Source organism: Zea mays, chromosome 1, assembly GCF_902167145.1.
Source record: "Zea mays cultivar B73 chromosome 1, Zm-B73-REFERENCE-NAM-5.0, whole genome shotgun sequence".
In the NCBI taxonomy this organism is placed as follows: Eukaryota; Viridiplantae; Streptophyta; class Magnoliopsida; order Poales; family Poaceae; genus Zea; species Zea mays.
The window spans coordinates 109,431,599-109,503,687 of NC_050096.1; the positions used below are offsets into that span (position 1 = coordinate 109,431,599).

The 72,089-nt window shown below is 48.8% G+C and overlaps 1 protein-coding gene and 1 long non-coding RNA gene across 2 annotated transcripts; both read right to left on the bottom strand.

The window, feature by feature from the left end:
• Positions 1-28,395: 28,395 nt before the first annotated feature.
• Positions 28,396-38,754, bottom strand: LOC100304222 (Calmodulin-binding receptor-like cytoplasmic kinase 3). Its single transcript, NM_001328350.1, has 8 exons — positions 38,484-38,754; positions 38,042-38,363; positions 35,432-35,680; positions 33,799-34,061; positions 33,318-33,483; positions 33,146-33,235; positions 29,088-29,386; positions 28,396-28,713 (listed from the first exon to the last, which is right to left on the bottom strand). Exons 2-8 carry the CDS (start codon positions 38,346-38,348, stop codon positions 28,504-28,506), a joined length of 1,584 nt encoding a protein of 527 aa, NP_001315279.1. The 5' UTR covers positions 38,349-38,363; positions 38,484-38,754; the 3' UTR covers positions 28,396-28,503.
• On the bottom strand, positions 30,798-33,139 carry LOC109943437 (uncharacterized). Its single transcript, XR_002266169.2, has 2 exons — positions 32,034-33,139; positions 30,798-31,936 (listed from the first exon to the last, which is right to left on the bottom strand). It is a non-coding gene; the product is annotated as an uncharacterized lncRNA (long non-coding RNA).
• Positions 38,755-72,089: the final 33,335 nt, after the last annotated feature.

The window sequence follows — 72,089 nt, forward strand, 5'->3', positions numbered from 1 at the left end:
GGGCACAGGTGAAAGCTACGCCGCTCAACGGTGGGGCCCAGGTTGCACTCTGTTACCGTCTGGGCCCATTTGTAAGCCCCTCTTTGTGGTAGGTTCCGTAGTATGTCTAGTCTGGTTGTACCTTACGCCACTATTGTCGGCATTTTGACCCCGGGGGTCCCTGGACCGACGAGTAAAATTGTCGCTGCGTGTCCAAGCCCTGATGGGTTGGCGTGAGATGGAACACAAGGGAGAAAACGTGGCTCGTGTTATCCTGCGCCAGGGAGATGCGCTCATAGTAGGGGTTACAAGTGTTCGCGAGAGAGAGAGAGTGAGCATGTTCGTCAGCTCGTTCTCTCGCGCGACCCTCTTGCATGAAGGCCCTGGACCTCCCTTTTATAGATGCAAGGAGAGGGTCCAGGTGTACAATGGGGGTGTAGCTATGCGCTAACGTGTCCGGCAGAGAGGTGCCTGAGCCCTGTGTAGATGCCAACGTGGCTGTCGGAGAGGTGCTAGAGCCCTGTGTACGCGGTATCGTGGCCGTCGGAGGAGCGCTTGAGCCCTGTAGAAGCACAACTGTCGGGGCTGCTGGGACCTTGCTGACGTCTCCTTGCTTCCGTAGGGGGCTGAGAACCACCGTCGTCATGGACGCACGCGGGGAGCCATCATTACTTGTTACCGGGGCGAGCCTGGATGGGACGCCGGTCTTGTTCCCCCATAGCCTGAGCTAGCTAGGGATAGGGTAATGATGCATCCTCCGTGGCGCGGTCGGTCCGAGCCCAATGTCGGGCGAGGCGGAGACTCCTCCTGAGGCCGAGGCCGGGGTCGGACGAGGACGCGATTCCTCCCAAGGTCGTGGTTGAGGCTGAGCCTTGGGGTCGAGCGAGGCGGTGACCACCTTCCGAGGCCGGGGTTGAGGCCGAGCCCTGGGGTCGAGCGAGGCGGAGACCACCTTCCGAGGCCGAGGCGGGGGCCGAGCCCTGGGGTCGGGCGAGGCGGAGACCTCCTCCTAAGGCCGAGGCCCAAGGTCGGGCGAGGCGGAGCTTCCTGTTGCGCCTGAGGCTGAACTTAGCTGTTGTCAGCCTCACACTAGCGGGTGGCACAGCAGTCGGAGAGGGGCGAGCGGCGCTGTTTTCCTGTCAGGTCGGTCAGTGAAAGGGCGAAGTGACTGCGGTCACTTCGACCTTGCCGACTGAGGCACGTGTGTTAGGATAAGGTGTCAGGCGATCCTCACACTGAATGCGTCTGCGGTACGGTCGGTTGGTGAGGCAATTTGGCCAAGGTTGCTTCACGACGAAGCTTGCCCGAGCTGGGGTTCGGGCGAGTCGAGGGTGCGCCCGTTGCTTGAGGAAGCCCTCGGGCGAGGCGAGAATTGGTCTGGGACTACTGTTCCCGCCCGAGGCTGGGCTCGGGCGAGGCGAGATCGCGTCCCTTGAGTAGACGAAGCCTTGACCTGAATCGTGCCCATCAGTCTCTGCAGCTTGTGCTGATGGTGGTTACCAGCCGTGTTTACGAGTGTTGGGGGTACCCCTAATTACGGTACCCGACAATAGCCCCCGAGCCTCAAAGGGAGTGTTGGTACTCGCTTGGAGGCTTTGTCGCACTTTTTCGCAAGGGGACCGGCCTTTCTCGGTTACACTTTGTTCCGGTGGGTGCGCGCGAGCGCACCCGCCGGGTGTAGCCCCCGAGGCCTCGGAGGAGTGGTTTGACTCCTCTGAGGTCTTAATGCCTTTCGTGATGCCTTGGCCGGCCTGGTTGTTCCCTCATGCGACCTGATCGTAGCCCGGGTGCATGGTCAGGTTCTGAGTTTTTAGGCTGGTTTGTTGACGCTGTCAATGGTTTGGCCGTAGCCGGATTGCGAGAGCAGCCCCCGAGCCTCTGCACGGAGCGAGAGGACGATCAAGGACTGTCTCGACTTTTATTATACGCCCCTTTGTCGCCTTTCCGCAAGGAGGAAGGGGGGAAAGCGCCATGTTGCCCTCGGAGGGCGCCAAACATGGTGTCTCCAGTGAGTTGCTAATGGGTGATCCAAGTGGACGCCCGTGCCCCGTTCGATAAGGGTCGGCTAGTGGCCTAGAGGCGCGCTCCAAAAGTACCTGCAGGTGATTTGCCGGACCCGGACCCGTTCGATAGGGTCCGAGGGCTCGATGCCTCCCTCTGGTGGGATTCCATTACAAAATCGCTCCTGCTAGTCTCGGAAATGTCCTAGGGTACCTCGGGAGTGTAGCCCGAGCCTTGGCCATGTAAAGGACGTACCCAGAGTCATCCCTCGCTCTGCGTGCTCTGGGGCGGCTGTCGAACCCTTCCTAGGGGCCAGCCTTCGAACCCCTGATCAGTAGTGGGCGTGGAGCCCGAGCGCTCTGGGGCGGCTGTCGAACCCTTCCGAGGGGCCAGCCTTCGAACCCCTGATCAGTAATGAGCTTGAAGCCCGAGTGCTCTGGGGCGGTTGTCGAACCCTTCCGAGGGGCTAGCCTTCGAACCCCTGATCAGTAGGAGGGCTCGGGGCCCGCTTCCTTCGCGGAGAAGGATCCCTTTCGAAATATCCCCTTTCCCGGTCCCTGTAGCAAGAGAGAGAAAGGGGAAGAGGAAAAGGATATGAATTTAAATGGTGTGGCGCACCTTTTTTGACGTGGTCATCATGGCGGAGGTGAAACAACGCCCGCTTCGCCTGCCAAAGGCGTCGCTTCCCCTGCCGAGGAGTTAATGCGACGGGACGGGCGGTTCGCGGGGCGGTCGCGTGCGCGAGCCATTCGAGGAACAGAACACGGGCGCGTCGTCTTCACGCCGTGGGAGAGGGCTCCCCTGCCGCTTCAGGAGGGGACGCGAGCCTGTAGGCGATTTGACCGCTGCTTCGGCTCCTCTGCTGCCGCCATTGCTGCCGGTCCACTTTTGGCCATATTGACCGTCGCGCCTCCTCCCGCGGCTGACTGACCCATAATCGATGTGCTCGATTGGCACTGTTGGGCCATGCGCAGGGTTGCCTCGAGTCGCGGCACTGGTTCTGCAGTCGAGAAGGCGCGGCATTGGCACAAGTGGTGGTGCAGTTTCTTGCACGTAGTAACCGGCGCGCCGGTTACATGATGTGTGGGTCTGGGCCTCCATGCTGGATGCGACGAAGCCGAAGGGGTGCGCCTCCACGGTGCGGTTGCACGCCACCTGCATGGTGGTCCGCCCTTTCGACCGCTGGTTTCGGTGAGGATGGAGGAGTGCTTGTAACCGCGGGGCGGTTACACGCTCCGCGTGCGGCGGTTTGGCTTTTTCCGTTTCGGGTCAGCTTGCATGACGCGTGGGACCCAGCCCCCGTGTTGTAGGGGGAGGACCCTGGAGCACGTCGGTGAAGACTTTGCCCGTGACGCTTGAGGATGCGAGTGGGGAGAGCCGCCTTTAAAAAGGGATCGATCCCTCGGGCGGTAGCCATGCCTTCGCACTCCCCTCATGCATCGCGCCCTTCCACCTTCTGAGCCCCCGGATGGGGAGCGCCCGCGGGTTGGCGCCCTTCAGCCATCGCTCGGCTTCAAGGATTTTCATCAGGCAACCCGGCTGCATTCCCTCACCAATGGTCACCCAGGATGGTGACCACCAGTTCGATGGTGGGGAGAAGCAAGCCGGGCTGCGGCCTCTGCCCGCCCTCAGCTTCAAGGATCTTCATCACCCGTGCTGGGGATGAGGGCGGGGCGAGTCGGGGCCTGCCTCCGCGTGGGCCGGCGACCCGCTTCTTCCTCCGGCATCCGGGGGAGGAAGACATCCTCTAGCTCTGCAGAGGAGGCGTCCTCCAGCCATGCGAGGGAAGGCGAACTACTGCTTCCTGGACAGGGTGCAACTGTCCGTCCTCCAGGAGGTTGCTTCTGCTGAAGCGGTTGCCCCCGCTGACGAGACCGTGAGCGCTACCTGCACTTCGGGCCTCCGGCTCTTTGGCTTTAATGGCTGGTTCTCGTCCCCCGTGAGGGGACGTGAACGAGGGCCTTCCAGCGGTAGCGTTCGCCCTGGGGCCATCGCTGCTGCTGTCTTGCCATCCGAGACGGAGGTCATTGTCGTGCTGTTGATGTAGCGGTCGCCGGCGAGCTACGCGGAGTTTGCTGTCCCGCAGGCCCTCTGGTGTGGAGGTAGTTCATACCCGCGGGAGTGGAACCGGAGTTCCGTTTGTAATGGCACCCTGAGTGTGGGTGTTTATTCATTGTGGCTGTCGAGGCCTGAACATCTGGGTATTTGAGTGTAATACCGTGTTTCTCCCTCATTTCGAGCACTAGGACTCGCCTGTCGGCTAGCCGAACCGCTTAACCGAGCGTGAGTTGCCTTGCGCGGAAGGTGACGAGTGAGGTATCCATATCCCGGAGGCGTAGGAGTCCCTTGGCTCGGTCGGCCTTGCCACTCAAGGCCTCTCTTGCTCAGTTTTTAGAACCCTCGGCTGCTCTTGCGATGAGCTGGAGCCGGAGGCAGCGGTGTCAGCGTGGACAGAGGCAGAGTCGGCTCGAAAAGAGGCTTCGTCGGCCCAGGAGCAGGTGGCTTCCCAGGCCGAGGAGGTGCAGCAGCGGCGGCTGGAGCTTGGCCAGGTCATCCGTGAGCGGGACCAACCCCGGAGTCACGCTACCGAGGCCGTGAGCCGGGCTGAGGCCCTCGGGGGACAGCTGGCTGAGGCTACGGAGCGGCCAGCCGAGGCGTTCGCTCGGGCCGGAACCCTTGCGAAGACCCTGGCTGCGATGGCCCAAGCGCGGTGCTGACGTCCTCCTTCGAGGTGGAGATCCTTCCGCCCGTGTCACCGTCCGAGGCCGGGCCAGATTCCGCCGGAGGTGGAAACAACGCCGAGGGTGCTGCTGCTCCCTTTGTCGATGTCTGAACCTGCAGGAACAGTTTGACGAATATGCATCGTTGGAGAATGCCTGAGGGGCTGCGGTGGTAGAGCTCCTTTTCATCACCCAGTAAGACGAACGACTTGGCGTGTCGCGCCAGTCGCCGAGCTTCGGCCTTGTCGAGGGGTAGCTCTCCTCGGTGGAGATATTGCAGGTACGGGGTCTGCCAGTTTCGATTAGGCATGACCCCATTCCGCTCTCCCTCGACACGCAGTGCCTCACCCTCTGTGGCCGAGGATACCTCGGGGTGGGCCGAGGCCTCCTCGGGCTCGGGCGTGTCGTCGGTCTTGATGGAGGTTTGATGTATGTCTCTGGAGAAGACGTCCGGGGGAACCGTTGTCCGCCCTGAGGCTATTTTAGCCAGCTCATCCGCAGTCTCATTGTACCGTCGAGCGATATGGTTGAGCTCAAGCCCGTAGAACTTGTCTTCCAGGCGCCAAACTTCGTCGCAGTAGGCCTCCATCTTCCGGTCGCGGCAGTGGGAGTTCTTCATGACTTGGTCAATGACAAGCTGCGAGTCGCCACGAGCGTCAAGGCGTCGAACCCCTAGCTCGATGGCGATGTGCAACCCATTAACTAGAGCCTCATACTCGGCCACGTTGTTTGACGTCGAGAAATAGAGGCGCAACACGTAGCGGAGATGCTTCCCGAGGGGTGAGATGAAGAGCAGGCCAGCACCTGCTCCTGTTTTCATCAGCGACCCATCGAAGTACATGGTCCAGAGTTCCGGTTGGATCGGAGTTGTTGGCAATTGGGTGTCGACCCATTCAGCCACGAAGTCCGCCAAGACTTGGGACTTGATGGCCTTCCGAGGAGCGAACGAGATTGTTTTGCCCATGAGCTCCACCGCCCACTTTGCTATCCTACCCAAGGCCTCTCGGCACTGGATGATCTCCCCTAGGGGGAAGGATGACACCACAGTCACCGGATGAGACTCGAAGTAGTGTCGCAACTTTCGCCGCGTCAGAATTACTGCGTACAGTAGCTTCTGAATTTGCGGGTAGCGGATCTTGGTCTCGGATAGCACTTCACTGATGAAGTAGACCGGCCACTGGACGAGCAGTGCATGCCCTCCTTCTCGTTTCTCGACTACGATCGCGGCACTGACCACCTGAGTGGTTGCGGCTACGTAGATCAAGAGGGCTTCTCCCGCAGCGGCGGGCACCAAGATGGGTGTGTTTGTAAGGAGCGCCTTTAAGTTTCCGAGGGCTTCCTCGGCCTCGGGGGTCCAAGTACAAGGGTAGGCCTTTTTCGCCGAGGCGTGAGATGAAGCGGCTCAGAGCTGCAAGGCATCCCATGACCCTTTGTACTCCTTTCAAATCTTTGATAGGCCCCATGTTGGTGATGGCCACATTTTTCTCCGGGTTGGCCTCGATGCCCCGCTCGGAGACGATGAACCCTAGGAGCATGCCTCGGGGGACTCCGAAGACACACTTCTTGGGATTGAGCTTCACGCCCTTCGCTCTCAGACACTTGAATGTTGTTTCAAGGTCAGAGAGGAGGTCGGAGGCTTTCCTCGTCTTGACTACGATGTCATCGACGTAAGCCTCGACCGTTCGGCCGATGTGCTCTCCAAACATGTGGTTCATGCACCTTTGGTATGTCGCACCTGCATTCCTCAAGCCAAATGGCATAGTAGTATAGCAGTACATGCCAAAAGGTGTGATGAAAGAAGTCGCGAGCTGGTCGGACTCTTTCATCTTGATTTAGTGATACCCTGAGTAGGCATCGAGGAATGACAAGGTTTCGCACCCAGCAGTGGAGTCCACAATTTAATCGATGCGAGGCAGAGGGTAGGGAACCTTTGGACATGCTTTGTTTAGACCAGTGTAGTCTACACACATCCTCCATTTCCCACCTTTCTTTTTCACAAGCACAGGGTTGGCTAACCATTCAGGATGGAATACCTCTTTGATGAACCCTGCAGCCATCAGCTTGTCGATCTCCTCGCATATGGCTCTACGCTTTTCTTCGTCGAAACGGCGCAGAGGCTGCTTCACGGGTCGGGCACCGGCTCGGATATCCAGTGAGTGCTCGGCGACATCCCTCGGTATGCTAGGCATGTACGAGGGACTCCACGCAAAAACTTCGGCGTTTGCACGGAGAAAGTCGACGAGCACTGCTTCCTATTTGAGGTCGAGCTCGGAGCCGATCCGGACTTGCTTGCAGGCGTCGTTGCTGGGGTCGAGAGGGACGAACTTAACTGCCTCAGCTGGTTCGAAGTTGCCGGCGTGGCGCTTTGCATCTGGCACCTCCTTGGAGAGGCATTCTAGGTCGGCGATGAGGGCCTCGGACTCGGCGAGGGCCTCAGCGTACTCCACGCACTCCACGTCGCATTTGTACGCGTGTCGGTACGTGGATCTGACGGTGATGACCCCGTTGGGGCCTGACATCTTGAGCTTGAGGTAGGTGTAGTTGGGGACGGCCATGAACTTGGCGTAGCACGGTCTCCCCAGCACCGCGTGGTAGGTTCCTCGGAACCCGACCACCTCGAACGTGAGGGTTTCCTTTCGGAAGTTGGAGGGAGTTCCAAAGCAGACGGGCAGATCGAGTTGTCCGAGGGGCAGGACGCGCTTCCCGGGGATGATCCTGTGAAAGGGCGCCGCACCGGCCCAGATCGTGGATAGATCGATCTCCAAGAGCCCGAGGGTCTCAGCGTAGATGATGTAGAGGATGCTGCCTCCGTCCATGAGGACCTTGGTGAGCCTGGTGTTGCCGTTGACGGGGTCAACGACGAGCGGGTATTTTCCTGGGCTCGGCACGTAGTCGGGGTGGTCGCCTTGGTCGAAGGTGATGGGCTTGTCGGACCAGTCTAGGTAGACTGGCGCTGCCACCTTTACCGAGCAGACCTCCCGGCGCTCCTGCTTGCGGTGCCGAGTCGAGGCGTTCGCCACTCGCCCACCGTAGATCATGAAACAGCCATGGACCTCGGGGAACTCCTCTGCCTTGTCACCCTCCTTCTTGTCGTTGTCTTGGCCTTTGCCATCTCTTGCCGGTGGCCCGGCCTTATGGAAGTAGCGCCGAAGCATGACGCATTCCTCAAGGGTGTGCTTGATGGGACCCTGGTGATAGGGGCACGACTCCTTGAGCATCTTGTCGAACAGGTTGGCCCCTCCGGGAGGCTTCCGAGGGTTCCTGTGCTCGGCGGCAGCGATAAGATCTGCGTCGGCGGCGGCGCGCTTCGCTTGCGACTTCTTTTTGGCCTTCTTCTTCGCGCCACGCTGGGCAGACTCCTCGGGGACTTCTTCCTGCCGGCGTCCCTGAGGCTGCTTGTCCTTCCGAAAGATGGCTTCGACCGCCTCTTGACCAGAGGCGAACTTGGTGGCGATGTCCATCAACTCGCTCGCCTTGGTGGGAGTCTTGCGACCCAGTTTGCTCACCAGGTCGCGGCAAGTGGTGCCGGCGAGGAACACCCCGATGACATCCGAGTCGGTGATGTTGGGCAGCTCAGTGCGCTGCTTCGAAAACCGCCGGATGTACTCTCGCAGGGATTCCCCTGGCTGCTGGCGGCAGCTTCAGAGATCCCAAGAGTTCCCAGGGCACACGTACGTGCCCTGGAAGTTTCCAGCGAAGGCTTTGACCAGGTCGTCCCAGTTGGAGATCTGCGCAGGAGGCAGATGCTCCAGCCAGGCTCGGGCGGCATCGGAGAGGAACAGGGGGAGGTTGCGGATGATGAGGTTGTCATCGTCCGTTCCACCCGCTGGCAGGCCAGCCGGTAGTCCGCAAGCCACAACTCCGGCCTTGTTTCCCCCGAGTACTTGGTGATAGTAGTCGGGGCTCGGAACCGGGTCGGGAACGGCGTCCGTCGTATGGCCCGGCTGAAGGCTTGCGGACCTGGTGGTTCGGGCGAGGGGCTCCGATCTTCCTCGCTGTCGTAGCGTCCCCCACGCCTGGGGTGGTAGCCTCGGCGCACCTTCTCGTCGAGGTGGGCTTGACGGTCATGGCAGTGGTGCTCGTTACCGAGTCGACCCGGGGCTGCAGGCGTTGCGTCCCGCGTGCGCTCGGTGTGGACCGAGGCTTCCCGCATGAATCGGGAAGTCGCTGCGCGATGCTCCGGGGGGCACCCTTGCCTTCGGGAGGCAGAGCTTTCGGCCCGTCGGACCGCGGCGTCCTCCAGGAGATTCTTGAGTTCTCCCTGGATACGCCGTCCCTCGGTGGTGGATGGCTCCGGCATCGCTCGGAGTAGTATTGCCGTTGCAGCCAGATTCTGGCCGACCTTGCTGGAGGCCGGGGGCAGCCTTGCCCTGGCATCGTCAGCGATATGGTGCTGGACGTCCCAGGCCTGATGACGCGCTTCTCTGGCGAGTGCTCGGCCTGCCCACTCCTGCTCGATGTTTTGCCAGAGTTGCACAAGTTGGCCTGCTTCCTCGTCGAGCTTGGCCTACGTCTCGCGGATTTGCTCGAGCTGTGTGTCCTGACCCCCCACAGGGACTAGGACCACAGCTAGCTCCCGCAGGATGTCAACGCGAGGCACAGGCCCAGGGGGATCGTCATCCTCCGGCATACCAAGGTGGTTGCCTTCGTCATGACCCCCTAGATCGACGTGGAAACATTCGAGACATGGGTCACAACCTTCGTCGTCAAGGCTGTGGCCATCATCGAAGCAATCGGAGAGGCGGTAGTCGCATGCGGTCATGAAGTCTCGCATGGCACTGGGATTACCAAGCCCGGAGAAATCCCAACCAGAGTCGGGCTCGTCTTCTTCCTCGGAACCCGGGGGCCCGTAGGTCAAGACGGCCGTCAGTCGGTCCCAGGTTGACCACATATGGTACCCCAGAAGGTTAGGATATGCCTTTACGAAAGCGCTCACCGAAGCGGGGTCGCTTGGTGGATCGAAGCTGAACCTAAAAGGCACAAGGTGGAAAACGGACGGTACCTCTCGATCGATGGACGGTGATGAGGTCGCGTCGGGGACGGACTGCATCGTTATCTCAGGTACAAGGCTAACACCCAGCAAGCCCTTCGCGAGTGTGCTGGCGTCATCTGTCCTCTTAGGGTTGGCATGTTGCGGGGAAACGACACTCGTCGTTGTCTCAGGCGCGAGGACAACGCCCGACATGTCCCCCGCTGGGGTGCCGGCGTCGTCGACTCGCTCCTCCTGCCTGGCCACGGTTGCCCCGCCTCCTCCTCCTGCAGCGAGGAAGGCGGCGGGACAAACCCGAACGCTGCTCTTCTGCCACGGGGGGAAGACGTCGTCGAGTCCGCCGCCGCCGGGCGAGCTGACGGCCGTCGTTGTCGCTGTCGCGCTGCGGGGGGAGGAGTACCATGTCGTAGCTGCCGTCGAGGGACATGAACTCGAGACTCCTGAAGCGGAGTAGCGTCCCAGGCTGAAGAGGTTGCTGGAGACTACCTATCTGGAACTCAACGGGAAGTTGAAAGGGAATTAGGCTTACACCTAGTTCCTAAATAATTTTGGTGGTTGAATTGCCCAACACAAATATTGGACTAACTAGTTTGCTCTAGTGTATAAGTTATACAGGTGCAAAATGTTCACACTTAGCCAATAAAAAGACCAAGAGTTGGGTTCAACACAAGAGCAAAGGAGCAACAGAAGGCTCCTCTGGTCTGGCGCACCGGACTGTCCGGTGTGCCACCGGACATGTCCGGTGCACCAGGGGACTCCAACTCTGAACTGCTTGCCTTCGGGAATTTCCAGAGACCACTCCGCTATAATTCACCGGACTGTCCGGTGCACACCGGACATGTCCGGTGCTCCAAGGAAGGGCGGCCTCCGGAACTCGCCAGCCTCGGGTTTTCACTTCAGCTGCTCCGCTAAAATTCACCGGACTGTCCGGTGTACACCGGACTGTCCGGTGCAACCTCGGGGCAACGGCTACTTCGCGCCAACGGTCACCTGCAGACGCATTTAATGCGCGCCAGAAGCGCGCAGTCGTCAGGCACGCGGGAGCAGGCGCACCGGACACTCTACAGTGCATGTCCGGTGCGCCACCGGACATCAAGGCGGGCCCAGAAGTCAGAAGCTCCAACGGTCGGAATCCAACGGAACTGGTGACGTGGCTGGGGCACCGGACTGTCCGGTGTGCACCAGACTGTCCGGTGCGTCATCGAACAGACAGCCTCCCAACGGCCACTTTTGGTGGTTGGGGCTATAAATACCCCAACCACCCCACCATTCATTGCATCCAAGTTTTCCAGCTTCCAACCACTATACAAGAGCTAGCATTCATTGCAAAGCACACCAAAAGAGATCAAATCCTCTCCCAACCCCACACAAAGCACTAGTGATTAGAGAGAGTGATTTGTAGTGTTCATTTGAGCTCTTGCGCTTGGATCGCTTCTTTTCTTTCGCATTCTTTCTTGTGATCAAACACTCACTTGTAATTGAGGCAAGAGACACCAATTGTGTGGTGGTCCTTGCGGGAAGTTTGATTCCCAAGTGATTTGAGAAGAGAAGCTCACTCGGTCCGAGGGACCGTTTGAGAGAGGGAAGGGTTGAAAGAGACCCGGCCTTTGTGGCCTCCTCAACGGGGAGTAGGTTTGAGAGAACCGAACCTCGGTAAAACAAATCCGCGTGTCTCATTATTCGCTTGCGATTTGTTTTGCGCCCTCTCTCGCGGACTCGATTATATTTCTAACGCTAACCCGGCTTGTAGTTGTGATTGTTTTTGAGAATTTCAGTTTCGCCCTATTCACCCCCCCTATAGGCGACTTTCAATTGGTATCGGAGCCCGGTGCTTCATTAGAGCATAACCGCTCGAAGTGATGACGGGAGATCACGCCAAGAAGGAGATGGAGACCGGCGAAAAGCCCACTACAAGCCACGGGAGCACTTCATCGGAAGAGTCCCGCACCAAAAGGAAGGAGAAGAAGAAGAGCTCCTCCAACAAAGGGAAGGAGAAGAAATCTTCTTCTCACCACAAAGAGAAGAAGGAGAGATCTTCCTCTCACAAGCCGCATCGGAGTGGGGACAAGCACAAGAGGATGAGGAAAGTGGTCTACTACGAGACCGACACTTCATCAACATCGACCTCCGGCTCCGATGCGCCCTCCGTAACTTCTAAGCGCCAAGAGCGCAAGAAGTTTAGTAAGATCCCCTTACACTATCCCCGTACATCTAGACATACTCCATTACTTTCCGTTCCATTAGGCAAACCGCCTACTTTTGATGGCGAAGACTATGCTAGGTGGAGTGATTTAATGAAATTTCATCTAACCTCACTCCACAAAAGTATATGGAATGTTGTTGAGTTTGGAGCACAGGTACCTTCTGTAGGGGATGAGGATTATGATACGGACGAAGTGGCCCAAATCGAGCACTTCAACTCCCAAGCCACAACCATTCTCCTCGCCTCTCTAAGCAAGGAGGAATACAACAAAGTACAAGGGTTGAAGAATGCAAAGCAGATTTGGGACCTACTCAAGACCGCGCACGAGGGTGATGAACTCACCAAGATCACCAAACGGGAAACGATCGAGGGGGAGCTCGGTCGCTTCCGTCTTCGCCAAGGAGAGGAGCCACAAGATATGTACAACCGGCTCAAGACCTTGGTGAACCAAGTGCGCAACCTCGGGAGCAAAAAGTGGGATGACCACGAGGTGGTTAAGGTTATTTTAAGAGCTCTTATTTTCCTTAACCCCACTCAAGTTCAATTAATTCGTGGTAATCCTAGATATCCACTAATGACCCCCGAGGAAGTTATCGGGAATTTTGTGAGCTTTGAATGCATGATTAAAGGCTCAAAGAAGATCAACGAGCTTGATGATCCCTCCACGTCCGAAGCACAACCAGTGGCATTTAAGGCGACGGAGGAGAAGAAGGAGGAGTCTACACCAAGTAGACAACCAATCGACGCCTCCAAGCTCGACAATGAGGAGATGGCTTTAATCATCAAAAGCTTTCGCCAAATCCTCAAGCAACGGAGGGGGAAGGACTACAAACCCCGCTCCAAGAAAGTGTGCTACAAATGTGGTAAGCCCGGTCATTTTATTGCAAAATGTCCTATGTCTAGTGACAGTGACAGGGGCGACGACAAGAAGGGAAAGAGGAGAGAAAAGAAGAAGTACTACAAGAAGAAGGGCGGCGATGCCCATGTTTGCCGGGAGTGGAACTCCGACGAGAGCTCCATCGACTCCTCCTCCGACGATGAGGACGCCGCCAACATCGCCGTCACCAAGGGACTCCTCTTCCCCAACGTCGGCCACAAGTGCCTCATGGCAAAGGACGGCAAAAAGAAGAAGGTGAAATCTAAATCCTCCACTAAATATGAATCCTCTAGTGATGATAATGCTAGTGATGAGGAGAATAATTTGCATACCCTTTTTGCCGATCTTAACATGCAACAAAAGGAAAAATTAAATGAATTGATTAGTGCTATTCATGAGAAGGATGATCTCTTGGACTCTCAAGAGGACTTCCTTATTAAGGAAAACAAAAAGCATGTTAAGGTTAAAAATGCTTATGCTCTAGAAGTAGAAAAATGTCAAAAACTATCTAGTGAGCTAAGCACTTGCCGTGAGATGATTGACAACCTTAGGAATGAAAATGCTAGTTTAAATGCTAAGGTTGATTCACATGTTTGTAATGTTTCAATTCCCAATCCTAGAGATAATAATGATGATTTGCTTGCTAGGATTGAAGAATTGAACATTTCTCTTGCTAGCCTTAGAGTAGAAAATGAAAATTTAATTGCTAAGGCTAAGGATTTTGATATTTGCAATGTTACTATTTCCAACCTTAGAAGTGAGAATGATATATTACATGCTAAGGTTGTTGAATTAAAATCATGCAAAACCTCTACATCTAATGTTGAGCATGTTTCTATTTGTACTAGATGTAGAGATATTGATGTTAATGCTATTCATGATCACATGGTCTTAATTAAACAACAAAATGATCATATAGCATTATTAGATGCTAAAATTGCCGAGCATGACTTAGAAAATGAAAAATTTAAGTTTGCTAGAAGTATGCTTTATAATGGGAGACGCCCTGTCATCAAGGATGGCATTGGCTTCCAAAGGGGAGACAATGTCAAACTTAATGCCCCTCCAAAGAACTTATCCAACTTTGTTAAGGGCAAGGCTCCCATGCCTCAGGATAACGAGGGTTACATTTTGTACCCTGCCGGCTATCCTGAGAGCAAAATTAGGAGAACTCATTCTAGGAAGTCTCACTCTGGCCCTAACCATGCTTTTATGTATAAGGGTGAGACATCTAGCTCTAGGCAACCAACCCGTGCCAAGTTGCCTAGAAAGAAAACTCCTAATGCATCAAATGATCATGCTATTTCATTTAAAACTTTTGATGCTTCTTATGTGCTTACTAGCAAATCCGGCAAGATAGTTGCCAAATTTGTTGGGGGCAAACACAAGGGGTCAAAGACTTGTGTTTGCGTACCCAAAGTTCTTGTCTCTAATGCTAAAGGACCCAAAACCGTTTGGGTACCTAAAATCAAGAACTAAAACTGTTTTGTAGGTTTATGCATCCGGGGGCTCAAGTTGGATACTCGACAGCGGGTGCACAAACCACATGACAGGGGAGAAAAAGATGTTCTCCTCATATGAGAAAAACCAAGATCCCCAAAGAGCTATCACATTCGGGGATGGAAATCAAGGTTTGGTCAAAGGATTGGGTAAAATTGCTATATCACCTGACCATACTATTTCCAATGTTTTTCTTGTAGATTCATTAGATTACAATTTGCTTTCCGTATCCCAATTATGTCAAATGGGCTACAACTGTCTATTTACTGATGTTGGTGTTACTGTCTTTAGAAGAAGTGATGATTCAATAGCATTCAAGGGAGTGTTAGAGGGTCAGCTTTACTTAGTAGATTTTGATAGAGCCGAACTCGACACTTGCTTGGTTGCTAAGACTAACTTGGGTTGGCTCTGGCATCGCCGACTAGCCCATGTTGGAATGAAGAATCTTCATAAGCTTCTAAAGGGAGAGCACATTTTGGGACTAACAAATGTTCATTTTGAGAAAGACAGGATTTGTAGCGCATGCCAAGCCGGGAAGCAAGTTAGCACACATCATCCACACAAGAACATTATGACAAGTGACAGGTCACTGGAGCTCCTTCACATGGATCTATTCGGCCCAATCGCTTACATAAGCATCGGCGGGAGTAAGTACTGTCTAGTTATTGTGGATGATTATTCTCGCTTCACTTGGGTGTTCTTTTTGCAAGAAAAATCTCATACCCAAGAAATCTTAAAGGGATTCTTGAGACGGGCTCAAAATGAGTTCGGCTTAAGGATCAAGAAAATTAGAAGCGACAATGGGACGGAGTTCAAGAACTCTCAAATTGAAGGCTTCCTTGAGGAGGAGGGCATCAAGCATGAGTTCTCTTCTCCCTACACTCCACAACAAAATGGTGTAGTGGAGAGGAAGAATCGAACTCTATTGGACATGGCAAGAACCATGCTTGATGAGTACAAGACACCGGATCGGTTTTGGGTCGAGGCGGTCAACACCGCCTACTATGCTATCAACCGGTTATATCTTCACCGAATCCTCAAGAAGACATCCTATGAACTCCTAACCGGTAAAAAGCCAAATATTTCATATTTTAGAGTTTTTGGTAGCAAATGTTTTATACTTGTTAAAAGAGGCAGAAAATCTAAATTTGCTCCCAAAACTGTAGAAGGCTTTTTACTAGGATATGACTCAAACACAAGGGCATATAGAGTCTTTAACAAGTCCTCAGGACTTGTTGAAGTTTCTTGTGACGTTGTGTTTGATGAAACTAATGGCTCTCAAGTAGAGCATGTTGATCTTGATGAGATAGGTGAAGAACAGGCTCCATGCATAGCGCTAAGGAACATGTCCACTGGTGATGTGTGTCCTAAGGAATCCAAAGAGCCTCCACGTGCACAAGATCAACCATCCTCCTCCACACAAGCATCTCCACCAACTCAAAATGAGGATGAAGCTCAAGTTGATGAAGAACAAGAAGATCAAGAAGATGAGCCACCTCAAAATGATGGCAACGATCAAGGGGGAGATGCAAATGATCAAGAGAAGGAGGATGAGCAAGAACCAAGGCCGCCACACCCAAGAGTGCACCAAGCAATACAACGAGATCACCCCGTCGACACCATCCTCGGCGACATTCATAAGGGGGTAACCACTCGATCTCGGGTTGCACATTTTTGTGAACATTACTCTTTTGTTTCCTCTATTGAGCCACACAGGGTAGAGGAAGCACTCCAAGATGCGGATTGGGTGATGGCGATGCAAGAGGAGCTCAACAACTTCACTAGGAATGAGGTATGGCATTTGGTTCCACGTCCTAATCAAAATGTTGTAGGAACCAAATGGGTCTTCCGCAACAAGCAAGATGAGCATGGTGTGGTGACAAGGAACAAAGCTCGGCTTGTGGCCAAGGGATACTCCCAAGTCGAAGGTTTGGATTTCGGTGAAACCTATGCACCCGTAGCTAGACTTGAGTCAATTCGCATATTATTAGCCTATGTTACTTACCATGGCTTTAAGCTTTATCAAATGGACGTGAAAAGTGCCTTCCTCAATGGACCAATCAAGGAAGAGGTCTATGTTGAGCAACCTCCCGGCTTTGAAGATAGTGAGTACCCTAACCATGTATATAGGCTCTCTAAGGCGCTTTATGGACTCAAGCAAGCCCCAAGAGCATGGTATGAATGCCTTAGATATTTCCTTATTGCTAATGGCTTCAAAGTCGGAAAAGCCGATCCTACTCTATTCACTAAAACTCTTGACAATGATTTGTTTGTATGCCAAATTTATGTTGATGATATCATATTTGGGTCTACTAACGAATCTACTTGTGAGGAATTTAGTAGGATCATGACACAAAAATTCGAGATGTCTATGATGGGGGAGTTGAAGTATTTTCTAGGATTTCAAGTTAAGCAACTCCAAGAGGGCACCTTCCTAAGCCAAACGAAGTACACTCAAGATATTCTAACCAAGTTTGGAATGAAGGATGCCAAGCCCATCAAGACTCCCATGGGAACAAATGGGCATCTCGACCTCGACACGGGAGGTAAGTCCGTGGATCAAAAGGTATACCGATCGATGATAGGTTCATTACTCTATTTGTGTGCATCTCGACCGGATATTATGCTTTCCGTTTGCATGTGTGCAAGATTCCAATCCGACCCTAAGGAATCCCACCTTACGGCCGTAAAACGAATCTTGAGATATTTAGCTTATACTCCTAAGTTTGGGCTTTGGTACCCTCGGGGATCCACATTTGATTTGATTGGTTATTCGGATGCCGATTGGGCGGGGTGTAAAATTAATAGGAAGAGCACATCGGGGACTTGCCAGTTCTTGGGGAGATCCTTGGTGTCTTGGGCTTCAAAGAAGCAAAATTCGGTCGCTCTTTCCACCGCCGAAGCCGAGTACATTGCCGCAGGTCATTGTTGCGCGCAACTACTTTGGATGAGGCAAACCCTGCGGGACTACGGTTACAAATTAACCAAAGTCCCTTTGCTATGTGATAATGAGAGTGCAATCAAAATGGCCGACAATCCTGTCGAGCATAGCCGCACTAAACACATAGTCATCCGGTATCATTTTCTTAGGGATCACCAACAAAAGGGGGATATCGAGATTTCTTACATTAACACTAAAGATCAATTAGCCGATATCTTTACCAAGCCTCTTGATGAACAAACTTTTACCAAACTTAGGCATGAGCTCAATATTCTTGATTCTCGCAACTTCTTTTGCTAGATTGCACACATAGCTCATTTATATACTTTTGATCATATCTCTTTCATATGCTATGACTAATGTGTTTTCAAGTCTATTTCAAACCAAGTCGTAGGTGTATTGAAAGGGAATTGGAGTCTTCGGCGAAGACAAAGGCTTCCACTCCGTAACTCATCCTTCGCCGTCGCTCCAAGCCACTCTCCATCTTTGGGGGAGAGAGCAAAAAGGACTTCATCTTTGGTATAATCTTAACTCATTTGTTTATGACCAAAGGGGAAGAAATTACTTAGAGGGCTCTAATGATTCCGTTTTTGGCGATTCATGCCAAAGGGGGAGAGAGTATGAGCCCAAAGCAAAAGGACCACATCACCACCTAATTTTTGAAATTTGGAGATTTTCAATTGGTCAATTTCAAATTGGTATCTTATTATGTTCTAAAGGGGGAGGAAGTAGTATTTCAAAAATGATAAATCAAAACCCTCTTGAACACTAAGAGGAGAATCTCATTTAGGGGGAGTTTTGTTTAGTCAAAGGAAAAGCAGTTGGATCAAGGGGAGAAAATTTCAAATCTTGAAAATGCTTTGCAAAAATCTTATTCATTTACCTTTGACTATCTTGCAAAAGGATTTTAAAAAAAAGGAATTTACAAAAGATTTGCAAAAACAAAACATGTGGTGCAAATGTGGTCCAATATGTCAAAAACAAAGAAACAATCCATGCGCATCATGTAAGTATTTACATTGGCTCAATTCCAAGCAACCTTTGCACTTACATTATGCAAACTAGTTCAAATTATGCACTTTTACATTTGCCTTGGTTTGTGTTGGCATCAATCACCAAAAAGGGGGAGATTGAAAGGGAATTAGGCTTACACCTAGTTCCTAAATAATTTTGGTGGTTGAATTGCCCAACACAAATATTGGACTAACTAGTTTGCTCTAGTGTATAAGTTATACAGGTGCAAAATGTTCACACTTAGCCAATAAAAAGACCAAGAGTTGGGTTCAACACAAGAGCAAAGGAGCAACAGAAGGCTCCTCTGGTCTGGCGCACCGGACTGTCCGGTGTGCCACCGGACATGTCCGGTGCACCAGGGGACTCCAACTCCGAACTGCTCGCCTTCGGGAATTTCCAGAGACCACTCCGCTATAATTCACCAGACTGTCCGGTGCACACCGGACATGTCCGGTGCTCCAAGGAAGGGCGGCCTCCGGAACTCGCCAGCCTCGGGTTTTCACTTCAGCTGCTCCGCTAAAATTCACCGGACTGTCCGATGTACACCGGACTGTCCGGTGCAACCTCGGGGCAACGGCTACTTCGCGCCAACGGTCACCTGCAGACGCATTTAATGCGCGCCAGAAGCGTGCAGTCGTCAGGCACGCGGGAGCAGGCGCACCGGACACTCTACAGTGCATGTCCGGTGCGCCACCGGACATCAAGGCGGGCCCAGAAGTCAGAAGCTCCAACGGTCGGAATCCAACGGAACTGGTGACGTGGCTGGGGCACCGGACTGTCCGGTGTGCACCGGACTGTCCGGTGCGCCATCGAACAGACAGCCTCCCAACGGCCACTTTTGGTGGTTGGGGCTATAAATACCCCAACCACCCCACCATTCATTGCATCCAAGTTTTCCAGCTTCCAACCACTATACAAGAGCTTGCATTCATTGCAAAGCACACCAAAAGAGATCAAATCCTCTCCCAACCCCACACAAAGCACTAGTGATTAGAGAGAGTGATTTGTAGTGTTCATTTGAGCTCTTGCGCTTGGATCGCTTCTTTTCTTTCGCATTTTTTCTTGTGATCAAACACTCACTTGTAATTGAGGCAAGAGACACCAATTGTGTGGTGGTCCTTGCGGCAAGTTTGATTCCCAAGTGATTTGAGAAGAGAAGCTCACTCGGTCCGAGGGACCGTTTGAGAGAGGGAAGGGTTGAAAGAGACCCGGCCTTTGTGGCCTCCTCAACGGGGAGTAGGTTTGAGAGAACCGAACCTCGGTAAAACAAATCCGCGTGTCTCATTATTCGCTTGCGATTTGTTTTGCGCCCTCTCTCGCGGACTCGATTATATTTCTAACGCTAACCCGGCTTGTAGTTGTGATTGTTTTTGAGAATTTCAGTTTCGCCCTATTCACCCCCCCCCCCTCTAGGCGACTTTCAGAAGTTGTTCGTCAACACGCAGCAGGCCCCTACCTGGCACGCCAACTGTCGGTGTTTCAACCCCGGGGGGTCCCTGGACTGACGAGTAAAATTGTCGCTGCGTGTCCCAGCCCAGATGGGTTGGCGCGAGATGGAACACAAGGGGGAAAACGCGGCTCGTGTTATCCTGCGTAGGGGGATGCGCTCGTAGTAGGGGTTACACGCGTTCGCGAGAGAGAGAGAGTGAGCTTGTTCGTCAGCTCGTTCTCCCGCGCGACCCTCTTGCATGAAGGCCCTGGACCTCCCTTTTATAGATGCAAGGAGAGGGTCCAGGTGTACAATGGGGGTGTAGCTATGCGCTAACGTGTCCGGCAGAGAGGTGCCTGAGCCCTGTGTACATGCCAACGTGGCTGTCGGAGAGGTGCTAGAGCCCTGTGTACGCGGTATCGTGGCCGTCGGAGGAGCGCTTGAGCCCTGTAGAAGCACAGCTGTCGGGGCTGCTGGGACCTTGCTAACGTCTCCTTTCTTCTGTAGGGGGCTGAGAACCAGCATCGTCATGGACGCACGCGGGGAGCCATCATTACTTGTTACCGGGGCGAGCCTGGATGGGACGCCGGTCTTGTTCCCCCATAGCCTGAGCTAGCTAGGGGTAGGGTAATGATGCATCCTCCGTGGCGCGGTCGGTCCGAGCCCAAGGTCAGGCGAGGCATAGACTCCTCCTGAGGCCGAGGTCGGGGTCGGGCGAGGACACGATTCCTCCCGAGGTCGAGGTTGAGGCCGAGCCTTGGGGTCGGGCGAGGTGGTGACCACCTTCCGAGGCCAGGGTTGAGGCCGAGCCCTGGGGTCGGGCGAGGCGGAGACCACCTTCCGAGGCCGAGGCGGGGGCCGAGCCCTGGGGTCGGGCGAGGCGGAGACCTCCTCCTGAGGCTGAGGCCCAAGGTCGGGTGAGGCGGAGCTTCCTGTTGCGCCTGAGGCTGAACTTAGCTGTTGTCAGCCTCACCCTGGCGTGTGGCACAACAGTCGGAGAGGGGCGAGCTTTGCTGTTTTTCTGTCGGGTCGGTCAGTGAAAGGGCAAAGTGACTGCGGTCACTTCGACCTTGCCGACTGAGGCACGTTTGTCAGGATAAGGTGTCAGGCGATCCTCGCATTGAATGCGCCTGCGATACGGTCGGTTGGTAAGGCGATTTGGCCAAGGTTGCTTCATGACGAAGCCTACCCGAGCTAGGGTTCGGGCGAGTCGAGGGTGCGCCCGTTGCTTGAGGAGGCCCTCGGGCGAGGCGAGAATTCGTCTGGGACTACTGTTCCCGCCCGAGGCTGGGCTCCAGCGAGGCGAGATCGCGTCCCTTGAGTAGACGAAGCCTTGACCTGAATCGTGCCCATCAGTCTCTGCAGCTTGTGCTGATGGTGGTTACCAGCCGTGTTTAGGAGTGTTGGGGGTACCCCTAATTACGGTACCCGACAACTATAATGACCTCGTAGGGGGGAATATTCCGGGGATGTAGCAGGTAACCAGGGGTATAACAGTACTTGGAGACCCACCTACGCGTCAGGTTACCTATAAATACCATGCACGGTACTGGACATGGCACGCATAACAAAAAGCTACGGTTCCCTACCTACTGTTTTGTAGTGCACCTGACTTCTCTTACTTCCGAGTGTTTGGGACCACCTGACCACATGTCATCTAAACATAACATTTGCCGCCCACCGTTCATGCTACGACAAAGCAAACGAGCGATGGCCCCCAAGAAGGCGACTTCCAAGGCCACCACCTCCCTAGAAGACGCTGTGAAGGCTGCCCTCGCCGAAAAAAGGCAAGGCAACCCTGATTGACGACGCCCCCAAGATGCACCCGAAAACAACGATGGAGCAATAAACAACAAGCATCCCCTAACCGAACACCATCCACCCCCGATGGTCGGTTGGGTCTGGGTGAAGCTTTACCTTATGTGACAAATATCAAGCCAACATGAGAGACATTAATAACTTTGATGTGCTACATTAATGATCGTAAAAAACCTAATGTTTGAGGATAAATAGTGTTAGATGTATCATAAATGTTGATTCACTCCCAACCAACGACCCCAATGTCCATGCGACCGCCATAAATCAAGTATTTGAATAGGAGAGTTGATTAGGAGATTTAATTAGGTGAGATGATTAGGGAATTTAATTATTATGACAGTCATAACACCATAAATCAAGGGATTCCTTTTTCACTATGCATGCGGAAAATATGGCATACGGTACATTGTTGGATGTACTCCATGTCAGTTTTGAGCGTAAAATCCTCAGTTTTGACAGTAAATACCGAGGCAACGTGAGAGACATTACAAACTCTAATGTGTTGTGTTAATGATTATAAAAATCCTCAAGTTTGAGTATAAATAGTGTTAGATATAGTGTAAATGTTGATTCACTCCCAACCAACAGCCTCCACGTCTCATGCACCCACTATAAATTAAGAAATTTGATTAAGAGAGTTGATTAGGGGATTTAATTACAGTAGTTGATTGAGGAATTTAATTTTTTGGCAGTTACAGATACCATAAATCAAGGGATTCCCTTTTCACTTTGCACGAGGAAAATACGGCATGCAGGACACTAATGGGCGCATTGTTAGTTTTGAGCGTAAAAATCCTCAAGTTTGAGCGTAAATAGAGTAAGATATAGTGTAAATGTTGTTACGGTGGTCAGTGTGATGATATGTTGTATCTGTGGTCATAAAATCTTCAAGTTTGATCGTAAATAGTTTCATATATAGTGTGAGTACTTTATAAAATGAGCATAAATGGCTACCCAAGTTATCATAAATAATACGTCTGAGAATGTGCAAGTTACCCTAGTTATCATATATAGTTACCCAAGTTATCGTAAACACATTGTATAAGTATCAAAAATCGTATACAAGATTGGTTAACCACTAAAATGTGCATAAAATTGTCGTTTGTTAGCATAAATACTATCATTTTATACCATAACCGGTGCTCCACAAAGGAGAAAACATCTGAATCTTGGCGAGACGGCTAGGGATGACAGGAAATTTCACCATCACCTCCCTCCCATGGCTTCCCCTGTCGGTGTCCGCCATCGTGGTTGGTTCTAGTCGTCGGCCTCCTCCTCGGTCTCACCACGATCGCAATGGTGTCCTCCTTCCACAGGATTCATAATGGGTGCAATGGGTCAACATAAAGAACGGATCTACACATGTGAAACGATGAATCCAAACATATCACATTCTATTGGAAATGGGGATAAGAACTCTTACGAATTAGCGACGGATAGGGAGTAACCGACGACGTTGGGTGAGAAGCGACGACGTATGGCGGAGGCGGCAAATGGTGGGGGCGGCAACAGATCTAGGAATTCCTCCTTCGCGGTTTCCACTCTCGCAGTACACTAGTGGCGGGGTGCAGGGGTGGAACCGTCGAATGGAGGTATCGGGGCAGGTTTTATAAGCAGCCAAGCCTAGGCCCACCTATACTTGAGGTGGCGCGGCTAAACCTAATCATATCGTTGGACCGGCTTACTATATATATAAGCCAACGCTATTTGTCACCTAAGGTAAAGCTTCACCAAGTCGGTATTAATCGATTATTACCGATTGGGTGAATTCACCCAACCAAATCACCCTACATCCATAACTTCCACTCTATCGAACAAAATGCACACATACTTAACATAATATCAAAACCAACAGTTTAAATCGCTGAATAACTCCATCTCTCTTAGAGCTAATTTGGTGATCAGGGATCCCCAGGGGAAGAAAACCTCTTGCTATTCAAAATTGAATTGGAAGGGGATTCTTCCCCCATGAATCCTCTAGGGATCCCTAATCACCAAATCAGCTCTTATACATAATTTAATTAACAATATTATTTGAATCTCACTCATGCCCTCCCTCCCCCGCGTCCCACCCATGCCGTCGCCGCCATCACTGTCGATCCAGGGGGCGGCTGCTGCGGCGAGACGACAATATCAGAAGTGTAGCGTGTACTGGTTTGTCTATATATCCTGTGCGGTCACTGGTTGCGTAAGCCAGAGCTGGTGTTCGTTTCCTGCATTGTCACAGGTTGTTTCTTTGGAGAAATCGGTGCGGGCATACAAGATACGACGATGGACCAAGAGCGTTGTTACCTAGCTACTGAACTATAGCTAGCTTATTGTTAACTAGCTATAGCAACAGCGTCAAGTACCTATTATATATTGCCATCGCATGTTTTTGTCTTCGTCTCTTTTTTTTTCCTCCAGTACAGAATCCACCGCACCTCTCTCTCTCTGCTTTCACCTGTAGAGTTAGGAACTTTTACAAAAACAAATACCAAACTGGCGTTTGTTATGACGACATAGCAATTCGTTTTTTCTTCGGTTCTAGCTAGTCCGTGCGACCGTCACAACGAAAAGGAGAGTTCGACGCCTACGGCGGCGCATCTACCATGGCCAGTCACGGTCTAAACCCATAGGCGGCTTCGACCGTCGCGTTGTGGGTACTGCTGGGTACCGCCGTGACTGAGACGGTAATATATAGGTAGACACAGTCGATAGCTAACGTAGTAGGAGGATGTTGACATACCATGGACTAACGACGACAGGTCGACGCCGAGAATGCGAGTTCTGACGATATCCCATAGCACATTGGATCATCGAGGAGCACGAAGACGGCAACGGAGCTGTCAAGGTCGGTAGCGCGACACTGATGAGCGCTGGCGGCGAACGGCGGGGGGGGCTGGTTTCATCCTTTGCGCGAGCTCTAGGGTTAGTGCTGGGAATATGGATTGTGCTTTTTGGGCAAGCACGAGCACGACCCAAAAATAGGAGCTAAAGCACGGCACGACACGAAATAATATGGGTCGGGCTAGCATGGCCCGAAGGCGGGCTCGGGCTGGGCCTCAATTTCCGGCACGTCGGGCCTCCGACACGGCTCGCATAGATGGGTCGGGCTTAGCCCGGCACGGCCCAATTAAGCCTAATATGTTTAATTTCTTTAATTTAGTAAGATATTGACTTTATATGTTGTTGTATTTAGAGTTTATGTGGTCAAATGATGATAGAATTGTTTAATATCTTTAATTAAGATATGGACTTTATATAGTTGTAATATTTTAACTTTATGTGGTCAAATATTGTCGGGGACCATAATTAGGGGTACCCTCAAGACTCCTAATTCTCAGCTGGTAACCCCATCAGCATAAAGCTGCAAAGGCCTGATGGGTGCGATTAAGTCAGGGATCAGTCCATTCGAGCGACTCGATCACGCCTCGCCCGAGCCTAGCCTCGGACAAGGGCAGCCGACCCCGGAGGATTTCCGTCTCGCCCGAGGCCCCCCTTTAACGGCGGACACATCTCCGGCTCGCCCGAGGCCCTGCCTTCGTTAGGAAGCAACCCTGACTAAATCGCCGCACCGACCGACTGGATTGCAGGAGCATTTAACGCAAAGGTGGCCTGACACCTTCATCCTGACACACGCCCCCAGCAGAGCCGAAGTGACCGCCGTCACTTCGCCGCTCCACTGACCGGCCTGGCAGAAGGACAGTGCCGCCTGCGCCACTTCGATTGCAGTGCCACTCGACAGAGTGAGACTGACGGGCAGTCAGGCCCCGCCAAAGGCACCATAGGAAGCTCCGCCCGACCCCAGGGCTCGGACTCGGGCTAAGTCCCGGAAGACGGCGAACTCCGCTCCGCCCGACCCAGGGCTCGGACTCGGGCTAAGTCCCGGAAGACGACGAACTCCGCTCCGCCCGACCCAGGGCTCGGACTCGGGCTAAGTCCCGGAAGACGGCGAACTCTGCTCCGCCCGACCCCGGGCTCGGACTCGGGCTAAGTCCCGGAAGACGACGAACTCCGCTCCGCCCGACTCAGGGCTCGGACTCGGGCTAAGTCCCGGAAGACGGCGAACTCCGCTCCGCCCGACCCCAGGGCTCGGACTCGGGCTCAGCCCCAGAAGACGACGAACTCCGCTCCGCCCGACCCCAGGGCTCGGACTCGGGCTCAGCCCCAGAAGACGACGAACTCCGCTCCGCTCGACCCCAGGGCTCGGACTCCGCCCTGGCCTCTGCCGAACGACCTCCGTCTCGCCCGACCCAGGGGCTCGGACTCGGCCTCGGCCACGGAAGACAGACTCAACCTCGGCTTCGGAGGAGCCTCCACGTCGCCCAACCTAGGGCGCAAGCGAGCCACGTCAACAGGAAGCGCCATCATCACCCTACCCCGAGCTGACTCGGGCCGCAGAGAACAAGACCGGTGTCCCATCTGGCTAGCTCCGCCAGATAGGCAATGATGGCGCCCCGCAAGCTCTGTGACGACGGCGGCTCTCAGCTCTCTTACGGAAGCAGGAGGACGTCAGCACGGACTCAACCGCTCCGACAGCTGTCCCTCCGCCAGGCTCCGTCGCTCCTCCGACGGCCACGACATCACACCAGCAGGGTGCCAAGATCTCTCCGGCTGCCACATCGGCATGTACTCAGGGCACTAGCTCTCCCCCGCTAGACACGTAGCACTCTGCTACACCCCCATTGTACACCTGGATCCTCTTCTTACGCCTATAAAAGGAAGGACTAGGGCCCTCTTAGAGGGGGTTTGCCGCGCGGGGACGAGGACGGGACAAGCGCTCTCTTGGGGCCGCTCGCTTCCCTCACCCGCGTGGACGCTTGTAACCCCCTACTGCAAGCGCACCAGACCTGGGCACGGGACGAACACGAAGGCCGCGGGATTTCCGCCTCTCTCACGCCCTTCTCCGGCCACCTCGCTTCCCCCCTTCGCGCTCGCCCACGCGCTCGACCCATCTGGGCTGGGGCACGCAGCGACATTCACTCGTCGGCTTAGGGACCCCCCGGTCTCGAAACGCCGACAAATATACAAGCCGGGCTTGGGCTGGCACGGCCTAACGAAGGCACGACGTGGTTTAAGACCGAGCTGGGCCACTGTTTTTACACTTCGGGCTGACACGACACGGTTCAAAAGTTTTTTGGGCTTTACTAGCCCGAACCCGTTTGCCACGAAGCACGATGGGCTTAGGCCGGGCTGACTCAGCCCGGCCCAATTCCCAGTACTATCTAGGGTAGCTAGATTATTGATGTTGTAGGTGGTGCGCGCGTGAGGACGTGCAGGGCAGATAAGAATGGTTGTTAAAAGGAAATCAAACAGAGGCGGCCAAGCTAGGTTATTTCTAGCGCCTAGCCGGTACGGTACAAATGCACTCTATAAATGTAGACCATTTAGATGTAGTTAAAATTTCACTATATATGTGTCTCTAGAAAAAAAAATCTTATGCATTCATGAGGCCAAATGCATCGTTCTTAAATTTGTTCTAGCTTCAAGTCAAACGACCATCCATCCCCTTCCCCTCCTAAATCGCTCCTACCAAACATAAAACAAAAACGACTCTACTCTCTCAACCAATCTAGAAATTAGAATGGCAGCGTCCTATCCCACCTTGTCTCCAAACCAGAAGTAAAGTTAAAGGTCTCAGGTCAAGGTCACGGTAACTTCATATCTAAAGCTAGGCTGGCCATGTTATTCTATCCCTAATCCAGTCCTTGACTACTTCAAGAAGTCTCTGAGAAGTAAAGTTTGAATAATGCGTTAAAAGGGTGTTCGGTTTCTAGAGACTAATTTTTAGTCCATGCATTTTATTCTATTTTAGTTCCTAAATTATTAAATACGGAAACTAAGACTATATTTTAGTTTCCGTATTTTACAATTTAGAAACTAAAATGTAATAAAATAATATTAGTCTCTAGAAACCAAACACCCTCTAAATTTTATCTTCAAGAAGTCAGCTTTTAATCAATACCATGCAAGGCTACTTCAAAAATCTAGTTTGTTAGCTACTTTACATACAATCCGCGACATGTTGGATTATATTTTAATTTTGGCTAGGTCGAATCTCATGTTGAATGTGAGTGTGTGCATGGGCCGAACAGGTTGCATAAAAATTTAGGAACCAGCCTTATAGATATAGACTATTTATGAAATCGTTTGGCTACTAGATTGGATTCTGGGTTTTTTTTTCGTAAAAGTACATTTTAAACAAAAAAAACTTTAAAATGAAAATATATGCTTCAGAAAGATCTGGAACTTTTTTTATGGACAAAGAACAACTAATATACAACTCTTTTTAATTTATTACTCCCGTCTAAATTAGTATTCACTTTAGCTCAGCTCTTGATTTTTATGTCCACATTTGAATGGACGATGATGAATACATATATAAAAAAACATATTTTAATATTGTATGAATCCATTAAATGGCTAAAACGAATTTTAATCACTAATGCAGAGGAAAGCAGGGTTTGCGGGGCCGCGGCATGTCGAACCGAACTCAGCTAATACTATAAATAAAGATTGCATCCGGAAGCTTCAGTGTCTTCCAATACAAACAATTTCCCTTCGTATATTATTTCAGACCGTTTGCAGTAATGTATGCGGGTACATCCATCAGAATACCATATCAACAGAATCAAGAAATGCGAGAACTCCAAAATATACATTCTCCATAGAGGGAGTGCACTGCAAACTGAGACAAGAAAGCACAAACTGATGGCGGTGTTATCGCACTGTACATTTCTTCAGGTCACATCTTCCAAGAAACATAGATGATCAGGTGTTTATCCAATGGGCACAAATACTTCGCATGCTTAGAGGGTGTTTGATTTCTAGGAACTTATTTTTAGTCTATCCATTTTATTCCATTCAAGTCTCTAAATTACCAAATACTAAAACTAAAATAAAGTTTTGATTTCCGTGTTTGGTAATTTAGGGACTTAAATAGAATAAAATGGAAGAACTAAAATTTAATCCCTATAAAACCAAACACCCCCTTAGTCCCCTTGGTCCAGGGAAAGTCTTGAGAAACAGGGAAATGTTTTCCATGATCTTCACACCTTCCTAACACTCTTTCCGTACTCTTTCCTTATCTCCCACAGCTGCTCCCCAACTTCCTTCATGGTCGGCCGGTCGTCCCGTGTCGGAGCAGCGCATTGGAAAGCCAGGCTAAGGAGCTTTTCAAGCACCTCGTCGTCCACGTGATCTTCCAGCAATGGGTCCAGTATCTCTCTCGTGTTGCCTTCGTTGAATTTTTTGAAAGTCTGCATAGAAGCACAAACACACACCCACATTCACTCGGCCATTTCAGAAAACATCAAAAATGACAAATGGTCTCATTATAAAAGGTTATAGTATATATAAAAAAAAGGAAGTCCATTTTTCAACCCAGGAAACTCTACTGCCAGTCCGATCTTCAACTTTGAACTATGAAATCTAACTTCGCAACCCAAACTCACAAAAGTGGACTTATCCTACTAATGTTAGCCTCAATCTGACCGAGTTGCATGAAAAACCATGGTTATTGTAAACCGGCAATTTGATCCTAGCATTTGATTTCTATCTTAGATCAATTTCACACATTGTATAAGCATAGAGTGTGGAGATACATGAAATGAAGGGGATTGCCGAGACATACCCATCTGATTGTGATCCTCTCTTCAGGGGTTCGCTTCAGCTCTACGGGTCTGCGAGCAGAAAGAATTTCTACAAGCAATATGCCAAATGAGAAGACATCACTCTTTGGAGTTAGCTGGTATGTCCTCAAGTATTCGGGGTCCAGGTACCCAGCTGTGCCTTTCACTTTCGTTGATATGTGTGTCTTCTCCGTGTCACTAGGGCCACTTCTTGCAAACCCAAAGTCAGACACCTTGGCCCGATAGCTATCTGTCAGCAGGATGTTTGATGACTTCACATCACGATGAATTATAGTCTTCTCTGTGAACAGTACAAAAGTTCTCAGTCCCTTTCCAGAACATCGCCAAATGAAATATATTTGAAAAAAATGGTTAGTATTGGGTACCATCAATGCAAAAAATTACCCAACTATGATTATATTTTAGGCCCTGTGTGGAAGTATTTTTGTTGTTTTAAAAAAATTTACCATGATTTTGTGAACTGCTTTGGTTTTGAAAATTGGAGGCTTAGTTAGCATATAACAAAACCCAATGACTGAATACAGGACTCCAAAAACTAAGAATAGGGAAAAACACAGGATTGGAGTGCATGTCCCATGCAATTCTAATTTCATTTAGATGCAGCATACTCCCTTAGTCCCAAAATAGTTGTTATTCTCGCTTTTCGAGGAGTCAACCATTTTTAACTTTGATCAAATATACACAAAAAATATTACTCCCTCCGTTCTTTTTTATTTGTCACATTTTAGCTCAAAAATGAACTAGCGGGCGACAAATATTCGAAAACGGAGGTAGTAATGTTTATAGTACATTATTAGTATCATTAGATAATCTTTGAATCAATTTTCATAAAACTTAATGTTGCTAATTTTTTTACAAATCCAGTCAAACTAGAGAAAGTTTGGCTGGCATGAATACCATACCGACAAGTCGACAACTATTTTGGGACGGAGAGCAAAAAAAAGATGGGAACTAGAGGAGAGAGAGGCACACATTAAAGTCTCTAACGCCCCATTTGGATCTTTGGAATTAAATTCCATTCTAATAATATTAATTTAGGCAAAGATCAATTAAGCTAGTATGGTTTAAGTGAAATATATTTTGTATACTATTATTACCATACGTGGGAGATATTCATGTACTACATTTTTACTATAGAGGAGTGAGCCGAAGAACGTCTTATAAGTTGCAGAGTAGAAACATAATTCCGTTGATACATAAAATCATTTTCCATACGCCACCCCATTAATTTGAGAATTGAGATAGGCTTATATTTGAGCTTTAGAAAGTGGTGGAATGTCAAGTTCCAAGCCAAATAGACTACTTTATTAAGTAAATTCCAATTCCTCCAAAATGAATAGATCCAAACAGCCTATAAGACAATATTCATATGTTACATCTCCTAAAATGCTACATTTTGGATTGAGCTAAACAATAGGAATTTTGTTGGATTTAAGGATGGTCAATCCTTTGTTCCAAATGGGCTGCATAGGAAAAGCCCTTATAGGACTCCTGTCCTACAAAATTCCTTCACAAACCCTATGTTCTAAAGGGGGCCTCAATGGAATCAATATTTCTCCTAAATTAAATGTTTTACATCTGTAAAGAACAGGTCATTTTACTCATATTGGGAGAAGGTCCCCGACTGAAGGCCCCTAGATAATAACAATTTCTAGTTGTTTCATGACAAAAAAAATTGAAATGGTTCGAAGGGCAACATTCGCCCCCTGACCTCCGTCAGTCTAATTCATCTAGTCTGATTCGTCTAGCCGGGGGAGAGTTAAAAAGCAAATAATGTTAAAGATGCTGAGAAGTGAAGCTTCGACGACAATTGTGTTGCATGCACCGACCAATTCAACTTAAAAGCTTAAGCTGACAAAAAGAGGTGGACAATTCACTTGTATTCTAACACTCACTCTCACGTCGTGGCTCTCCCACGGCTTAGACATAGGATAGGAACAAACAATAATTATTTTATAAGGTGTCCTGCTCGCCTTGCCCGCGGACGTAAGGCGCGGCGGCAGAGGTCGCAGGTGCGCACGGCGGCGAGGTCGCAGGAGCGCGGCAGGATGGGGAGCCGCAACTGAGCTTGCGTGCTGAGCGCAAGTGGGGGAGGCAACGGTGCACCGAAGCTATGAGCCTAGAAGGCATAGAATCGACGGCGGCTGCTAGAGCAGGGAAAAAGTTAGGATTTGGGTGTGGCTGTGGTGGAACCTGGGTTTGTGCTGAGTTAATGGGCTTCTAGATGGGCCACCAAATAAAAGTCCATACCATCCTTTTTTTTCTTCTTTTCCACTTCTTTTTTTCTTTCTAACATCTTTTGACAGAGTATAATTCAAAGGAAATACTGGATTCTTTGAGTTATGTATGTTAGAGACCCATTAGAGTGTTTCAAGACCAAATTTTGTGTGCAAATATATACATTATATTATATATTTCTATGAACACCTCGCCTTAACTCTCTATATTTTCCTATATTTATATATGGGTAAGGCGTCGTCTCACCTTACGTCTTTCCACTTATAAGTTGAAAAGGGAGTCGCTCACCTTAACTCGCCTTAATAACTACGTCTTTGATAGCATATTGAGTTGCATGTCCCAACCAATTCAACCCAAAAAACTAAAGCTGATAAAGAGAGGTGGGCAATTTACTTGTATTCTAACAGCGTCGCCAGAATATACAAATACCTTTAAAAGTGGCGCCTAAAAGAAGCTTCGACCGAGAGAAATCGTGTGTGACATGTCTATATAGTGGAAGGTCGGAAATATACACCTTCGAATGTAAAGCGTTACTATGTAAAAGGGAGGGTGAAGATGTTATTTCATATAGGGTTGTACAGGAACTCGATCCCTGTAAATAGTGAACAGTGTAACCGTCAGAACAGTTGGCAATTCACTTTCAAAAGTATAATCCTATTTCTAAAGCTCCTATCTTTATGCGTGTGTACCTTTCGTTACCCTTTCATATCCGAAGCTTATACAGCCTTATGCCATATACTTTTTTCTTGGTTCATTGCTTGCTTTACAGATTAAAGCTTCTGTATAAAAATAATCATGAGATTACATTCAAAAGTTGACAAAACCCTTTCACTACCTTCTCCCCCTCCCCCAAAAGCATGAAGGGGAGCAGGAATTAACAAACTAATCGTGTTGCCCTGTTGTTATTCTTTCAGAATTGCGACATGTCCCCCAACCAATGGTTTCAAGTCACTCGACTAGCTAGTCGAGACACCTAGGCGACCAGGCGACTAATCGCGATTAGTCGACCAGTCGACGATTAGGTCGACTAATCGGGTCCTAGTCGACCTGATCGTCCCTACTGGTCCTCCTGCATATTTACAGGTACAGGACCTATATATATAATTATATATATGTGTAATAATGTAATATTATATATATATGCGTAGCATATAGCAATATAGCATATAGGACGCAATATCAAAGTAACCAAATTACCAAACAAAACAAATATGAATACTAGAACTGGACAGTGGAGAGTGGACAATTCAAATTTCAGAACATCATAGAAATTATGAATACTAGAATTGTCAGGCACTCAGATCATATTTCAGAATTAAGAATTCAAATTTCAGAACATGAACTGAATATCACTCATACTCACTACATAACATATGATGTAGAGTTGCAGACTTACTAGACGTCCAGCCCAAAGCAAAAACAGGCCAGCTGCCAGCCGACCAAACCTAACTAATCGTCCACACATTAACTGGACGACTAATCGCACTTGGTCGACGACTAACCGAACGACTGGACGATTAGTCGGCCTAATCGGGTCGGATACCCTGGTCGCTCCACTAAAACCGACTAGCCCGACTAATCGCGATTAATCGCGATTAGTCGGACGACTTGAAATCATTGCCCCCAACAATTCCAAAACAAATATCTGGATAATGATAATGACATTTGTAACAGATACACTACTCTATCCACCTGCTAGTCCATTGCAGAGGTAAAATGGTGGAACCAATCTGATGAAATATAGATCACACCACTTTATTATTTATATGCAATTATAAGCATGCAGGTATTAGAAATATACCTGCATACAGATGAAGATAAGTAAGTGCATGAGCCACGTCAATTGCAATTTCTAGACGCTGATTAAAATCTAGGACTCTTCCATGTTGACCTGCAGAATGAAGGCATGTAATGTTTGAAGGTATTCAAATTGATCGAAAAGTGAAGAAAACAATATGGGAAGCACAATTTACCATCTAGATGTTCTCTAAGAGTACCATTTGGAACATACTCAGTGATGATAATGCGCTCATTTCCTTTATCAGTAAAACCCAGTAACCTCACCAAATTTCGGTGGTCTATCTTAGCAAGCAAGTCTACTTCATTGCTGAACTCATCCCTAGGACCTGCAAACTGATCCTGTAACAGCAGAGCAAGTTATGCATAGGATTGGGTGGAGGGCGCCAGCGCAGCTCCAACAACACCCAGGAAAAAACTTCATTCGTTGTTGCCAGAGGCAGACAAATTTACAGACAAACTATTGAGCTGAGGTACAAATATAAGTTGTAAAATATTTTATAACTTTATTAAAATATAGTGAAATAGATATGAAGAGAACATAATTTGGCAAGGAATAGAATTTAACTCAATATATGCTGAAAAAGCCCATGAATGAGAATAGTCAATAGAGTTTAATAACTAACATGTATAAGACATGAGGTAGCATCAGATTACCTTTTTAGCTCTCTTGACCGCAACAACATTGCCATCTGGCAATACAGCCCTGTAGACCATCCCAAATCCTCCTTCACCTAACTTAAATGAAGGTGAGAAGTTCTGAGTTGCCCTGAGGATCTGCTGGATGCTTAAGTTGACAGATCCAACTCTAGCTATCTGTGGAGACGGCGCAAATCTAGAGGGACTTGGAGGTATTCGATGTGGAGTTGGTGGGACTTTCTCAGATGACATGCTTCCTTCATAGGATGAAACTGATTCAACTGAGAATATACAATTTGTTAAGGACAATGTTCCAACATAGTTACAACAAAAAAAATAAAAAACTGAAACAATATAATCAAAGGATACATGGTTTACATTATGGAAATGTCAAAATAGCACCAGACTAGCAATCAACAGTAAACCACTAAACCAGAACAGAGCTTGTCTTTTCTTTTATGGATTATTCTATACCGATTCCAGAAACTAACCACATGTCAGTCTCGTCCCAGTAACTACTGAGTTGGAATACAGTATACAGATGGACTACAGGACAATGAGTATACTATTGAATTGTTAAAGTAGTTTTGGTTGGTATTACCTGAGAAAAATGATAGTCGTATGACGATTATGACTTAGTTCAATAACCATTCTTGATAAACTTCACAAACAACTAACAATAATAAATATAAATTATCCTAGTAGTGGTTGAAGTAATTTCTACCTCTGATCTTTCATACACTATCACGTCGAGTAAAACCTGATAAAGATGACAGAACTTTTTAAGGGACAGTTTGGCAGGCTTCTTCTAAAATTGGCTTCAGCTTTGGACCAGCTTCTCTAGGGGAGAAGCATTTTTGTAAAAAAATTTTTGGCAAAATAGCTTTGGAGAGTATTTTTTAGATAAGGAGCCGGTAGAAGCTAAATTTTTTTGGCTCTGGTTCCTAGTTCAAAAGGTAGAGGCTCAGCTCCTTGGTGGCTTCAGGGGCGAAGCCATTTTTTGGCACCCGATTTTGTAGGGTGTTTTGAGAAGCCAGAGCCATATACAACCCTTACAAAGTCTCATAAAACGGAGTGAATGCATTAACCCTCGACCCGGGTTCACGGGGTCATTTTCGACCATGCAGTGTAAAAACCTCCCGCAAGTAGCACATCACGTACCTTGACCGTATTCCTCGACCCTATTGACCAAATAACTATGTGATTGAGCCCTACCAACGGGCCCTTAACACAAAGATATGGCCTAACCCTTATCAAAAGAGATAAGTAAACAACCAACTCTCAAACAACAATAGCACCATAGTCCATAAGGACTAATTTCTATTGACATATAGATGAAAAGCAATAAAAAAAGTTAAACAGGTGAAAATAAACTAAATGTACACCAGTCATTTTTTGAAAGGAAAGATTATCATAAAGCTCTCTTCCTAATCTAGTACCAGAAAATTCTCATGTAATAAAGACAAGCGAGCTACGCAAAACTTTTGAAAATACCCAGCTCAATATCACCTATCCAACTTCAGTCATAGACAACTATTCTTCAGTATATTCAGACTAAACCCCCCTTCAGTAGACAATGAAAATATTTTGGGTTCACTAAAAAATGAGGGGGCAGACAACAAGAATAGAATTAACTGAAAGATAAACTCACGTGCGTTGCGCTGAATGGTTGCATTGTCATGCCTGCTGACTTCTTTCCTTTCAGCATGAAAGCATGGTAACATAAGGCCACAGCATAAGAGAATCACACCTGGCACAGCCAGGAGATGCTCCTGCTTTTCTGAAGAATCACCAATGTCCTGATTATTTTCATTCAACCCAGACCTTTCACATGCATTCCTTGAGCTATTTTCTGTGGACCACCTCAAGAGCTTCCTTGGCACATCTTGATGTAAAGTTGCTACAGGTGATGACAAACCAAATGTGGAAAAGTGATCAGCAAAACAAATTTTCTCATCCACACGTTACAAATTAAAAATGTGCCAGCCATATCAGAAAAAAGGATATTTTGCAATGTCAAAATGCAGATGGTAAATGAGGGTACAAGAAAACTAATGCATGGGCCGTATCATACTTCAGTTGAGAATTACAATGCCAACAAAAGAGCATGCAACTTAGAAATATATCTCATTATGTTGTCACCATCCTGTCCAAACATAGTTTCACACAATATAGATGGGAATAATATTTAGGTGGAATTAAACCCCCACAGTAGAACCCTAAAAAAGTTCCTGATCCCATCATCTACAGTGCATAATAGAACAAAAAACCATGCCACAAAATAGCCTACGTTCTACATTCTACACCACTGTTCCAGAGATAGACTTCATATCCATATCTTATCTATTAGAAGTCACTAGCAAACATGCCAGTGTGTTGCAATGGGAGAAAAAAACAATCAAACACTAATGGAGAACGACAACAGGGATGATAACATACTTCCTCTGTCCCAAAATAGATCATATTAGTTAGTGGTTTTCTGAGTGTTGGTCAGGTTGTACCCATACTGTCTGTTTAGTTAGTCTCAGTTGTTTTTGTTTTGGCAGCCCTCTCTGCTTGGTCCGGAAGGGGGCGAAATTCTATACTGGACCCCCTTTTTCTCTTAATACACAGTTCGAGAAAAAAGAAATAGACGATCTTGTAGCATTGAAATTTTATCCCAAAATTCTCACTTCACATTTCCCTAAACCCTAATACACATTTATCTTTTTTCCCAAGATATCTCTATCTCTACTCTTTGAGGGGTATTTTGGTCTTTTGGCTTCAGTTTTGATTTCCATGAGAGATTCTAAAACATCTGATACGGACCGAGGAAGTATCTATTTATGTTTTACCCCTCCATAAAATTTAAAAGCTACAATTTTTTTTGTGATGACCATGTCATCCATTATACGCTATTGTTGGTAATAACATGACAATACCTTATTAAGTCTGTACCAAATGTAAAGTATATTCTTGATAGATTTTTTTCTATTACAAAACATAGAAATATTTTCATACTATTTACACATAGATATAGTTAATTATCATCCATGACTTCCTTCAGGGACCCATAATCAAGGGCTCGTTTTTCCACTGATGATTACGATGGTAGACCTCCCTCAATTTTCCACATGGTAATCCTCATCTGGGATTGCATTGATACATACATACAATTTAGAGACAAATTTATTTATACCAAATTGGACAACAAACTGGTCAAAATTTCAGAACTAAATCGAACCAGTTATAAGATTCCAGTTTACAGTTTGATTAGTCAGACCAACAGCTGAACTAGTTACAATAACATAAATTCTGTTTCTAACTAAAGTTGCAATAGCATCTTGGCGGTGGATATCTCTTCTTTTTAGATAGGGCTTAAGAGTTCAAAGATTTAAAAAGACACGGAGTCAATGTTCGGAAACATACGTGAAAAAATGACGCAATACCAATGCCTTGAATGGATCATGGAAAAAAGCAGAAACTAAACGCGTGAAATTAAAAGAAACGGACACAGTACCATGGCTCCGAGACTCGACGATAAAAGAACAAATATATTTATACTATTGTCTGGATTTGCAAGCCAATAATTTTGGAGCTTCATTTCCGTGTCGTGGAATCCAACACGATGTGCTGCACCGATTCGGAGTTTAGGATAGCTCGGGAAACAAAAGGTATTACTTGCATTAAACAAAAAAAATATAGAAGGGACATAAAATATTGGAGTAAGACTTTGCCTAATTTTACTTCTATATCTTTTTCTATTTGGATTAGGATTAGGATTCAGTTTACTTAGGATCAGATGAATCTATTTAAATTAGAAGTCCTAGCTTTTAAGAACATGTGTCTAAGTCATACATAATTTAGACGCTAATAGGTAGATTCATCTATTTTCTACTTCAATCTTTTTCTACTTGGATTCAGCTTACTCAGGATCAGAGCGATCTATTTGGATTGGGATTCTAGCTATCTTAAGTTACTTTAAGGATCTGTGTCCAAGTCGTGCCTATGTCATATAATAAAACAGGAGCCATAGACACATACCAGTGACAGTTTCCACATTCATGAAATTAGTTATGGGAAGACGGACAAAACAATGAGCAGAAATTTTGGCTCTTCAATATTAGGTATATAGATATAGATATAGATAGATGTATGAAATAAGTCAAGTAACTGATGCAGGTATGAACACCAATTTGAACTGTTATTGTCCTACAGCGCAGCAACAATTGTCCAATCCTTATCTGATTTAGCAACTAGGAGCAAATAAGAACCAACATACCATGGCTCTTTTCGCTCCCTTCACCACAGTACTGCTTTACGGCACTCCTCCACGCATCTGAAAGGTTGCTGCAGCGGAGGCATCCACTGCCAAAGTAGAAGCCGAGCTTCTGGCAGGCAAAAACGCGATCTTGCATCAGAACCCCATTGACCGACAGGTTAAGGAGGCCATCAGAAGCATCGAAGATGACAAGCTGATCATCTCCACAAGCAGCTCCTGCAAGGGTTAGCTCCGACGACGAAGCAGAAGCCAGAGGCGAGCAGCACAGGATGAAGATGAGAGCTTGGAGAAGAGCCAAAGGAGACATCGATGCGCGGCGGATCTAGTAAAGGCATCCAAAAAAGTTTGCAAAAAGTTAGAAGTTGGTAGGCATCGAATAGCTAAATAGCTTGAGGTTAGAGTTTCGCACAGCGGACGTGGAAGGGAAGGGGTGTGGAAATACCTGGTGGGCGCTCTTCGCCGGAGAAGAGATCGGCGAAGGCTCGGGAACCCAGCGTAGGGCGGCGGCTGCGGTATCACACCCAGTCGTCGCAGATAGAGAGGGAGACAGAAAGAGAGAGCACACGCGGCGTGAATATGACAGATGCCGCGGCGGCGGCTGCTGCCGTCCAACTAGACCCGATCTGGGAAGAGGGAGGATCGATCTGGACTGAGGCGCTGTATGCGATGCGAACCAGGCGACGGCGGCAGCGAACGGACAACACGAATAGAGGAAGGAGACGGGAACGAGAGGTAGTGGGCAGTTGGGAACTTGGGCATGAGATATTTGCTACTCTTGCCATTACAATAAAAAAACAGTAAGGGCCTGTTTGTTTACCGCCCAGATTATATAATCTGAATTAAATAATCCTAAGAGGCAAACAAACAGTCCAGCTTATTTGCCCAGATTATATAATCTAACCCCTTGGATTATGATAATCCATAAGCAAGTGAGGAGGTGCTTATTTCAGATTATTTTTTTCCCACTTCCCCACTACCCTTTCAAGTTTCCTAGAAATTACCCACCATTGTCATTATAATCCACCTAATCGTTTTTGCGCCTAGTACTAGTCAATTTGGAGATGAAGAAGGTGACATGAATGCCTTCCGTGATAATATTGCTAATGCAATATTTGCCAATGTCAATTGAATTATTTTTTTTCATATATGAGTTTCAACCTAGTACAAATATAGAGGGTATTCTTGTCTTCCTCATACAAAAGAATCCTATTAACAACTCAAATAATCTGGGTAAACAAACAGGACTACTCAGATTATATAATCCAGATTATATAATCCAGATTATATAATCCTCCAAAAATAATCCAGATTATATAATCCATGGGGGTAAACAAACAGGCCCTAAAGCTTGTACTCATAAGCACATCTATAAAGACAAGACTGTCGTTCAAACACCCCCTAGACTAACAAATAGGTGACTAATTATTAGTTAAATTTAGCTGAGTTAAACTAGCTAAAAAACTAACACCCTACCTAGAAATGAAACCTTTTCTAATAAATAAATTCCAAAAATAAATTATTTAGAATTCAATAACTAGAAAGTGATTAAATTCCATTTTTTATAGTTAAATAAGTAGTTAATAGTTAGCTAGATTATTAGTTGTGGTATTTAGATGCCTCATGCTAAATCTAATAGCTGAACTACTACCTCATATGTTTAAATGTCTACAGCTAACTATTGTATTTAAACAGGGCCTTATACTATAGATTAAATAGAGTTTAAAATATAATCAATATGAGAGGTCAAATCTGTGTAAGAATATTAATTATATACATTGTCGCTAAGACTTTTTTTTATATTTGATTCCAGATAATGTGTAGGATGTGCAATAATTGCTATCTAATACTGATAATATGTTTATCTTGGGATGGGAGGTAATACGTTAGAATTCGTATCGGCTGTATGCATACATTCTCGTAATGTCTATTGCAAGATTTGTGTACCCATGCACTTTATGAAATACTCTCTCCGAGTTTTTTATATGACACTATTCAGTTCAAAATTGAACTACCAGCGACATATACAAACCAACGGAGGTAGTAGCATCTAACATAAAAATGTTGTTTATATGTACCTTAACTTTTTTTCAATTATTATTTTTTATAAGCAGCTAGAGACGCCCAAAGTATTTCTTTTAACCTTCTACGGAGTCGCATGTTGAATTTAGTAGGAAATTTAGGTATAACTTAATCTATAAAGTAAAATAGTAAAATAGAGTAGCATGACATATGCATTCCGTATTAATAGGATTATGTTATTATCAGCTAAATCAAAGTTTACAACAGAGACAAACCCGCACGCAAGGTCTACTGAGCTGAAAAAACAAAAGGGACGAATATGTAGCGGGGCTAGCGTAGGCACCGGATGCGTTGTTTTATTTTGAACCGAAGAGTGGAGAATATTCTACGACAGTGCCTAAAATATATTTAAGGTCTTCTTCACTAATTCTACGGGATTCATATTGAAATGTATTAGGATATATTTTGACTTAATATATATTTAAATCGACTTAATATCACCCGATCTAAATGGGTTAAGGATGAAACGAACAAACTCTAAGTAAATAAGGTTACACATGTGTTAATAAATAATAGTCGGTTGCTCGTGCGTTGCGATGGCTTACAACAATAACTACGTAAACTATTCACCAAAAAAATTTAAGATTTTTTATTGATTGTCTCCGCTCTCTGTATAATATTTTTTTGATTTGGCTAACTGATATTATTGTTTACTCTATCCAATATGTCTTGATACAACACGACCAATGAAGTGAGCGATTATAATAGAGTTCACAACGACTGACTGAACGAACAGAGATTATAGAATGACATAATTCCACCATACAGAGACCAAATAAGAGAAAGTTTGTGAGCTCAAGTTTCTAAAGTAAGTCACATAAACTCAAACTTATAAAAAAGATATATCAAAACATGGAGTGGTTGCTAAAGTTAGGCGTCAATAAAAATTGGATGTGCTCTATATAAATTATGCTACTTCGTAGCAATTACTAACGTTTGAAACCAATAAATAATGTTTTATTTTACTGTTAGTGTGACAAATCATTGTTGCTCAATCTAATTCAGCAACTTCAAATACCATGAAGTTTGTGAGCTCAAGTTTCTAAAGTAAGTCACATAAACTCAAACTTATAAAAAAGATATATCAAAACATGGAGTGGTTGCTAAAGTTAGGCGTCAATAAAAATTGGATGTGCTCCATATAAATTATGCTACTTCGTAGCAATTACTAACGTTTGAAACCAATAAATAATGTTTCATTTTACTGTTAGTGTGACAAATCATTGTTGCTCAATCTAATTCAGCAACTTCAAATACCATGAAGTCCATTGCGCCAATGTGGTCTCAAAAAAGACCTAATACTTGCAAGAGCCAAAAACATCGTGTCGTGCTTGGGTTGTAGCCTCGGCCCGTAGTGCTAGCCCGGCCCGACACGATTATATTTTTTTATTTTACAAAAAAGTATATATATATATATACAATTTATATTCAATATTAAAAACATCTGAACATGATGTTCTACTTGTTAGATAGCTTCACCCAGTGTCTCTCGCCCTTCTTCTATCAGAGCATGGGTTCAAATCCCACCTCCTGCAACGTTTTTTAACATTTTACGCTAATTTAATCAAATGAGCCGACGGGCTAACGGGCCGGCCCGACATAGTCAGCAGGCCGGCATGTTGTGGCCCGCATGCGTATGGCTCGTGCCGGGCCGCCCTTCTTCTATCAGGGCATGGGTTCAAACCCCACATCCTGCAACGTTTTTTAACATTTTACGTTGATTTAATCAAATGGGCCGACCAGCTAACGGGCTGGCCCGATACAGTCAGCAGGCCGGCATGCCGTGCTTGGGCCACAATTGTGGCCTGCATGCGTCTGGCTCATGTCGGGTCGTCGTTTGGCCATCTATAGGCGTGCAACGGGTTAATTTGAAATAGTTGTGAGGGGTTATTTATAAAAAGATGACGCAGGACAACCGTTGAAACTTGTGCTTTAAGTATAGTAGAGACTTACTATAGACTTTAGAGTCGAGAGGGGGAGTAGATTATGTAGAGGGATTACCAAAAATTGAGTCATATAACTACTACTATTCGGTTGCTTGTGCGTTGTGACGGCTCACAACAATACCCACGTAAACTATCAACCAAAAAGATCTCAATATTTTTATTGATTATTTCTGCTCTCCGCATAATATTTTTTTATTTGACTAACTAATGTTGTTTACTCCATCCAATATGTCTTGCTACAACATGGCCAATTAAGGGAGCGATTAGAAAAGAGTTCACAACGATTGACTGAACAAATAGAGATTATAGAATGACATAATTCCACCATACAAAGACCAAAAAAGAGTAAGTTTGTGAGCTCAAGTTTCTAAAATAAGTCACATGAACTCAAACTTATAACAAGATAGATCAAAATATGGAGTGGTTACTAAAGTCAGTCATCAATAAAAACTGGATGCGCCCCATACAAATTATGGTACTTCATAGCAATTACTAATGTTTGAAACCAACAAATAACCTTTTCTTTTACTGTTAGCGTGACAAATCATTGCTGCTCCTTCCAATTCAGCAACCTCAAACCCCATGGAGTCCATTGTGCCAATATGGTCTCAGAAACGACCTAATGCATGCAAGAGCCAAGAACACAAGTGACGAGCACCATGTGGTAGTGCCCGCATGGATCTCCAAATCCTAACACATATTTTGTAGGTTCTATGAGCCATCATCAAAAGAACACAAACCACGTGCAGGCAATAAATAAAATATTAACACACCCAAATTATGTTCAGTCCTTAGCACAACAAAAAACTAACACACAAAACAACAGAGGAACAACACAATAATTTTTGCAATGACACAAGGATGGGTGACAGATACATAGAAGTGGTAGAAGCATACCGAGTCAACACCGTGGTAAGGGAAAGACCATGTAGACTGGCGATGATGAGCCATTGAACGGGTACCATAGGCAGCAAATCAGGGACCCACATCCCTCCCACTTCCAAGGTTTCGTAGAGCAGTAAGGGAATGGAAGAGGCGGGCATACCTATTCGTTCCCGGAGAAGGACACGATGAAGACATAGGCATCTGGAGGCGATATAGGTAGTATACCACTAGATACATATAGGGAGAGAGCACATAAGCAGAGAAAGAAGCTCAGCTGGAGCAGCTCCAAACTGAGAGGCACCCGCACCAGGCGTCAATCCAAGAAGGGCGAGAGAATGTGAGTGCCTTCCCAGCCCTAGACCTACCGAGGCGACACAACACCACCACCAACTCTGTAGCATATGCCGACTGCTGCCGCGCTATGACCTTGGTTGTCTAATATCTCAGACCTGGATTCCTTATCGCCAAGATAACCTAAGCGTGGCAGGCGTCACCGTGTCCTCCTTGGCGGTACGCACGAAGAAAGGCCAGGAGCAAGACCGACTTGTCCATATCCGCATCGACGAGCGTCGATCGGCTCGCGGCTGTGACCATGTGCAAGGGCAGAAGGTTGGGGAGGAAGAACAGGGCGAAGGTGAAAGGTCGGGAAGATGAATGGGACGTCCGACGATGGTGCGCGCATGCTGTGAAACGTCCTCGTGGACGTGCCATATCCACTGACCGGGTCGATGTCGTAGCTGGTGTCGAACGAATACGGGGAGGAGGCGACTGCTCCCACGCCCTCTGTCGTGAATGGGGTGGCGGGAGGCGGAGGCATGAGGGGAGAGAGAAAAGATGCAGGATGGCGAACGAGGTGGCGGCAACTGAGGCGAGGACCATCATTATCGTGCGGAGGTATAGATGGCCAAATGTGTCGTGTCTGGCGACCCGGCCTGGGGCGTGACCCATTTAATAATGTCTGGGCCAGCCCGGCACGAGCGTCGTGTCGTGCTTGGGCCGTAGCCTCAGCCAATAGTGCTGGTCCGACCCGGCACGATTATATATTTTTTTATTTTACACAGAATCGTATATACAAGCAGGGTATGGACAGATGTCACCACCGAGCTACTCTAAAAACCATTTTGAAAGCAAAGCAATGAAGACCTTTGAGTTGATTATTTCAAAATCAAATCAAAGCTCGGGGGCTACACCCCTTCAGTGCACCCAACGGACTCATAAAATTTCAGAGACGAATGCTAAACTCTAAAGCATACAATGAAGACCTTTGAGTTGATTATTTCAAAATCAAATCAAAGCTCGGGGGCTACACCCAACGGAGTCATAAAATTTTGGAGACAAATGCTAAACTCTAAATCATACAATGAAGACCTTTGAGTTAATTATTTGAAAATCAAATCAAAGCTCGGGGGTTACACCCAATGGCTGCACCTTCGGTGCACCCAACGGAGTCATGAAATCTCAAGAAAAAACGATGAACTCAAAAGCGAGTGGTGAAGACCTTTGAATTGATTATTTCAAAATCAATTTAAAGATCGCGGGCTTGTGGGGGATGGATATCCTTCGGGTCCACACAAGTGCGAAAATACGCTCAGGGCCACACAACAGTCGCCCTCTAGAGGCGTCCTGCTATGGACCGGATAAAAGGAATCAGCAGAAACGAGCCGGTCTAGATGCGAAAGAGGCCCACGTTCGAGTTAGCCGCAGCGTAAGCGCGAATATGTCGGGTTGGGTTTGTTCCCCACACTTGAAATCCTGAACCACCGGCGATAACTTGGGCGCGGGAGCACTGGATTTCCCCAGGATAATGGAAGATTATTCGCTACTAATTAGGGGATAAGCAAGGAGGTTGTAATCAACACTTGGGAGGGGGAGCTCTCTCTGGTTGTGTATATAAGGCCAAGAGGCACCCCTACCATTTTCATCTCATCAACAGCCCACCATCTTAGCAGTCACAGCGTGTAAACTCATCCCCATACAGAAAACCACCACAGAAAGTAGGGTATTACGCCTCTCAAAGCGGCCCGAACCTGCTCAAGCTTGTGTGTTTCCCTCCTTGTGCTACAACACGAACCATCGAGTCACAATCTGTGACGCTGTGCTACCCAAAAGCATCACGAGGGTAACCCCGGGTGTGCGGTCGGACACAAAACACTGACAGTGGGCCCTGCGGTCATCACCTCGCTGCCAAGAACTCACCTACACGTGGGCCCGTGTGGTCCAAAGCTTCCCTACCAGTCAATCGCGAAGATACGTATCCCAACAGCTGCACAAAATCTGTGTTTGGTTACAACCACCGTGATCTGATCCTCATGGGGGCTATAAAGCAATGATACAGCTGCCTCCCCTGCCATATCCACCACCTTGACCAACTGGTCCGTGGCGAGGCATCCTCACGCTGAAGAATGGCATCGCAGAAGATTAACCGAGAGAGTCGCCGATGAACACCTGCTACGTCATCGTCCCACCTTCAATAAGCGTCCTAGAACCGTCGCCCGGATACGCCACACGTTTGTGGCCACCTTCGAAGGGTGGAACCTAGCCGGATGATCTGCAATCGCTTGCTGGAGTGGATCGCCGTCACAATCCCTCGCTTAACCATGGGAAAGGGGTCTTCACTTCATGATTAACCGGTAAGTTGGCCTTGCCAAGTTCGCCATGTCCTTGATATCGCGTAGCACCTTGTCATGTTTGAATTGGATTCTCGTGCCTCGGGTCGCTAGCTCGCCGGAGCTCTCTGCGCGCTGCCGCTCCTAGCCGTGTACGGAGGGAATAGCTTGGAGCCATTGATCCAGCATAGACAACCCAGATTAAATCAGAAGAACCAATGCGCTCGGGTTTCATCTCAATCGTTGGTCATCGGATGAACGGTCGGCAACTGAACGCGCAATGATATAGCAAATACCATAGATCTGGAATCGTGTAGTTGTCGTTTGATACCGGTTCATAAAGGGTCAGAGCTAATCTCGATCATCCATATTGGATCGAATGGCCATGAACGCGTACCGATTCATTACACTCAAGGATCTATTCTGGTCCGCCCGTTTTGGATCGGGTGGCTCTAGTTAGCCTAGACCCCCTTCACCGTGGGAAAACTGCTTAAAAGCCCCTAGGAAACATAGAAAATAACCCGCTGACCAGATTAGTTAGAAAGAAATTATAGAATGGTCTTGGTTACCACAGTTAGAACCCTATTATTTATATTTCAATTAAAAACAGTCCTAAAACTTATTTAGCTCATATCTCTCTTGTTTTAACTCCGATTTGATCCGTTCAAATTGCGATAGCTTCATAATAATATTGTCTACATGATAACAACATTTGTTTTAGTGTTTTCAGAAATGATTAAATACCCTTTTATTAGACTGACTTTGTTAATCAAGGTTAATGTGACATTATAAATCAAGCTATGACTATAGTTTAACTAAAATATGATTCTAATACAGTCATAACATAGATTAAAGTTTGATTAGTTACCTAAATGTGATATTTTCTCACATGATTTATATTAGTAATCATAGAATATAATTGACTATTTAATCACCTAAAGCTTTGGAAAATCATGTCTCCTTAACTATAACTCTGATTTTAGTCGTTCTCGAACTTACGATCTCGTAGCAACGCGTAGAACATTATTATGCAGTTTGTTCTCATGTTTGATGTGATATTAATTTTGCCTATACCATGTTTGTTTGTATTGTTACGAGTAGATGAGCAAGTGACCGAGGAACCCAATACTGAGCAGGAGCTCATTGAAGGCAAGTTATGCCCCTGATCACTTTTATTTACCCAATAATGTTCCTATTAATTACCATGCTATGCTCATGTTAAATTGGTGGGACCCAATAGGTCACCATAGTTTGATTTACTTTACACCTTGCTTACCACTGAACTTTTGGGTAGTATCTGCTATTGCTCTATGTGGTTTTAGGTGTTAAGATACAAATTGTCGGTGGGGAAATCCACCGGCCGGGTGACGGAACGCACCCGCCCTAATCCTAAAATGAGGAGGGGGCCTAAGCGGTTTGCCTGTCTAGAGAATTCGGGATGAACACGAGAGGACACGAGGAATTATAGTGGTTCAGGCCGCCGGAGCGTAATACCCTACCTCCACTGTGTGTAAGCTGTATTGAGTATGTGATTGAGCGTGTGAACTTGAGAGTCTGTCCTTGTAACGTTGTGTGCCTTCCCTTTTATAGTTTAAGGGAGGCACATACAAGAATGCTGAGCCCCGACATGCGGGCCCAGGAGCATAATGGAAGAAATACATTATGGGGATATCTAATGATGACAGAGTAACGTATGAGTAATCAGCGGAAGTAATGATGGCCGCGGTCCACGCAGCATTGATAGGCAGTAACCTGCACAAGTAATGGTGAGTGATTGCCCTCGATATAGTAACGTGCGAGTGATTGCGCGACCCACGTATCATGGACTGGGCACGCCGCCTGTCAGTGGAATGGACAGGCGCACGCCTTATCCGCAATGAATGTGAAGGCACGCGTAGCCCAGAGGCGTCATGCTAGTACACCACGTGGCAGCATCGGGGCTCCGCCTGAGCGGGGAACAGGAGTGTATGCGGACAGGTCCGGACACGTGTCGGCACCGGACCCCCACCTAAGCCCTGATTAAAGCTCGGGCGTGTTCTGTCCTGGAACCTTGGGACCCTACTGTGGGCGGCCCGGACCCCATACGGGGGGGGGGGGGTCCGGATCCCATTCCAGGGGTCCGGTCCGTACACGTGGGGGTCCTGGACCAAACTTGGAGGTCCGGACTGTATATCCAGGGGTCCGGCACTTCCCCATGGAGGTCCGGACTCACTGTTGATGTCTTGGAGTATATCACTTTCTCTGGACACGTGGTGGCCCCGAACCCGCCTATGTGGTGGGGTCAGGCGCTGTTGCTAGCCCAGAGTAGTCGCCCGAGGCTGGGGCGAGTCATGGTCTGGTCCCACGTACAACTCTTTTACCACGCGACTAAAGATAGCCGCGTGGGTACTGCGTCTTTATACAGTAGTAAGGGGTACCCTAGTTCCAGGGTACCAACAGTGGCCCCCGGGCCCACCTCAGGGGAGGATGAGAGCCTGCAGGTGGGGCCAAAGCTTGTACTTGGCCTCAACATGGCCTGATTGATGATTGGCGCGCCGTTTCAGCGCGTCTGCTGACGCACCCACCCTCAATCACCTTAGGTCACGCCAACTGCCATATCTGTCCTCGCGGCTGACTGACTTGCGGCCCCCGCGCCTGGTGGTTTCATCGGGCCACACGCGGGGCGCCTTGTTGCTGCCGCATCAGTTTAAAATATTACCTTCTGTCTTCTGCAGCGGCCCCAAGGAGGCGCACTACAGGCGCGTGCGCGACGGTTCGCTCTTTCCGCACCCGAAGTCCGGCGCACAAACTGTATGACTTGTGGACCCGGGCCCCCGTGTCATAGACTGGGTTTATCTTCTGCAGCGGCCCCAAGGAGGCACACTACAGGCGTGTGCGGCGGTTCCTTCCTTCTGCACCCGAAGTGCGGCTCACAAACCGTATGACTTGTGGACCCGGGCCCCCGTGTCAGGGACTGGGTTTGTCTTGGTCCTTGGTGCCCGTCGGGCGAGATTTCCTGCGGCGATTAAGGGGCGCGCAGAAGGGTTTCCCTAACAAGGACTCAGGTTTCCTTGAAAAGGATTCACCCCACGTGCAGCAGGTACCCTTTCGCATTCTCTCCCAATCGCTTGCGCCCCTTTGCCTTCTTGCTCCTCTGCTCCCCACTCGCGCCGCCGCACACGCCATGCCTTCGCTTGGTCACCCTGACCGTTTCCAGCCTGAGGAAGCGCTTAACCTGGTGCGCGGCCTGCTCGGGTGGAGCGCGCCAGGCCTCGCCGGAAGAATCCGCGCCGGCGTCGCTCCCCTCGGTGATCTCGCCGCCGGGGAGTTCGTGTTGTTCACCTCCTACATCTCCTGCGGGTTGGCGCTGACGATCTCGCCCTTCTTCTTGCTGCTGCTGAAGGAGTTTGGGCTTCAGCTTCAGCACCTCACGCCCCACTCCGTCCTCCAGTCGGCCATCTTTGTCCACCTCTGCGAGATGTTCGTAGGGGTGGCTCCCTGCACTTCTCTCTTCTGCCACTTCTTCATGCTGGTCAAGTCTGGGAAGACTAGGCACCACATTAGTGCCTACTACTTCCAGACGAGGCCAGATCCAGCCGTTGTCTACATCCCCACCCTTGGCGACACGAGGTGGGAAAACTTGCGCAACGACTGGGTGATTACTAGCGCCGAGGCTAACGACCGCCTCGTCCTGTCGAGCAATGGGTCGGCGCTCGACCGCAAGCTGTGGAGGACCAAGCCGTCCCTAGCGCCAGACTTCCTGCCCGTATTGGACAGGATCAAGGGCTTGGCTATGGGTGGCCTGACGTCGATGCACGTGGTTGGCGACTCCTGAAGCGCCGGATCGCACCGCTGTAGAGGAGGTCGCGCTTGTGCTGCTGGTTCACCGACCCGAACGACATCAGCCGGATCCAGCGCGGGCTGGGCACCGACCTGTCCTAGGACGAGCTGGCAGTCCTAGTGGGAGGGATTACTGGGGAGACTTTCGTCCCTGAGTCCCTGATCCTCCCCCAGAACATCCCTGCGCTCTGCGACGACCCAGGCCTGAGGACGGTGATCTTGGCCACGCTGCCGACCCTCGACGAGAACGGCGTGGCAGTTCACTAGACGGCGGTCGGGACCCCCACCGCGGGATTCGGATCTCAGATGCACCGGCTAGAGGTCCCTAGCCCGCCGGTGTGGCTTCCAGCGCCCCCGTCGTGGCCCCCAGCCCCTTGGACAAGGGTAAAGGGGCTGCAAGCAGCGCCTCCGCCCCAGGTGGCCCCGGGGGGTCGAAGGAGGAGAGGCGACGCCGGCTGTGTCGCGCTGACGGGTCGCTCGTTTCAGAGCCTCCCCAGAAGCGCCAGAGGACCGCAGGCGAGGCCGACGAGGCGAGCTCCCAGGCCCACGGCGCGCAGAGGCGCGTCAGTCCTCTGGTCGCGCCGCCACCACCACCACCATCATCTGGGGGTGATCTCCCCCAGGGGCACCACCAGCAGCAACAACAGCAGCAACAGCAACAACAATAGCAGTAGGAGCGGCGATCTCGCTTCCAGGGTCACTGGAAAGTCCAGGGCCCCAAGTAAGTGTAGCCCCTTTTTCTTTGAGCCTGATCATCATGCCGACAGGTCTTAACCCATCATCAGTTTGCCAGGGCTTCTTCCCCCTCTGCTCCCAAGGCCACACCTCCTCCATCAGATACCAGGCCCACCGACGGGTCTGGCTCTCAGCAGCAGGCATCTGCTGGGAGTGGTGCCGGCGATCCACCCCCGGCTGCTGCCGAGACAACGCCAGCGGCTTCCCATGCCCCAGCCGTGGATCCAGCGACAGCGGTACCAGCGCCGGGTGGCGTCACAGCGGTGGAGGAGGTCTCAGCTGGGAGATCCATGCCCCCTCCGGACACTGGGGGTGACGCAGGAGACGCGTCCAGCTCCAACCCTCCGCCTGCTCTGGAGGAGATGGAGGTGGTGTTCGGGCGGCGCCTCCGGTCAGGTGCCGAGCAAGAAGCGGCGCCAGTCCCGCTCCCTCGCATGCTGTCTCGTGCCCACCATGTCCTTAGTGACACTGGGGCGGCAATCTTGCAGGAGTGGGAGGCGCTAGAGGCTGAGCACCAACGCCTCAGCGACTGGCGCACCCAACTGGAGGAGCGCACCAAGTCGGCGTCTCGACAGTTCCTCTCCGAGCGGTCCCAACTCGAGCGGGACCGCAAGGAGTACAAGAGAGACCTCCAGAAGGTGTGCGCCAGGCAGCTGGAGGCATCCCGGAGGGAGAAGAAGGTGACCAGGAGGGAGGAGACCGTGTCTCAGCGGGAGGCTATCGCAACAGAGTTCCAGGCCAAGCTGAGTGCCCTGGAACAGGCCCTAGAAGCCCAGTGGGTCCAGCAGACCAAGTCTGTGGAGAGGCTGCAAAAGTGGCAGCAGGAGATTGAGGGCAAGGCCAGCGATGCCGCCCTCGCCGAGGAGAAACTTAAAGCGAAGGAGCAGTCCTTGGACAGGCAGGAGACGGACCTCGCCAGGCGGGAGACGGATCTCACTTTCTTGGAAGAAATGCTCACCCGGCGAGGCGAGATGCTGGCCGAGCACGAGCTTGAGGCGGAGGAGAAAGAGAAGAAGCTGGAGGAGCGGATTCGGCAGTTCCAGGCGGCGCAGGCGGCGCCGGGTCCCCAGGCGATGGAGGCGACCAGGAAAGCACTTGAAGATCTCCAGGCGGAGCTCCACGTCGGGGTCCAGCGTATTGCCGCGTGGGCCGGCGAGGCAAGCACGACACTGGTGCCGCTAGGGATGAGCCCTATTCCAATGTCGGAGCTGCCAGCGTCGATCTCCGACGCGCTCCTGGTGCTGGACTCCGCCGCCGATCACCTCCGGCGCCTGGACCAGATTCTTGGAGCCCGCCTGGAGGCAGAGGGCGGCAAGCTCTGCCGGGCGGTGATCGAATATATCTTGACGTGCTTCCGGAGTCACGACCCGGCCATATCCTTGGAGCCCGCCTGGAGGCAGAGGGCGGCAAGCTCTGCCGGGCGGTGATCGAATATATCTTGACGTGCTTCCGGAGTCACGACCCGGCCATATCCTTGGAGCCCGTGATCGCTGGTCCGGTGGCCACCACTGAAAACGCCTGAAAGTCGCCTAGAGGGGGGGTGAATAGGGCGAAACTGAAATTTACAAAATTAATCACAACTACAAGCCGGGTTAGCGTTAGAAATATAATCGAGTCCGCGAGAGAGGGTGCAAAACAAATCACAAGCGAATAAAGAGTGTGACACGCGGATTTGTTTTACCGAGGTTCGGTTCTTGCAAACCTACTCCCCGTTGAGGTGGTCACAAAGACCGGGTCTCTTTCAACCCTTTCCCTCTCTCAAACGGTCCCTCGGACCGAGTGAGCTTTTCTTCTCAATCACTTGGAACACAAAGTTCCCACAAGGACCACCACACGATTGGTGTCTCTTGCCTCAATTACAAGTGAGTTTTATCTCAAGAAAGAATGAGAAAGAAAGCAATCCAAGCGCAAGAGCTCAAAAGAACACAACAAATCACTCTCACTTAACACTAAAGCTTTTGTGGAATTGGGAGAGGATTTGATTACTTGGGTGTGTCTTGTATTGAATGCCTAGCTCTTGTAAGTAGTTGGAAGGTGGAAAACTTGGATGACTTGAATGTGGGGTGGTTGGGGGTATTTATAACCCCAACCACCAAACTAGCCGTTTGGTGGAGGCTGCTGTCGCATGGCGCACCGGACGGTCCGGTGCGCCAGCCACATCACCAGGCCATTGGGTTTCGACCGTTGGAGCTCTGACTTGTGGGCCCGCCTGGCTGTCCGGTGGTGCACCGGACAAGTCCTGTAGACTGTCCGGTGTGCCACCCGCGCGTGCTCTGCTCCTCTGCGCGCTGGCGCGCATTTAATGCGTTACAGTCGACCGTTGGCGCGAAGTAGTCGTTGCTCCGCTGGCTCACCGGACAGTCCGGTGTGCACCGGACATGTCCGGTGAATTATAGCGGAGCGGAAATCCGAAGCTGGTGAGTTCAGAGCCGCTCTCCTTTGGAGCATCGGACAATGTCCAGTGTAGCACCGGACAGTCCGGTGAATTACAGTGAAGCATCTCTGAGAATTTCCGAAGGTGAGGAGTTCAGCGTGAAGTCCCCTGGTGCACCGGACACTGTCTGGTGGCACACCGGACAGTCCAGTGCGCCAGACCAGGACACACTTTGGTTATCCCTTGCTCTCTTTGTTGAACCCAATTCTTGGTCTTTTTATTGGCTAAGTGTGAACCTTTGGCACCTGTATAACTTATAACTTAGAGCAAACTAGTTAGTCCATTTATTTGTGTTGGGCAATTCAACCACCAAAATCAATTAGGAACTAGGTGTAAGCCTAATTCCCTTTCAATCTCCCCCTTTTTGGTGATTGATGCCAACACAAACCAAAGCTAGTATAGAAATGCATAATTGAACTAGTTTGCATAATGTAAGTGCGAAGGTTGCTTGGAATTGAGCCAATATTAATACTTATAATATATGCATGGATTGTTTCTTTAATTTTTGACATTTTGGACCACGCTTGCACCACATGTTTTGTTTTTGCAAATTCTTTTGTAAATCCTTTTCAAAGTTCTTTTGCAAATAGTCAAGGGTAAATGAATAAGATTTTGCGAAGCATTTTCAAGTTTTGAAATTTTCTCCCCTTGTTTCAAATGCTTTTCCTTTGACTAAACAAAACTCCCCCTAGATGAGGTGCTCCTCTTAGTGTTCAAGAGGGTTTTAAGATATCAATTTCGAAAATACTAACTTCTCCCCCTTTTGAACACAATAAGATACTAATTTTAAATTTCCAATTGAAAATCATTTTTAAAATTAGGTGGTGGTGCGGTCCTTTTGCTTTGGGCTCATGCTCTCTCCCCTTTTGGCATAAATCGCCAAAAACGGAGTCATTAGAGCCCTTTTTGTAACTACTTTCTCCCCTTTGGTAAATAAAACATAGGAGTGAAGGTTATACCAAAGCCGGAGATATGCTCAGAGTGACGGCGAAGGATGAGTTACGGAGTGGAAGCCTTTGTCTTCGCCAAAGACTCCAATTCCCTTTCAATACACCTATGACTTGGTTTGAAATTCACTTGAACACACATTAGTCATAGTATATGAAAGAGACATGATCAAAGGTATATGAACGTACTATGTGTGCAAATCAACAAAAGAAGTTCCTAGAATCAAGAATATTTAGCTCATGCCTAAGTTTGTTGAAGGTTTGTTCATCAAGAGGCTTGGTAAAGATATCAGCTAATTGATCTTTAGTGTTAATATATGAAATCTCGATATCTCCCTTTTGTTGGTGATCCCTTAGAAAATGATACCGAATGGCTATGTGTTTAGTGCGGCTATGCTCAACGGGATTATCCGCCATGCGGATTGCACTCTCATTATCACATAAAAGAGGAACTTTGGTTAATTTGTAACCGTAGTCCCTAAGGGTTTGCCTCATCCAAAGTAGTTGCGCGCAACAATGGCCTGCGGCAATGTACTCGGCTTCGGCGGTAGAAAGAGCTACGGAATTTTGCTTCTTTGAAGCCCAAGACACCAAGGATCTTCCCAAGAACTGGCAAGTCCCCGATGTGCTCTTTCTATTTATTTTACATCCCGCCCAATCGGCATCCGAATAACCAATTAAATCAAAAGTGGATCCCCTAGGATACCAAAGCCCAAACTTAGGAGTATAAACTAAATATCTCAAGATTCGTTTTACGACCGTAAGGTGAGCTTCCTTAGGGCCGGCTTGGAATCTTGCACACATGCATACGGAAAGCATAATATCCGGTCGAGATGCACATAAATATAGTAGAGAGCCTATCATTGACCGGTATACCTTTTGATCGACGGGTTTACCTCCTTCGTCGAGGTCGAGATGCCCATTGGTTCCCATGGGTGTCTTGACAGGTTTGGCATCCTTCATCCCAAACTTGTTTAGAATGTCTTGAATATACTTCGTTTGGCTAATGAAGGTGCCCTCTTGGAGTTGCTTCACTTGAAATCCTAAGAAATACTTCAACTCCCCCATCATAGACATCTCGAACTTTTGTGTCATGATCCTACTAAATTCTTCACATGTAGACTCGTTAGTAGAACCAAATATAATATCATCAACATAAATTTGGCATACAAACAAGTCATTTTCAAGAGTTTTAGTGAAGAGTGTAGGATCGGCCTTTCCGACTTTGAAGCCATTATCTATAAGGAAATCTCTAAGGCATTCATACCATGCTCTTGGGGCTTGCTTGAGCCCATAAAGCGCCTTAAAGAGTTTATACACATGGTTAGGATACTCACTATCTTCAAAGCCGGGAGGTTGCTCAACATAGACCTCTTCTTTGATTGGTCCATTGAGGAAGGCACTCTTCACGTCCATTTGATAAAGCTTGAAGCCATGGTAAGTAGCATAGGCTAATAATATACGAATTGATTCAAGCCTAGCTACGGGTGCATAGGTTTCACCGAAATCCAAACCTTCGACTTGGGAGTATCCCTTGGCCACAAGTCGAGCTTTGTTCCTTGTCACCACACCATGCTCGTCTTGCTTGTTGCGGAAGACCCATTTGGTTCCTACAACATTTTGATTAGGACGTGGAACCAAATGCCATACCTCGTTCCTAGTGAAGTTGTTGAGCTCATCTTGCATCGCCACCACCCAATCTGAATCTTGTAGTGCTTCCTCTACCCTGTGTGGCTCAATAGAGGAAACAAAAGAGTAATGCTCACAAAAATGTGCAACACGAGATCTGGTGGTTACCCCCTTATGAATGTCGCCGAGGATGGTGTCGACGGGGTGATCTCGTTGGATTGCTTGGTGGACTCTTGGGTGTGGCGGCCTTGGTTCTTCATCCTCCTTGTCTTGATCATTTGCATCTCCCCCTTGGTCATTGCCATCATCTTGAGGTGGCTCATTTGCTTGATCTTCCCCTTCATCAACTTGAGCCTCATCCTCAATTTGAGTTCGTGGGGATGCTTGCGTGGAGGAGGATGGTTGATCTTGTGCATTTGGAGGCTCTTCGGATTCCTTAGGACACACATCCCCAATGGACATGTTCCTTAGCGTGATGCACGGAGCCTCTTCATCATCTATCTCATCAAGATCAACTTGCTCTACTTGAGAGCCGTTAGTCTCATCAAACACAACGTCACAAGAAACTTCAACTTGTCCAGAGGACTTGTTAAAGACTCTATATGCCCTTGTGTTTGAATCATATCCTAGTAAAAAGCCTTCTACAGTCTTAGGAGCAAATTTAGATTTTCTACCTCTTTTAACAAGAATAAAGCATTTGCTACCAAAGACTCTAAAATATGAAATATTGGGCTTTTTACCGGTAAGGAGTTCGTATGATGTCTTCTTGAGGATTCGGTGTAGATATAACCGGTTGATGGCGTAGCAGGCGGTGTTGACCGCCTCGGCCCAAAACCGATCCGAAGTCTTGTACTCATCAAGCATGGTTCTTGCCATGTCCAATAGAGTTCTATTCTTCCTCTCCACTACACCATTTTGTTGTGGGGTGTAGGGAGAAGAGAACTCATGCTTGATGCCCTCCTCCTCAAGGAAGCCTTCAATTTGAGAGTTCTTGAACTCCGTCCCGTTGTCGCTTCTAATTTTCTTGATCCTTAAGCCGAACTCGTTTTGAGCCCGTCTCAAGAATCCCTTTAAGGTCTCTTGGGTGTGAGATTTTTCCTGCAAAAAGAACACCCAAGTGAAGCGAGAATAGTCATCCACAATAACTAGACAGTACTTACTCCCGCCGATGCTTATGTAAGCTATCGGGCCGAATAGATCCATGTGTAGGAGCTCCAGTGGCCTGTCAGTCGTCATGATGTTCTTGTGTGGATGATGAGCACCAACTTGCTTCCCTGCTTGGCATGCGCTACAAATCCTGTCTTTCTCAAAATGAACATTTGTTAATCCTAAAATGTGCTCTCCCTTTAGAAGCTTATGAAGATTCTTCATCCCAACATGTGCTAGTCGGCGATGCCAGAGCCAACCCATGTTAGTCTTAGCAATTAAGCAAGTGTCGAGTTCAGCTCTATCAAAATTTACTAAGTACAGCTGACCCTCTAACACTCCCTTAAATGCTATTGAATCATCACTTCTTCTAAAGACAGTGACACCTACATCAGAAAGTAGACAGTTGTAGCCCATTTTGCATAATTGAGAAACGGAAAGCAAATTGTAATCTAATGAATCTACAAGAAAAACATTGGAAATAGAATGGTCAGGTGATATAGCAATTTTACCCAATCCTTTGACCAAACCTTGATTTCCATCCCCGAATGTGATAGCTCGTTGGGGATCTTGGTTTTTCTCGTAGGAGGAGAACATCTTCTTCTCCCCTGTCATGTGGTTTGTGCACCCGCTGTCGATTACCCAACTTGAGCCCCCGGATGCATAAACCTACAAAACAAGTTTAGTTCTTCACTTTAGGTACCCAAATGGTTTTGGGTCCTTTGGCATTAGATACAAGAACTTTGGGTATCCAAACACAAGTTTTTGATCCCTTGTGTTTGCCCCCAACATACTTGGCAACTACTTTGCCGGATTTGTTAGTTAAAACATAAGATGCATCAAAAGTTTTAAATGAGATGTCATGATCATTTGATGCACTCGGAGTTTTCTTCTTAGGCAACTTAGCACGGGTTGGTTGCCTAGAACTAGATGTCTCACCCTTATACATAAAAGCATGGTTAGGGCCAGAGTGAGACTTCCTAGAATGAATTCTCCTAATTTTGCTCTCAGGATAACCGACAGGGTACAAAATGTAACCCTCGTTATCTTGAGGCATGGGAGCCTTGCCCTTAACAAAGTTGGACAATTTCTTAGGAGGGGCATTAAGTTTGACATTGCCTCCCTGTTGGAAGCCAATGCCATCCTTAATGCTAGGGCGTCTCCCTTTATAAAGCATACTACGAGCAAATTTAAAATTTTCATTTTCAAGTTCATGCTCGACAATTTTTGCATCTAGTTTAGTTATATGATCATTTTGTTGTTTAATTAAAGCCATGTGATCATGTATAGCATTAATATCAACATCTCTACATCTAGTGCAAATAGAAGTTTGTTCAACGATAGATGTAGATGGTTTGCAAGATTTTAATTCTACAACCTTAGCATGCAATATATCATTTTTACTTCTAAGGTCGGAAATGGTAGCATTGCAAACATCAAAATCTTTAGCCTTAGCAAGCAATTTTTCATTTTCATCTCTAAGGCTAGCAAGAGAAATGTTCAATTCTTCAATCTTAGCAAGCAAATCATCATTATCATTTCTAGGATTGGGAATTGAATCATTGCAAACATTTGAATCAACCTTAGCTAACAAATTAGCATTTTCATTTCTAAGGTTGTCAATAGTCTCATGGCAAGTGCTTAGCTCACTAGATAGTTTTTCACATTTTTCTACTTCTAGAGCGTAAGTATTTTTAACTTTAACATGCTTCTTGTTTTCTTTAATAAGGAAGTCCTCTTGGGTGTCCAAGAGATCATCCTTCTCATGGATAGCACTAATCAATTCATTTAATTTCTCTTTTTATTGCATGTTTAAGTTGGCAAAAAGAGTACGCAAATTATCTTCCTCATCACTAGCATTATCATCACTAGAAGACTCATATCTAGTGGAGGATTTGGATTTAACCTTCTTCTTTTTGTCGTCCTTTGCCATGAGGCACTTGTGGCCGACGTTGGGGAAGAGAAGGCCCTTGTTGATGGCGATGTTGGCGGCGTCCTCGTCGGAGGAGGAGTCGGAGGAGCTCTCGTCCGAGTCCCACTCGCGGCATACATGAGCGTCGCCACCCTTCTTCTTGTAGTATTTCTTCTTTTCCTTTCTTCTCCCCTTCTTGTCGTCGCCCCTGTCACTATCACTAGACAATGGACATTTTGCGATAAAATGACCGGGCTTACCACATTTGTAGCACACTTTCTTGGAGCGGGGTTTATAGTCCTTCCCCCTCCTTTGTTTGAGGATTTGGCGAAAGCTCTTGATGACGAGCGCCATTTCCTCATTGTCGAGCTTTGAGGCGTCGATTGGTTGTCTACTTGACGTAGACTCCTCCTTCTTCTCCTCCGTTGCTTTGAATGCAACCGGTTGTGCTTTGGATGAGGAGGGATCATCTAGCTCGTTGATTTTCTTTGAGCCCTTGATCATATACTCAAAGCTCACAAAATTCCCGATTACTTCCTCGGCAGTCATTAGTGTATGTCTAGGATTACCACGAATTAATTGGACTTGAGTAGGGTTAAGGAAAATAAGTGATCTAAGAATAACCTTAACCATCTCGTGGTCATCCCACTTTTTGCTCCCGAGGTTGCGCACTTGGTTTACCAAGGTTTTGAGCCGGTTGTACATGTCTTGTGGCTCTTCCCCTTTGCGAAGCCGGAAGCGACCGAGCTCCCCCTCGATCGTTTCCCGCTTGGTGATCTTGGTTAGTTCATCACCCTCGTGCGCGGTCTTGAGCACGTCCCAAACTTCCTTGGCGCTCTTTAGTCCTTGCACCTTGTTGTACTCCTCCCTACTTAGAGAGGCGAGGAGTATGGTTGTGGCTTGGGAGTTGAAGTGCTCGATTTGGGCCACCTCGTCCTCATCATAATCCTCATCCCCTACGGATGGTACCTGTGCTCCAAACTCAACAACATTCCATATACTTTTGTGGAGTGAGGTTAGGTGAAATTTCATCAAATCACTCCACCTAGCATAATCTTCACCGTCAAAGGTTGGTGGTTTGCCTAATGGAACGAAAAGTAATGGAGTATGTTTAGAAATGCTAGGGTAGCGTAGGGGAATCTTACTAAACTTCTTGCGCTCATGGCGCTTAGAAGTGACAGACGGCGCGTCGGAGCCGGAGGTAGATGGCGATGAGGTGTCGGTCTCGTATTAGACCACCTTCCTCATCTTCTTTTTCTTGTCCCCACTCCAATGCGACTTGTGGGAAGAGGGTTTCTTCTGCTTCCCTTTCCCTTTGTTGCGAGACTCTCCCGATGAAGCTTTCCCGTGGCTTGTAGCGGGCTTGTCGCCGGTCTCCATCTCCTTCTTGGCGTGATCTCCCGACATCACTTCGAGCGGTTAGGCTCTAATGAAGCACCGGGCTCTGATACCAATTGAAAGTCGCCTAGAGGGGGGGGGGTGAATAGGGCGAAACTGAAATTTACAAAATTAATCACAACTACAAGCCGGGTTAGCGTTAGAAATATAATCGAGTCCGCGAGAGAGGGTGCAAAACAAATCGCAAGCGAATAAAGAGTGTGACACGCGGATTTGTTTTACCGAGGTTCGGTTCTTGCAAACCTACTCCCCGTTGAGGTGGTCACAAAGACCGGGTCTCTTTCAACCCTTTCTCTCTCTCAAACGGTCCCTCAGACCGAGTGAGCTTTTCTTCTCAATCACTTGGAACACAAAGTTCCCACAAGGACCACCACACGATTGGTGTCTCTTGCCTCCATTACAAGTGAGTTTTATCTCAAGAAAGAATGAGAAAGAAAGCAATCCAAGCGCAAGAGCTCAAAAGAACACAACAAATCACTCTCACTTAACACTAAAGCTTTTGTGGAATTGGGAGAGGATTTGATTACTTGGGTGTGTCTTGTATTGAATGCCTAGCTCTTGTAAGTAGTTGGAAGGTGAAAAACTTGGATGACTTGAATGTGGGGTGGTTGGGGGTATTTATAACCCCAACCACCAAACTAGCCGTTTGGTGGAGGCTGCTGTCGCATGGCGCACCGGACAGTCCGGTGCGCCACCGGACACTGTCCGGTGCGCCAGCCACGTCACCAGGCCGTTGGGTTCCGACCATTGGAGCTCTGACTTGTGGGCCCGCCTGGCTGTCCGGTGGTGCACCGGACAAGTCCTGTAGACTGTCCGGTGTGCCACCCGCGCGTGCTCTACTCTTCTGCGCACGCTGGCGCGCATTTAATGCGTTGCAGTCGACCGTTGGCACGAAGTAGCCGTTGCTCCGCTGGCTCACCGGACAGTCCGGTGTGCATCGGACATGTCCGGTGAATTATAGCGGAGCGGAAATCCGAAGCTGGCGAGTTCAGAGCCGCTGTCCTTTGGAGCACCGGACACTGTCCGGTGTAGCACCGGACAGTCCGGTGAATTACAGTGAAGCGTCTCTGAGAATTCCCGAAGGTGAGGAGTTCAGCGTGAAGTCCCCTGGTGCACCGGACACTGTCCGGTGGCACACCGGACAGTCCGGTGCGCCAGACAAGGACACACTTCAGTTATCCCTTGCTCTCTTTGTTTAACCCAATTCTTGGTCTTTTTATTGGCTAAGTGTGAACCTTTGGCACCTGTATAACTTATAACTTAGAGCAAACTAGTTAGTCCATTTATTTGTGTTGGGCAATTCAACCACCAAAATCAATTAGGAACTAGGTGTAAGCCTAATTCCCTTTCAACGCCGCCCGGGAGGGCGTACAAGACGCCGTGGAGCTGGTGGCCGAGCGCTTCCAGCGGGATCCTGCTGATGATGAGTAGCCAAATCTGCAGAAACAAGGCAAGGGTCCCACTGGGGAGCGGCTTGTAATAACTTTTGGTAGTGTAACATACTTTTGAGAACCATTAATCAAGCAGTATTAGTACTTATCTGTATGTTATTTGTTGTCGCCGTGTGTAGCGTTACCAACTTCTCCCTGGTACTTGGCCCCCCTGGGATGTAGGCTCGACGTGTCGAGGTTGGATACCAGTACACCAAAGAAAAAGTTGGTGGTCTGGCCCCTAGGGGGTAGTCTCTACAGTTTGAGACTACCTACCTCTGGACGGGGACCTGGACCTGCACACAGCTAATGCCTTGAAGTGTTAGTAGCACACCCATAGAACCCATCGTCTGGTATCTGCCATCCTTTGATTCATGCAACAGGACCTGCAGGTTTTAGCCTGGGAAGCCAAACCTTATGCCCGGACCTACAGGATCACAGCCCCAAATACTAGGGTACCCATTGCAGAGTGGTGGAGCATGCAGGCTTAGGGTACGGAACCAGGCTAAGCGGCTACACAACTCTGGACCACTCCAGGAAACGAGCACCCATTCTCTAGAACTGGTCCACAGGTTGCCGGACCCCCTGTAGCAGTAGAGGGGTCCTGAACTGCAAGCCTGGCTACTCAATTCAGATGTCATCATACCAGCAAGGGTGGGAACTGTATGAGTGGGTTAGATAAAAAATAATGCTTGAAAACTGTAGCAGAATAAAACCATCACATAAGCACATCTGGGGATAAATCAATTTCTTATAACTTGATATACATGGGTGTAGACCAACAGACCGGGCTTACGAGGGCGGACCTCACTGGATTGACGTACACATATGCGCAACCTAGTTACAAAGGAAGAAAACTCAACCCTCCCAGTTTTGCTTTTATGGGTAGAACTTACGGAGATGCTCTATATTGCAGGGATTGGGAAGAGGTACTCCTTCTGTTGTGGCAAGGCGGACACACCCGGGTCGGCATATTTCCATCACCTTGAAAGGTCCTTCCCAGCTGGGGGAGAGTTTATGGAGCCCTTCTTGGTTCAGTATTCGCCTTAGGACCAGGTCCCCGACTTTGAGCTCTCTACTATGCACAAACCGTTGGTGGTAGTGCCTGAGCGCTTGGTTGTACCGTGCATTTCGGATCGCCGCTTGGCATCTGCGTTCGTCGATGAAGTCCACATCCTCATGCCGTAGTTGTTCCTGCATAGACTCATCGAAAGACTGGACCCGTGGGGAGCCCATAAGGATTTCTGGGGGAAGACAGGCTTCGACCCCGTAGACCAGGAAGAACAGGGTCTCCCCGGTAGCTCGGCTGGGTGTGGTCTGGTTCCCCCATAGTACAGACGGAAGCTCATTGACCCAATTTGCACCATGCATTTTTAAGTAGTCATAGGTGCGTGTCTTGAGTCCCCTGAGGATTTTTGTGTTTGCCCTCTCAGCTTGGCCATTGCTCCTGGGATGAGCCACAGACGCAAAGCAGAACTGGGTGCCGATGCCCTCGCAATACTCTTGGAAAAGCCGACTTTTGAACTGGGTCCTGTTGTCCGTAATAATACGGCTTGGGACCCCAAATCTATAGACAATCGACATGAGGAAAGCAACAACAACACCTTGGGTGATACTGACCACAGGGGTAGCCTCTGGCCACTTTGTGAATTTGTCGATGGCGACGAAGAGGAAATGGTACCCGCCGACAGCCCTAGGGAATGGCCCCAGGATATCCACCCCCCGTACGACGAATGGCCAGGAGGGTGGAATCATTTGCAGAGCCTGAGCTGGTGTGTGTATCTGCTTTGCATGGAATTGACATGCTTCGCAAGACTTTACCAACTCAGTTGCATCCTGGAGAGCAGTTGGCCAGTAGAAGCCATGTCGAAAGGCCTTACCAACCAGTGTGCAGGATGATGAATGACTTCCGCACTCTCCTCCATGGATCTCCATGAGCAGCTCATGGCCCTCCTCCTAGGTGATGCACCGCATGAGAATACCGTTGGCGCCACGGCGGTATAGATCCCCTTCTACCACAGTGTATCGTTTAGCCAACCGCACTATGCGCTCTGCGAACACATGATCTTCATGAAGGATGTTTTCTTTCAGGTAGTCCCGAATCTCGGAGATCCATGCATTGGGACCACTCTGAGACACTGGCTGTGGCGCAAAGAGGTTGGCAGGACCCTCTGTAGCACACACAGTCCTTGGTGGGTCCTGCGGATGGAACACCACCGGGACCACTAGCTTCGAGGTGCTAGTCTCGTCCCCTTCGCCCGGTTCGGCAGGCTAGGCGGTAGGTCTCAGCAGTCGTCTTTCGAAGACGCCCTCAGGCACGGGTGCCCAAGTTGATGCCCTCGTGGAGAGTTCATCTGCCGCTGAGTTGTTAGCCTGAGGAACATGTTGCAGTTCCAAGGCAGTGACGTCCTTTTCTAGCTTTCTTACATGGAGGAGGTAAGCTACGAGCCTGGGTTCGTTGCAGCTACATTCTCCACGGACCTGCTTGATAATCAGCTGGGAGTCGCCCTTCACGAGGAGTTGGCGGATCCCTAGGGATATGGCCACAGTCAAACCGAAGATCAGTGCTTCATACTTCGCCATGTTGTTGGTGACCTTGAACTCAAGGTGCACCATGTACTTCACTTGATCTCCGCTTGGGTCGATGAGGACCACTCCGGCACCGCCACCCTGCTGTCGGGCGAATCCATTAAAGAAGAGCGTCCAATGGGGCTCGGTGAAGACTGGAGCCCTGGGCTCCGCAGGTGTGGGATCCGAATCGTGATCCGGACCCCCAGGAGCGCTCGGGGAAGGGGTCCACTCCACGATGAAGTCAGCTAGGACCTGGCTCTTGATAGCGTGGCAAGGCTGGAAGTCCAGTTGGAACTCAGCAAGCTCCACTGCCCACTTGGCGATGTTGCCCGTGGCATTAGAGTTGTGGAGGATGGTCTTTAACGGGTAGGAGGTCACCACCACAACCCTGTGTGCCTGAAAATAGTGGCGCAACTTCCTGGACGCAACAAGTACAACATAGATAAGCTTGTGCGTCTCAAGGTACCTGGCCTTTGCCTCATGGAGGACCTCGCTGACGTAGTAGACCGACTTCTGGATGGTTCGGACCCCTATGGTTGGTCCCGGGTCCTCAAACTCCTGGCCTTCCGTCAACATCGTGGTGGCTGGACCACCACCTTCTCCTAGGGGAACTTCCTGACTCCCCTGGGGATGTTGTGCCGTCCTTTCGGCGACCAGCACCATGCTCACCGCCTCTGAAGCCGCTGCAATGTATAAGTACAACAGCTCCCCCGGCTCTGGAGCTACCAGTATTGGCAGGGACATAAGGTGCTGCTTTAACTCTTGAAAGGCTCGTTCTGCCTCTTTGGTCCAAGAGAATGGACCGGACTTCCGCAATAGCCTGAAGAAGGGCAGCGCCCTCTCAGCCAGTCTTGATATGAAGCGGCTAAGGGCGGCCAGTGACCCCGTAAGCTTCTGGACATCCTTGATGCGGGCCGGAGGCCTCATTGCCTCAATTGCCTTTATCTTCTCTGGGTTTGCTTCGATACCCCGGTGTGAAACCAGGAATCCCAGCAACTTCCCTGCGGAGACACCAAAGACGCACTTGTTCGGGTTCAGCTTCGTGCGTGTTGCGTGCAGCTTGTCGAAGACCAGGGTTAAGTCTTCCACTAAGGTCGACCCTCTCTTAGACTTGACCACGATGTCATTGACGTATACCTCTACTCTGTCCCTAATCAGGTCCCCGAAAGTCTTACTCATCGCCCGTACAAATGTTGGCAAGGAGTTTTTTAGACCGTAAGGCATTACGACATAACAATAAAGCCCATCCACTGTTACAAAAGCGGTATGTTTCCTATCCTGTCTAGACATCTGGATCTGATGGAAACCAGAGTAAGCATCTAGGAAAGACAGGAGATCGCACCCGGAGGTGGAATCCACGATTTGATCTATTCATGGAAGTGGATACGGGTCCTTGGGACAGGCCTTATTGAGGCTGGTGTAGTCGATGCACATCCGAAGCTTCCCATTAGCCTTGGGGACAATAACTGGATTAGCCATCATACTGGGTGATAGACCTTGTCGGTACCCTGGAACTAGGGTACCCCTTACTACTGTATAAAGACGCAGTACCCATGCGGCTATCTTTAGTCGCGTGGTAAATGAGCTGTACGTGGGACTAGGCCATGACTCGCCCCAGCCTCGGGCGACTAATCTAGGCCAGCAACAGCGCCTGACCCCACCACATAGGCAGGTCCGTGGCCGCCACGTGTCTAGAGAAAGTGATATACTCCAAGACGTCAACAGTGAGTCTAGACCTCCATAGGAAAGTGCCGAACCCCTGGATATACAGTCCGGACCTCCAAGTTTGGTCCAAGACCCCCACGTGTACGGACCAGACCCCTGGAATGGGATCTGAACCCCCCATATGGGGTCCGGGCCACCCACAGTAGGGTCCCAAGGTTCCAGGACAGAACACGCCTGAGCTTTAATCAGGGCTTAGGTGGGGGTCCGGTGCTGACACGTGTCCGGACCTGTCCGCATACACTCCTGTTCCCCGCTCAGGCGGAGACCCGATGCTGCGATGTGGCATACTACACACGGCATAAGCCAACGGGCGGAACCTGGCATGACACCTCTGGGCTAAGCGCGCCTTCACATTCATTGCGGATAAGGCGTGCCTCTGTCCATTCCACTGACAGGGGGCGTGCCCAGTCCACGATACATGGGCCGCGCAATTACTCGCACATTACTATATCGAGGGCAATCACTCACCATTACTCGTGCAGGTTACTGCCTATCAATGCTGCATGGACTGCGGCCATCATTACTTCCGCTGATTACTCATACGTTACTCTGTCAGCATTAGATATCCCCATAATGTATTTCTTCCATTATGCTCCTGTGCCCGCATGTCGGGGCTCAGCATTCTTGTATGTGCCTCCCTTAAACTATAAAAGGGAAGGCACACAACATTACAAGGATAGATTCTCAAGTTCACACGCTCAATCACATACTCAATACAGCTTACACACAGTGGAGGTAGGGTATTACGCTCCGGTGGCCTGAACCACTATAATTCCTCGTGTCCTCTCGTGTTCATCCTGAATTCTCTAGACAGGCAAACCGCTTAGGCCCCCTCCTCATCTTAGGATTAGGGCGGGTGCGTTCCGCCACCCGGCTGGTGGATTTCCCCACAGACAGACCTCTTTGATGAAGCCAGCATCTAGCAGGTTCCGGACCTCCTTACGGATGAAGTCCTGTCGCTCGACGTACTGTCTTCGAGGCTTCTGACTCACTGTTTTGGCGTCAGGGTGGATCTTCAGATGGTGCTCGATCACCTCCCTGGGCATCCCAGGCATCTGCGACAGTTCCCATGCGAACACGTCGACATTTGCCTAGAGGAAGGCGACGAGTGTGAGTTCCTATTTCTCCTCCAGATCACCCGCGATGCGAGTAGTCTGGGAGGAATCCGCTCTGATCTGGATGGTCTTGACGGGGACGCCGTCTATCCCAGATGGCTGCACCTTTGGCACCTTGTCAGACGTCTTGGTATAGGAAGTCGAGGGGTCCCTCCCTCCGTCATCCGGGCGAGCAGCTTCTGTCGCCAGAGCGTGCATCTTCTCGATGGCTGCAAGCGCAGCAGCGCTATCGGTACCCTGAAACAGGGGTACCCCTTGCCACAATATGAAGACGGTACACCGGCGGAGAGGTCTCTGGTTGCGCGGAGACCAGTTCGTAGTCGCATCGACCGCCCCGGGGTCACCACGTGGCCAGGGAAAGGACGTGCTCCAGGATACACGCGGTGGATCTGGACCTACTGCAAGGAAAGCGTCGGGCCCCCGTACGTGGCGACCGGACCTCCGAGATGGGTCCTGGACCCTTCTGAGTGGGGTCCGGGCTAATCACCGCCGAATCCCGGGATTCTGGGGCAAAGAATACCCGGACCCAGCTCAGGAAGAGGTCTGGGGGCGACATGTGTCCAGACCCAGCTTGGTGCAAACCTGTCCACACAACGTGGCCAGGCGAAGATCTGGTGCGGCCAAGCGGCCTACTGTGCGTGACGTAAGCTTGCGGGATGGGCCTGACGTAAGACCACTGGGCCACGCTGCCCTTGCATTTATTGTGGAGAAGACACGCCGCCTGACTACCCCGCTGACAGGCGATGTGTCCCTTCGGCATTTAATGCGCAATGTCCACTCAACTGGTAGGTGACACCTACGCCATCCTGCAGGCGACGTGTCCGACTATCCCCGTTGGGCAACAGTACACCGGTGCCATGGCATGCACCGCATCCATCATAACTCGCGCATTACCGAGGGCGTTGTAGCAAGATATCAATACTGTACGCACTATGGATATTATGGTGCACGGAGATTACACGGGCAGGGCAAGCAGCAGTTCCATCCTTCCATTTGTCCCTGGGCCCGTGTGTCGGGGCTGAAAACCCTTGTACACGCCCCCCTTGAACTATAAAAGGGGAGGCATGCAACATTACAACACAAGCTCAATCTTTAGGCTTATATCCAAGTCATCCAAGACAACGTTACAACACAAGCTCAATCTTTAGGCTTAGATCCAAGTCATCCAAGACAACTCAAGCTCTCAAACAATATAACACACAGTGGAGTAGGGTATTACGCTCCGGCGGCCCGAACCACTCTAAACTCTTGTGTGTTCTTGTGTTCATTCCTTCATCTCGCAACAAGCAAAGTGCTTAGGCCCCTCCTCATCTTAGGATTTAGGGCGGGTGCACTCCGCCACCCCGCTGGAGATTTCCTCTCTGACATTTGGCGCGCAAGGTAGGGGGCTAGGCTTTAGGTTTTGCTTGTTTTCTTGCTCAGCATGATGGTGCAAATTGTTGAGCACCACACCGAGACTTCGGTGGATTTCGTGGTGGAGGAAGAAGCTGCTTCTTCCACACCACAGGTTCCCAACCGCCCTGTGCCGGGCACTGCTGCTGTGCACGCCGCACGGCAGCATACAACTGCACAGACATCCCGGACTCCGTCGAGGGCGACTCCGGGAGCATTGTCAGCAGCCAGGGAGTTGTTGCGCCACCCACCAAGCTCCACGGCCTCGCCAAGGGCTATGAGGCAGTGGCACGACGACGTGGATCGCCTCCTTAGCGTGGCGCACTCTGGCTCAGTCAGGCCTAGACCTCGAGCATCCCGGCGCCAGTACGAGGCGTCAGCCTCGGTGCGCTCGCCCTCGGTAAGGGCTGCCCCGACCGAAGATCTACGAGCAGAGCTCAACCGCAGACACGCGGTAGAAGACGCGCAAGTTCCTCCGGAGAGACTAGAAGACCTGCGAGACGAACTCAACCGCAGGCGTGTGGGCAAAGATGCCTGTATCTCTTTAGAAAGGGCGCGTGAGCGCCGTGGGAACCTCGAGCAAGATTTCGCTGTGGTCGCGCTGCAGGCCCCAGAGGATGCGCGGTTCCAGACAAGCATCTCGTTGGCTGGAGTGGGCTGCGCCGCCCTAGCAAACCACCTCCGCGCGGCAACGTGGCCACCCAAGTTTCGGCCACACCTACCAGAAAAGTACGACGGTACGACAAACCCGTCGGAACCTGCAGGTTTATGTCACCGCCATTACGACAGCAGGGGGAGACACATCCGTAATGGCAACTTACTTCCATGTAGCCTTGTTTGGGCCAGCCCGGACTTGGCTCATGAACCAAGCCCTAGGATCCATATACTCCTGGGAAGAGCTCTTCGCGCGGTTCGTGGCGAACTTCGCCAGCGCTTGCCAGCAGCATGGTGTGGAGGCACACCTCCATGCAGTGAGGTAGGGACCCAGGGAGACTCTCCGGGTATTCATTTCCCGCTTCACCAAGGTACGTGGGACAATCCCCCATATCTCGGATACTTCCATCATCACTGCTTTCCGCCAGGGGGTATGTGATGAAAAGATGCTGGAGAAGTTGGCCACGCATGATGTGGATAACGTCACCATGCTCTTTGCCCTGGCCGACAAATGTGCCAGAGCCGCCGAGGGCCGTGCTTGGCATTCGGCGCCACAGGCTGGGGTTACCCAGATGGGCGGCTCGAATGCCGTCACCTAGAGCGGCGGCAAGAAGAAAAAGAGAAACAGGAACCGCGACCACGAGAAGCCGCAACCGGCTGCTCCAGTCGCCGCTGCCGCGGCCAGGGGCCAAGGTGAGCGCAACAAGCGCCCACGACCCCAAGGAAGCAGCAGTGGCACATGCCTAGTGCACCCCAACAGCCGCCATAGTGCCGCCGACTGCCGTGAGATTATCAAACTCGCGAGGTGTGACACCCTAGGTGTCTATTTCGGGTTATGTCGGAAGATTTATCCTAATCTCGGATGCTTAGTGAAAATTTCTATTTCTCGATCGTGTCTATCTCTGTTTATCAGGCTTTCTCATGGAAGTTCACCGAATTCGGAGTTATTTGGTCGCGAGAAACAACCAATTTTGGAGCGTGATAAAACTTTTATTCTCGGCACGAATGCAATCTTGATATTCAATCTCGATTTTTAAATCTCGTCTAAAGCTCATATTAATCAAACGCTCGACAGTTGCTGGTCGCGCTGTGTCCGAATCCAATTTCTCGATGTTCGATCGATGTCCAACTATTTTAATCCGAGTCCGTACTCACAAACGGAATAATCAATATGTCGTCCTCTAATCAATTTTTATCTGACTCGGCCAAATACCTTATGTTTGAACGAAATTGAAAACCCACTCCGGCCGCGATTTTAAAATGTCACGATTCACCTTCTCCGACTAAAAATCCGAAAGCCGGTCGTACCCCAAGGCAATTTATTTTCGAATCATGCGTAGGGAATTATTTTCGAGCGAAATCAAATCAAACTCTCGGTCGAGTTATTCGCCCGATCTTCCGAAATCTATTTCGCTCTGTTCTCCGTAGAAACAAAATCCGCAGGAGTAATTTTATTCCGGAAAATAATTTAGCGTGGCCCGATTACGTGTTTTGGGCCAAGCCCATTCAAGCCCAATAGGCCCACTAAGCAACCCTAACCCAAGGGTTTCTCTATAAATACGGATCCCTCTCCCCTTTGCACTTGGCCATTTTTCATTCCCACCCCTCCATTTTTCCTAGCCGCCACAACATTTCCTCCCTGCCATCTTCCTCCCCACGTCGTTTCCTTCCTCCCCTCGACACCCAGTTTTCTGCAGAAGCTCCCAAGCGCAGAGCCTTTCCTCCTCTTCTTCCAAGCGCGTGCGTTCCTCCCATGGAGCCAAGCTCCCCTTTGCTCGGACGCCGGAGCTCCGAAGGCCGCCCCCAGCGTCTTCTCCTCCAACCTCAACCCCCTGCGCTTCAGCTAGACGCCATCCGAGCTCCCCCAAGCGGCCGTCGCTTCTCCCTGCTCCTCTGTCCCTGGTGCATGGCGCCATGTCTCTACCCTCCCAGCGCCCTTCCTCCCTACGCCACGCCACCCCCTCGGCTGTCCAGCAGGAAGTCCAGCACCTCCCTCTAGTTAGTCCCTCCGACGTGTATGTTATTTAGCGGACTATGCCGTTGCTCTAGTTAGCCAAAGTGTTAGATGGGTTGGTTAAGCTCGTAATCACGATGATTTGCTTGTTGTAGTCTAAATGTGTATGGTTACGGTTCCGGGTAAAAATTAGTAGTGTTCATGTGATGCCCAAGTTAAAATGCAAATTACTATATGAAGAGCGCATCGATATATATGTATGCCGGATTTGATGATTGTTGTGAATGCGTTGATTAATTGTGTATGGTAGTTTTAGAGCGCGAAATAACTTGTATAAAAATTAGTAAGTCTAATTGTTAGTTCTCACTTATTCATTTTAACTCTAACAATTGTCAAAGTGTTAGAATAATTCAAGTATCTAGAACGCGGCAATTCTTGAATTGTATAGGAGCTGAAATTTATTAATTGCTGTTTTGGACTGCACGCAGTGATTTCCCCGTGCTGTATGTTTGATGAACTAAATTGTGTTTTCTGTAGATATGTGCTATAGAAAAATGGTAGATAACATGATTATCTTGCTTGTACTAAAATTTGACAGCCATAGGTCCGACAGTTTATGAGTTATGCTTTTTACAAATTCAGTAACTGAATCTGTCCATTTTCTGTACAGATTTCAGAAACTGCACTGTTTGCTTAAGTTAATATTACAATCTGTTCATGGTCATTATAAGAAAGTTGTAGTTGCTTTTCTTATCTTGCTTGTGTTAAAATTTCACAACCATAGGCCTTATAGTTTAAGAGTTATGAATTTTACAAACTGGTTGTTGTGTTTTGTCCACTGCCAGAACAGATTTCGAAAACTGTAATGTTTGAGTTGATTAAACCTGGAATCACTTCTTGGTGATTATAAAAGATATGTAGTGCTTTTGCTAAGATTTCCAAAAAGTCTTGGATCACTCTATTTGGTGGTCTGAAGATTAAGTTCTGAATGTTTGAAGTATGAAATCTCAATCTGCCCAAATCTGGACAGCAACGCCTTCTAGTGTCTTTTATCCTTAATTGCATATTGAATCACCTTGAGATATTTATAAATAATTTGTAGAACATTGAATTAGATTTCCAGAAAGTATAGGATCACCTTGTTTGAATGTCTGAATCTTTAGTTGTGGATTTTTGAAGTTGCAAGTCTGAATCTGTCCAAATCTGGACAGAGCTACTGTGTTTGCACAATTCGACCTTGCTAAGTGTTGAATCATGTTGTGATGAAAATACCAAAGTTGTAGTTCACTTTTTCAGATTTCCAGAAAGTCCTAGTTTGATATTTTTGGACTAATAATTGAAGAGTTATGATTAAAACAAGTGACTACTGTATTGCTGTCCAAAAATTCTGCTAGTGCTTATTTGATTGTTAGTTCACCCTTTGGCTAAAAATTGTTGGTTAGCACTAAATTAATATAGACTTGCCATGACTAGGCTTAATAATGCATGTGTGTCATGTTTTATATATATCTTCTCTAGTTGATTGTAATATAGGAGTTCCATAGACATTGACGCTTATGTCCTCTATTGAATTTGTGTTGTCGGTGATGCTTGTGCGCGATCAATAGGAGAACTAATGAAAAGTCGTATCCAAATAAACAAAATGCGCGTACTTGTGATGTCGTAGTTGTG

Excerpts from the sequence above, each read along its gene's own strand:
- LOC100304222 (NM_001328350.1), bottom strand. The coding sequence starts at position 38,348 with ATGTCTCCTTTGGCTCTTCTCCAAGCTCTCATCTTCATCCTGTGCTGC. Across the intron at positions 34,062-35,431 it reads AACCATTCAGCGCAACGCAC|TTGAATCAGTTTCATCCTAT; the intron begins GTGAGTTTATCT and ends GTATATTCTCAG. Across the intron at positions 29,387-33,145 it reads TTATCTTCATCTGTATGCAG|AGAAGACTATAATTCATCGT; the intron begins GTATATTTCTAA and ends TACTGTTCACAG.